The 55,000-nt window shown below is 43.9% G+C and overlaps 2 protein-coding genes across 2 annotated transcripts in view; one reads left to right on the top strand and one right to left on the bottom strand.

Moving 5' to 3' along the window:
* Positions 1-38,049: 38,049 nt before the first annotated feature.
* LOC308164027 (nuclear pore complex protein Nup50-like) lies at positions 38,050-46,452 on the top strand (the record flags this gene model as incomplete). Its single annotated transcript, XM_080538192.1, has 7 exons — positions 38,050-38,118; positions 38,551-38,634; positions 39,259-39,460; positions 41,244-42,020; positions 44,194-44,278; positions 44,846-44,964; positions 46,253-46,452. The coding sequence occupies 7 exons, from the start codon at positions 38,050-38,052 to the stop codon at positions 46,450-46,452; spliced, it is 1,536 nt and encodes a 511-aa protein (XP_080394318.1).
* Positions 46,453-54,184: 7,732 nt separating this feature from the next.
* LOC308164026 (uncharacterized protein KIAA0930-like) overlaps positions 54,185-55,000 on the bottom strand; it is a gene marked incomplete at its 5' end in the record, with an annotated part of 18,810 nt that continues 17,994 nt past the window's right edge. The window contains one exon of the mRNA XM_080538191.1: positions 54,185-54,514. Coding sequence (XP_080394317.1) covers positions 54,474-54,514 — 41 coding nt within the window. The 3' untranslated portion in view covers positions 54,185-54,473. The remainder of the gene's footprint in view (positions 54,515-55,000) is intronic.

Genomic DNA, 55,000 nt, shown 5'->3' with positions numbered 1-55,000 from the left:
AAGTAGCCAATGACTGAATTTTTCAATGCCTGCGCCCGCCTGGGGTGCTATATAAAGGGGTGTACTTCGCTACCTCATTCTCCCAAAAAGTTCAGCACGGGTTTATATCTGAAGACTGAGAAGGACGACTACTAAGACTGGAGAACCCGCCAGACTTTTCCCTTCAAGATATGGATCGTCCGCCGCCTATGGAGAAGTTCCTCCGGGACGCCTGCCGCTGCGACTTCCGAGCAGCGGAGGAGATTTTTCCCTTCAGCGATGGATCGTCCGCCGCCGACCACGAAGAAGTTCCTCCGGGACACCTGCCGCTGCGATTTCCTAGCAGCGGAGGACAAGCACGACTTCTGCCACGTCTGCCTCGGCCCCGAACATGCCGAGGCGGCGTTGGTCGCCTCCCCCAGCTGCCTCCCCTTCCACCTCCTTTCCGTCGCGGAAAGGCGAAAGGGGACGGCCTGGATCAAGGAGAGCGTTTTCCCCTGGCGGGCGCTATCTCGGGGATGCTATCCGACTCGGATAGCTCTGCCGATGATGCGTCCGGACAGGCCCCAGAGCGGCGTTCTGGGCAGGCACCTCCCCAAGTAGGGATGGTCCCGCCCGCTCAGCCGGCCCTGACACCACGCCGCCCTCACCCAGCTGAGTGGTCGGTGCCGGTGTCAGAATCAGAAAGCTCTGATGAGCTCGGTGCGCAGGCGGCGGCGAATAACATCGCCGTGTTTAACGCCGCCATTGCGAAGATCACCACAGACCGACCCAACGGTCTGTCTGCAGCGGAGGCGGAGTTTCTGAGCAAACTCAGTGCCGCGACGACACGAGGCGTTATTACATCAAAAACCCCTCCATGTCTATCAAGACCTGGCCCAGCTCATGAGCGTGCGGCCGGTTCTTTGATTATCAGGCATAATAAACCTGCGTCAATAAAGAGCATTGTTACACATAACAAACACTCTTTACAGACGGTAAGTCAGACGGTAAATCCCTAAGGAGGATTTTCCATGGTATCTACCGGAGCGGAGACCCACCTGCCTTGTCAGAGTGTGGTCGAATCGCTACCGGTTAGAAACGAAGCGGAGACTAGCCCAGCTTACCGGCGTGTGGCCAGCTCTCTGCCTAGCGGACTTACCCCTATCACGACACGAGGCGGTATTTACTTCAAAAACCCCTCCATGTCTATTCAAGACCTGGCCCAGCTCATGAGCGTGCGGCCGGTTCTTTGATTATCAGGCATAATAAACCTGCGTCAATAAAGAGCATTGTTTCACATAACAAACACTCTTTACAGACGGTAAGTCAGACGGTAAATCCCTAAGGAGGATTTTCCATGGTATCTACCGGAGCGGAGACCCACCTGCCTTGTCAGAGTGTGGTCGAATCGCTACCGGTTAGAAACGAAGCGGAGACTAGCCCAGCTTACCGGCGTGTGGCCAGCTCTCTGCCTAGCGGACTTACCCCTATCACGACACGAGGCGGTATTTACTTCAAAAACCCCTCCATGTCTATTCAAGACCTGGCCCAGCTCATGAGCGTGCGGCCGGTTCTTTGATTATCAGGCATAATAAACCTGCGTCAATAAAGAGCATTGTTTCACATAACAAACACTCTTTACAGACGGTAAGTCAGACGGTAAATCCCTAAGGAGGATTTTCCATGGTATCTACCGGAGCGGAGACCCACCTGCCTTGTCAGAGTGTGGTCGAATCGCTACCAGTTAGAAACGAAGCGGAGACTAGCCCAGCTTACCGGCGTGTGGCCAGCTCTCTGCCTAGCAGACTTACCCCTATCACGACACGAGGCGGTATTTACATCAAAAACCCCTCCATGTCTATTCAAGACCTGGCCCAGCTCATGAGCGTGCGGCCGGTTCTTTGATTATCAGGCATAATAAACCTGCGTCAATAAAGAGCATTGTTACACATAACAAACACTCTTTACAGACGGTAAGTCAGACGGTAAATCCCTAAGGAGGATTTTCCATGGTATCTACCGGAGCGGAGACCCACCTGCCTTGTCAGAGTGTGGTCGAATCGCTACCAGTTAGAAACGAAGCGGAGACTAGCCCAGCTTACCGGCGTGTGGCCAGCTCTCTGCCTAGCGGACTTACCCCTATCACGACACGAGGCGTTATTTACATCAAAAACCCCTCCATGTCTATCAAGACCTGGCCCAGCTCATGAGCGTGCGGCCGGTTCTTTGATTATCAGGCATAATAAACCTGCGTCAATAAAGAGCATTGTTACACATAACAAACACTCTTTACAGACGGCAGCCCATCCCTTTTCGAAATGACCCCACCTTGGGCTGTGCCATCTCCTCGGTGGGCAGCGGCGGCTGGGGTCATACAGAAATTCAAGCTTTTTCTGTCGACTGCACCACAACAGACGGCCCAGCCGCTGTCGTTGCTTTATGCAGAATGACTAGAAGGGACAGGTATTCTGTCGGGCTGGCTTGACAGGACATTGAGGAGGGGATATGCACTACAGTTCATTCAGCCTCCTCCGCCCTTCAGGGGCGTGAGAGAGACTGTTTTTTGTCCTGCCCGATAAAGACACGTGCGCTCCGGGAGGAGATTACGAATCTCCTAACAAAGGGCGCAGTGACATTGGTTCCGAGGGACCAGTGGGACATGAGATGGTACTCCCCGTATTTCCTTGTCCCAAAGAATTCGGGAGACATGAGACCCATACTAGATTTCAGGGTCCTCAACGAGAGAGTGGCGAAACGCCCCTTTCGTAGATACCTGAGGGTCGCGTATTTCGTGTGCCAATCACAGAGTGGCACAGGAAATTCCTACGTTTTGTTTTCCAAGGGAAGGTTTACGAGTACACGCGCCTGCCCTTCGGGTACGCGCTTGCTCCTCGTTTTTTCTCCAAATGCGTGCAGACAGCACTCGAACCACTGAGGCGTAACGAGATACGCATAATATGCGGATCTCGACGACCTACTGGTCTTGGCCCAATGCCCAAATCGAGCCATTCGGGACGCAACCTCACTGGTGCAGCGCCTCACTCAGCTGGGGTTAGCTGTAAACTGGACAGAGAGTGCTCCGTGGCCGGCTCAACAGTTTTCCTATCTAGGCATTCAGTTGGATACTGCCGAGATGAGGGCCAGTTTATCGGCACCACGGAGAGCGACACTGACGTCAGCTCCCTGGGTGTGTCGAGTGACAAATACAATCACCGCTCTGTCAAGGATGTCCTTACTAGGACTGAGGTCTGCAGCCCATGTAGTGGTCCCCTTAGGCCTGTTACACATGCGCAGACTGCAGAGGCGGTTCGCACGACTGCGACGGGTTCCAGTGAGAACGCCGTCGCAAGTTGATTGTAATACAGAGATCGGTCAAAACCGACCTGAGCTACTGGAGAGACCCGCGCGTCATCGCGCGCGGAGTCGCCTGAGTTCGCTGAAAGCTCTCCACATTCCAGGTCTGCTCAACGAAGGAGCAGATCTGTTATCACGGGGAGGCCCGAGGGACGACGACTGGAGGTTAGCACCCTCCATTGTGTCGCTGATTTGGGCACGGTTCGGGCAAGCAGAAGTGGTTCTGTTTGCGTCACGGACGAATGCGCAGTGTCGCCTTTGGTTCTTCCTGCGCGAACAGGACAACCCGCCATTGGGAGTCGATACATTCGCACACCACCCATGGCCGAGGGTCCTGTTATACGCGTTCCCACCCCTGACATCTATCGTCCCACTGTTGGCACGAGTGAGGTCAGAGAGGCTAGAGTTAATTCTTGTAGCCCCGGACCGTCCCGGAGCCCCGTGGTTTCCGGAACTGATGGAGATGTTGGTAGAGGGCCCATGGCCCATACCTCATCGACAAGATGCACTCTCTCAAGCCAGAGGCTTGGTGAGGGGGCCGCCTATGATGGGGGGCCCCCTCATGGCCTGGTTACTGAGAGGGATTTGTTAGAACGCAGGGGTCTGACAGACACGGTCATTCAGACCATTCAGAGTGCGCGTGCGCAATCCACTGCAAAGGGATATGCGGCGCGCTGGCGAGTGTTTACACAGTGTGAGGGACAGGACGTTGACCCAGTCTGCTGTCGGGTCGAAACGTTCTTGTGCTTCTTACAGTCGCTGTTTGACAAGGGATTGGCGGCGAGAACTATTAAAGTTTACGCGGCTGCCATCTCAGCTTGTCATGAGGGTTTTGCGACAACGACACTGTTCAGTCATTCGCTGGTTAAGCGTTTTTTGACTGGAGTGTGTAGGCTTAGACGCCCTCATAGGACTCTAATGCCAAAATGGGACCTGTCGATTGTGCTAGAGGCGCTGTGCGTGCCCCATTCGAACCCATTGACACTGTGTCGTTGCGTTTATTGTCTCTCAAGACGAGTCAGCTCCTCGCCTTGACTACGGCTAAGCGAGTGAGTGATTTATGTGCTCTCTCGACACGGGCAGATTGTTTGATCATATCTGATGACAAAACAAAAGCTGTGTTACGCCCTAACCCGGTTTTTATCCCTAAGGTTAATCGTGGGTTTAGGGTTCAGAGCTGTGCTCTGAGCGCCTTTTTTCCTCCTCCTCACGACGGAGAGAGGGAGAGGCGTTTACATTGTCTATGTCCGGTGCGCGCGTTGGCACAATATGTGAAGCGCACGGCAGGACTGAGATCTTCTCCCCAGCTTCTGATCTGCTACGGCGGACAGAAAGCCGGGGCACCACTCTCGAAGCAGAGGCTGTCCCATTGGATTTGCGAGGCTATTAGCCTCGCATACGAATCGAAGGGGCAGCCCGTGCCGACTGGCATTCGGGCTCATTCCACCAGGGGCATGGCCACATCAGTGGCCATTCTCAGGGGAGTGGGAGTGGAGGAGATATGTGAGGCGGCGTCTTGGTCGTCGCCATCACTTTTTGTACGGTATTACTTGAAAGATATTCTTCCTCATCCTTTTCTCATTCTGTCCTCAGTTTTGCTGATGACTGATGTAGTGGGAAGGCACTTGGATTACCCTGGTCATGGGGATTCTATTCAAGTGTTGTCAGGATGAATACGGATGTGCCTGGGGAGGGGACCCTCCTCCAGGACATGTTCCGTTAGATCAACAACCCTACGTGCTCACGTAAGGGTTAGATCAGTGATATTTCTTCCGCATCCTTTCTCATTCTGTCCTCAGTTTTGCTGATGACTGATGTAGTGGGGAAAGCACTTGGATCACCCTGGTTGGGGATTCTATTCAAGTGCTGTCAGGATGATTACGGATGTGCCTGGGGAGGGGACCCTCCTCCAGGACATGTTCCGTTAGATCTACAACCCTACGTGCTCACGTAAGGGTTAGGTCAGTGATATTCTTCCTCAATCCTTTCTCATTCTGTCCTCAGTTTTGCTGATGACTGATGTTGTGGGAAGGGCACTTGGATTACCCTGGTCATGGGGATTCTATTCAAGTGCTGTCAGGATGAATACGGATGTGCCTGGGGAGGGGACCCTCCTCCAGGACATGTCTGTTAGATCAACAACCCAACGTAAGGGTTAGGTAAGTGATATTTCTTCCTCATCCTTTTCTCACTCTGTCCTCAGTTTGCTGAGGACTGATGTAGTGGGGATGGCACTTGGATTACCCTGGTTGGGGATGCTATTCAAGTGCTGTCAGGATGATTACGGATGTGCCTGGGGAGGGGACCCTCCTCCAGGACATGTTCCGTTAGATCTACAACCCTGCGTGCTCACGTAAGGGCTAGATCAGTGGAGCAGACTCGTGTGGGTTGGGCCAACTTCTTAAGGTTGTCTTGAACCAACATCAGTGGTCAGCTCCGGGTGCCGCTGAGATTGTTTTACGGATTAATAGTCTCAGTGGGGGTACATTTGGCCTCGTTCGCTCCGCCTAAACCAATAGGAGCAGAGCTCCCCTATGGGGCGGAGCTCCACGATATAGAACGATAGTTATGGAGATAGACTCCAGTTCTATGAGTGGAGCGGAGCCCCATAGGGCTGCTGGCCCACTTCGACTCGTTCAAACCCGGCTGTTTTTGTATGTTTGGGAGAATGAGGTAGCGAAGTACACCCCTTTATATAGCACCCCAGGCGGGCGCAGGCATTGAAAAATTCAGTCATTGGCTACTTTAGGTAGCGGGTAAACCAATAGGAGCAGAGCTCCCCTATGGGGCTCCGCTCCACTCATAGAACTGGAGTCTATCTCCATAACTATCGTACTCCATCCCCCAAGGATACCAGGTATGGGTTTATGCCTTTATCCCTTTATGGGCTTGTACACCCTACGACCAAGAGCATTATCCTCCAATTGCATCTCAAAGTTATACGAGACTGGAAAAGTGGACTGGCATTAGGATCTCTGGGCTACCAGTGCTAGATTATTTGCAAATGAAGACTTTTAGCCTAATTTGACCAGAGGTTTGTAAATTGTTGCTAATTCAAGCAGATTATATTTTTAAGTTAGGAACTTTTGCCATGTTTTGCCTATTCTATTGATTGCATCATAGCGTAAGTCTCGGCCTGAGACCTCGTCTCTTTTATCGTGTTTACCGGAAGAATCGCTCGTATTTGCGCTCTGCGAAGCCGGGATTTAGGAAAACCCCGCCGTTTCGTCGGTGAAACCGCACGAAACGTCGACGCTCGCGGGCCCGTGACTCTCTCTCCCGTTTTCGTGATTTCGGCCTCCGTAGCGTCGCGACCGCGCACCGGGACGTCCACGCTCACGGGCCCGTGACTCTCTCTCCCGAGCCCGTTCGTTCTCTACGGGAGGTCGAAATCACGAAAACGGGAAAGGGCCTCTGGCTATAAGGGGGGGGGGGGGGGGGGGGGCGTCACGCTCGCCACCAGTGTTGCCACAGTTACTTTGAAAAAGTATTCTGATTACTGATTACTGATTACTCCTTTAAAAAGTAATCTAGTTACTTTACTGATTACTTGATTTTAAAAGTAACTAAGTTAGATTACTAGTTACTTTTTTAGTTACTATTGGCAGCTGCCTAGGCACCCGACCCCCCCCCCCCCCGCAACATAAAAATGAAAACTGGTTTTGCCAAAACTCACTTTATTTTAACAGTAACTTAAATGACATAATTAAACTTTAAACAATAACTTAAAACAACAAAAATAAAGAGTCTTTCTTTGCCTCACCCAACATAATTACTTGTTTTTAAACAATAAAATAAATATAATCTTTATTTAACACAGTAACTAGCAAGGAGTGGTTTCACAAAACCGAAAACCTACCCTGACCATTCAGATATGATCCTAATATAATCCTAATCCTAAACTGGGTGAGTCTGAGTTTATCAATGAAGAGTGAACTCAGCTGTCAAGACTGGAAGGAGGCCATGAACACGCTATGGAGGCCATGAACACGCTATGGAGGCCATGAACACGCTATGGAGGCCATGAACACGCTATGGAGGCCATGAACACGCTATGGAGGCCATGAACACACTATGAGTGAAACAGTGGAAAGGGGCGAGTAAACCAGTGGTTGTATCTCATTAACAGAAGCTTCTCAAACCTCTTGTCAGAAAGTCTGTTCCTTCTAGGCGTGAGCACCAAACCTCCCAGACTAAAGAGCCGCTCTACAGGAGCGCTAGATGGGGTTGGAGTGTTATACTTCAAGAAAATGTTCTTAATGTTTGGATACTGATTCAGAATCTGAAGCTCATGCCCTGACCTCAAGTAGTCCATGACTTCCTTTTCTGCCGAGTAGGTCTCCTCTGGCTCCGCCTCAAAAGCAAAAAAGTCCATCTCGCCTTGGTTGGCAGTCGTGGTGGGTACACTGGCAGGGCTCTGTGCTGCAGGAGCAGTTTTGCGACATTCTGCTGTGAGAAGCTCCTTTACTTGCTCCCTCCTACCTTCATCTCTCAGCCATCGGAGTTTGAATTTTGGACAACTAGCAGCTGCGAGAAGGGCATCTTTGTTGTCCAGCACACTGGCAAAACGAGTCTGGATAGCCTGAAAGATATAATTTGATATGTTTATTATTATCTAGTTGTAGCCTATAAGGTCTATTATTTATACCTTTATTTACTAATTATGTATGCAATTAGTTTGTGCAACTGACAACCTACATACTGCAGTATGGTGTGACTCTGCTCCATGTTCATGAATAGTGCAATGAAAATGTATTTATTTATCTTTAAGATGGAACAACATAGCATACCTGCACTATGGCATCTGGAAGGCCTGCAGTCATCTTGGATAGGGTGTCTTTCACAGCAAGGGTCTTCTGCATCAGGACTTCAAGTGTGGGCAGTAAAGTCCCATACGGACAGTCACCTTGTAGGATATCCAGTGCTATAGTTAGAGGCTTCATGACGGTACAGTACTCATGCAGGTACTGGTACTCCTGGTCTTTGAAGCACTTCACTCCCAGCTTGTTGCACAGAGTAGTCAGCTCATTCATGGGGATTTCTGTGATTCTCTTTATGGCTTCGTAAAAGGAATTCCACCTTGTGGATGTCGGTACCAGGAGCTTTCTTTTGTTAACCTCCTCCACCGTTTCTGACGCAACGGTAGATCGGCTTGCTTTCGTCCAGAGAGCTGTGCATTTTGCTGTGCTGCTCCTATACACAGCCTTGCTCTCTGGTTTGGAAGTGATGTACTTCTCCACATCACTTGTAGAAATAAGGTTGAGGGTATGTGAAGCACACCTTTGGTGCGGGGGAAGAATCAGCTGGCCATCACTATCATCCTCAGCTGATAGGATTTCTGACACATCTAAAAAAGTGACATCATCCGTGGCCTCCTCCACCGTCTCATCATCGGACTCTGTGACAGCAGGCTGATAGACTTGAAATGCCTTGACAAAGTTAGATCCATTATCTGTCACTGTTGCTACTACTTTGTTGATTAGTCCATATGAAGAGTGAATGTTTTCGATTTCTGCACCAATAACATCATACGTGTGTCTACCGCGGATTCTCCTACACGCCAATGCAGCCTTGTTGCGGTCTAATGTGGATCTACTAATCCAGTGGAGCGTTACTCCCATATAGCTCCTATTGTTAGCTGTCCAAATGTCCGCTGTAGTTGACACATAGTCGACCTCGTTCAGCGCAGCCTTCAGATGTTTTTCCATCTCTGCATACTCCTTCTCCAAGTACGAAGAAAAAGATGTTCTGTGAGGTAGCTCGGCATTGGTAGTAGTGGGGATCTTGTTAATGATGGCACGGAAAGAGGGCGAGTCAACTGTGTTTATGGGCAGCATTTCCTCTACAACATACCGCCCGACCAATTTATTCAACTCTCCCACACTTACAGGTTGTGATTTTGTAGGCCTACTGAAGTCCAGCTTTTGTTGCTTGAGCGGTGTGGGACCTCCCGCAGAAGTCGAGGCCGCGGTCTCTGGGACTTTCTCCGCGAGCTTGACTGTGCTGTGCTGAGATTCCAAATGTTTCTTTAAATTTGATGTTGTGGTTTTACCACAGGACAATATTTTCTTTCCAGCACAGAGTGTACAACGAACATTTATGTTCTTGTCATCCTTTGCTGACACAAACTCAAAATAATCCCTATATTTCCAGCTATTTAACGCATATCTCTGTTCTCGCTCCATTGTGTAGGCTATACGCTTCTGTTTACACTGTGCAATCAGCGTGGTGATACACGTGAGCGATTCTGCTGCACCTCGTGTTGAAAACGTGATCACTGACGTCACTCCCCAAGACGCGAGAAAAGCAATAAATGTTTGTTTACTATCGAACATTACAAAGAAATACTGCATTTAGCCTAAGTTATGAGGTAGTAACGCAATAGTAACGCACAGTCACTTGAATAAGTAACTTTAATCCGATTACTGATTTGGAAATAGTATCGCGATTAGGGGTGTAACGGATCACCTAACTCACGGATCGGATCGTGTCACGGTTTTTGAGTCACGGATCGGATCATTTTTCGGATCAACACAAAACATTTTTGTTTTTATAAAAACTGCTTTTTCCTTGAATTCTGTAAAAACACCACTTTTGCTATGTGACAAAAACCAACAACATTCAAGATGTCAAAACTGGTAATATATATATATACATACATATATATATAATATATATAACATATTCTACACTCAAACATTACATAATTATACTGAAATACACTCAATTTAAATGATAGGAGAGAGGGAGGAGGCGCCTGGTTGCAGCAGTGAATCACTGGGCTCTTTAAAGCAGATGAATAAACATGTTTTATGCCACTTTTAACTAAATAATCAAGTGAACCCTTATTTTGAACATGGTATGAAAAAAATGGCTACATTATCAGAAGTTGTCGAGCTACCTTTTTCGTGCCTCCCGTCATAGTTGACAGAGAAGCCAAAGTGCTCCCATACATGGGATTTAAATGACGAGGGAGGCATTGAGTTCTTCTCCGCCGAACAACGTAACATGATACACTTGGGCCGCGTTCGTAAATTTGCTTTGAGAGCGCCGGAGCGCACACTGGGTCCGATGTCATAAAGGGACCAAGTAATTTGATTGGACAAGAGGCGTTCCTTGAACGCTGATCAGATTCCAGAGCGGATTTACGAACGCAGCCTTGTTGTTGTGGATTCCCAGCTTCACGTGTAGCGAGCAAACAACGGATTCTTTTTCTTTCGCATTATCAACCTATCATTGCGCTTTAGAGTGAAATAAAGCCCGCAACTGTCGCGTCTACCTTTTCATGGCAACTCTACATTGTGATTTACAAGAGATATTAAGTAAGATATTAAGTAATATTATTACTTGTTAACATTTAGCAATTGATCCGCGGTACACATGCGTTCCGAACCGTGGAGGGCGATCCGAACGGATCACGGAATTTCCGTGATCCGTTACACCCCTAATCGCGATAGAATACTCGTTACTGGGAAAAGTAATCAGATTAGAGTAACACGTTACTTAGTATCGCGTTACCGGCATCACTGCTCGCCACATAACAGCTCATCGAATATCATTCAGAATAATTAAATTGTAATGACAGCATTCACTGTTTGTCACACTTCTGAATTCTGGTAGGTATGGAACTCTTTGACTGCCAGCCATGTTCAGAGCGGAGAGCTCCATACTGCCAGACTTTTGGGGGCATTTTCGCTGAACTTTGAAGACCCACCAAATATTGACTTTTCGGACTACATAAACATTGAACATATCTACCAAGACTTTAGACTCTCTTCTTTCATCAGAAAAAGAAAGTTTGTTTCTAGCCTCTTTGAGTGTTTAGAAATCGGCCGTAGAACATAGGGTGGTTTCAGCAAAAACACCTGATTTTGACCAATAAACAGAGAAAACGAGCTTTTTCTGCAGAGAAGCAAATTCAAGCAAAACGGTGACTGACGTCCACATATTTTAGTTTTAGTGACACCTCAAACATCTGAAAAGTTGTTTACTTCTATGAAACAATAAAAACAACACAGGAAAAAAGGCTTTTGATGACAAAATAACTACATTTATTCACAGATTTAGAACATTTAGAATCATCATCACTCAATCATATTTTTTTTCTGTGTGGTAGGCTTTGAAGCACTCTCCTGAGTGCAGGGGTACATGGCAGGACCTGCACCACATTCTGGTCTCGCTCCTTTTACCCCTTCGAATGCAGACCCTACATTTTCTTGCTGGTGGGCCTTAAGCGTTCCAACACATGCCTGGCCATCCGGCCATCCAGCCTGCTGTCTGGGTCTCTCTGTCTTGCTGCCCTGGTTTGTCGGACCTCCTCTTCCTCCTCCTCCTCCTCCTCCTCCCCCCCCTCCTCCTCTCTCCCCCTCCTCCCCCTCCTCCTCTCTCCTCCTCTTCCTCCTCCTCTCTCCTCCTCTCTCCTCCTCCTCCTCCTCCTCCTCCGCTACATAGGTTTTTTCAGTCCACGACCTCGCCACCCTCCTCATGAACTCCAAGTGTGTTTTGCACTTCCCCGGGTTCCTGGCCTTGTACAGCACATAGGCATTGAACACACAAAGCTGAAACAAGTACGCCACAAACTTTTTTGACCAGTTGAGTGTTTTCCTAATGAATGGGTAGTATGTTCTGGTCAAGTTTGTCCACCCCATTCATGCAGGCATTGTATGCCACAACACACTCCGGTTTGAGCTGACCCACCTTCTCCTTCTTCCCCTTCTGCCACACCTCCACCCTCTGCATGCTGTCATGGTGGCAGGTTGTCACCATCCTCACCAGACGCTTGTCCTGCCATGCCATAACCAGCACCCTGCCATTGTGCCGCACCAGCCTCCCCTCCACACCCAAGTCGGTCTTTGTCGGCTCCCTTATGATCTGCGGTTCCCCCCTGTTTTTTCGCAGTGTTCCGCAGACGTTGGTGTTGGCTTTGATCAACTGCTCACACAGTTGAACAGAGTTATAAAAGTTGTCCATGTACAGTGTGTATCCGTGTCCTGTGAGACGGTCAAGGAGGGAGAACACTGTGTCTGGGAGTGTGTTATGCTGGCCAACATAAGGCTTCATGTTAAAACAATACCCAGTATAAGAGTCACACAGTATGTAGGATTTAATTCCATACTTCACCGGCTTCTGAGGGTTATACACTTTAAATGATAGGCGGCCACGCCACTGCATCATTCCTTCATCAATGCAGATACTTTCAAAGGGCTGATACAGCTCTTTGAATTTGGCTACAATATAATCTAAAACAGGACGCACTTTATACATTTTATCTGTGGCGTCCTGTGATGCATTATTGTTGTAGTGGAGGAACTTCCAGATGAGCTGGAACCTGTTCCTCGGCATGGTTTTATTGAAGTATGGAGTGGCGTCCTGTTGATCCACACTCCAATACATTTCTAGATTTGGCTTTTTTATGTAACCGGTGATGAAAGTGAGTCCAAAGAATTGTTTCAGTTCTGGGACTGTCACCGGTTTCCATAACCTCCCTCTGGAGTGTGGCAGAGTGTCGGGATGTGCCTGTAAAAACTGCTGGGCATACAGGTTGGTTTGATCTGCAATGTGCTGCAGCAGCTCATCAGTAATAAGCAGCTCCAGGAAATCAACCGGCAGGTTCAGATACGTCCTCCGACTCTGAACTGTTTGAAGAGTCGCGGCGACGTGGCTCCGATGGTCCAGCAATGCTACCACGAGTGTAGCATTGCGCGTTGCTCCGGTTCTCACCATCTGCAACATTTGGCGCATCTCCTGCACCAGATCTGCTTGCAGTTGACCTGATCGGCACCACACTCCTTGCAGATCCACTGCCAGACAAGCTCTGTGCCAGTGTCAACTGCTTATACTGCTTGTCTCCTCTTGTTTTCGCTATCCGTTTTGCCATTTTCTACAACCCACAACACGCCGCGTTCTTCTTCAGCTTTTATATCTGAGCTAAATCGAACTGCTGCCCCCATCTGGGGCAGAAATACATTACACCCAAGTCTGAAATTCACACACCAGGTGTATAAGACGTCAATATGGCCATCCCCGGAAAAAAACTTTACTATTTTATAAGACGCCAAATGGCAAATGGCGTCTTTGGCAGTCAATGAGTTAAGCACGAGAACGCTAATATCTGACTGAACTTCCAGGTTCCCACGATGCCTCAGAGCTCCAGTGGTCATGGACATGCCAATAGTCCCGCCGCTCATGTTGGGCCCCACCCCCACAGCCCAGCAGTCCAATCACAAGGGCCTGCAGTGGTCCAGAGCCACGCCCATCCTCCCACACCAATGGCCTCAACTGAACTGATTCACTGCACACCCCTTTGACTCGGTCTCAAATCCATCCGTGTATTAAACTAAAGCGAGCTAGACCTAAAGATCAGCCTAATGATAAGGTATGAGGGAAGTTTGTCATCACTTAACAAAGTTGTAATATAACAGCTATAACTGTCAACTATTCAAAGGCATGGCACCTCAATGAAGCTTAATGTGATGTTTGATGGTCTTGATGCCTTCTGTCTATGTCTGTCTACAAAATGTATTTGACCTTCCCTGCTGTGTCCATAGGTTGAAGATGTGCTGTCCTATCTGAACCAGGTGAAGCTCCAGTTTGGGAACCAGCCCCAAGTTTATAACGACTTCCGTGACATCCTGAAGGAGTTCAAGTCTCAGAGGTCAGTTTCAATGCAGGGTGGCCTTTCACTGTAGCTTCCCGGGGGACATTCTTGTGTTAACAACAATCGCCTAGACCATCATGACCTCTAAAGGCGACAGAGCGTTTGAGGTGACGGCCCCAAGACTCTGGAACGCCCTGACCTGAGAGCCGCTCCCTCAGAACTCATTTTTAAACGGCAATTAAAGACTCATCTGTTTAGGCAGGCCGTTAGTCACCCATAGCTACCGTATGTTCCTGTTTATGTTCTGTTTATGTTGTCCCTTTGGGGTGTTCCTCTGTGTTTTTTTTTGTTTTTTTTATACCTTTTGACGATGTTTGATTGCACTTTTCTTTTCACCCATTTTATCCCTTATCTTTGATGTAAAGCACCCTGTGCATCCGTGCTGTGAAGGGCGCTATAGAAATAAAGTTTTACTTACTTACTTACTTACTTACTTACTTACTTACTTACCTTGTTTTAAACATCTTTGGCCGAACGGTTCGAAAAACAGAGATGCCGTCTGAAAGTATTAACTTTATTAACTAACGTTCTCTTTCCTCACAGCATCGACGCTCCTGGAGTGATCAGCCGGGTGTCCCAGCTCTTCAAGGGTCACCCCGACCTCATCATGGGCTTCAACACCCGCCTGCCGCCGGGCTACAAGATCGAGGTCCAGACCAACGACCTGGTCAACGTGACCACGCCAGGTCAGATCCATTACATCACCCCCCACGGCATCTCGGTCCAGAACATCCCTCCGACAGGCCCGCCCAGCCATCCGGTGCCCCACCACCCGGCCGTGCAGCAGCCCGCTGCCCCCCCCGCCACCACGGCGGCCCCCCCTCTGCCCACCCAGCCCACACCAGCCAAGACCAGCAAGGTCAGCACCACACGCCTGTCTTTCTGTGTCCTGTTGATATTGTTGTACACTTGTTGTTCGTTACTTGTTCTTATTTTTCGCTTGTTTGCCTATTTTAACCTGCTATAACTTTTGCTCTTCTATTATGTTCTTATATATGTAAAAGCACTTTGTGACCCCTGGTCTGGGATAGGTGCTATAGAAATACATTTGACTTACTTACTTACTTACTCGCTTATAGCTTTAGGGTTATACATGTATGTATTACTTGTATCAAACAAGAATGTGTATGTGTGTTTTTTTCACCTGCATTTTTAAAAATACTTTGTCTTGAAGTTTAAAATGTATGTAATAAGCACTGAAACATTTTGATTAATTTTTTGAAGTGACATTGGTTAATTTGCTTATACAAACAAGTCACAGCAAGTTTATTTGTGTAGCACATTTCATACAACAAGGGCAACTCAAAGTGCCTGAAGGCACAAACTCCTGAACTAATTCATTGCTTGCTAATATTGTATCTACTCCAGGGCTCGACATTAAGGCTTGTCCGCTTGTCCGGGACAAGTACATTTTATGTTCGGACAAGTGGACTTCCTCCTGCAGTTGTCCGATGGACAAGTTAAAACAAAAAAAGAAATCAATATGTATTAATATCTGCAAAACATGAATTCCTCCTTCCGATCTGAATAGTAAAAAAAAATATTACAAGCAAAGCGATGCCGCGCCTCATTCTCGCTGAGGCTATTTCAGTCTCTCGTAGTTCGTTATCGTCATAGTTCGTAAATTCGCTCAGACCGCCAGAGCGCACACTGCGTTCAACGTCATAAAGAGACCAAGTAATTTGATTGGACAAAAGGCATTCCATGAGTGCTGATCAGATTCCAGAGCGAGTTTACGAACGCAGCCATAGTGTAGCCTACGTTGTGGGTTCCTGTCACTAGTGCCATTCGCGTGAACGCATATTCGCTTCTTCTCAATGCCGCTTATTTTCATGTAGTTCTATATTTTAGGTTTGAAGTTTTAAGACCAGCACATCGCAATGCGAACTTCAGAATGACACTAATGATAGATTTCTCAATTTGAATATAGGCTACTATCCAAAAGCTAGCAAATAAGATTGCTTCCATTGGGGAGGGACTATAGTTACACATTTTTTTGGTAAATATTCCTAGATATTCATCCCTTTTGTGGCCAATCTTAATCTAAAAGGGTTAGGGTAATCACTGATTACCCCATCGTAATAATTTTAAATAATTACAAAATATTGTTTAATGAATACATTTGAAAATTAAGGACCAGTGTTTCCTCTATATGCATTTATTGGTGGCGGGCCGCCACGAATGACTTGGTCTCAAATCCATACGTGTATTAAACTAAAGCGAGCTAGACCTAAAGATCAGCCTAATGATAAGGTATGAGGGAAGTTTGTCATCACTTAACAAAGTTGTAATATAACAGCTATAACTGTCAACTATTCAAAGGCATGGCACCTCAATGAAGCTTAATGTGATGGTTGATGGTCTTGATGCCTTCTGTCTATGTCTGTCTACAAAATGTATTTGACCTTCCCTGCTGTGTCCATAGGTTGAAGATGTGCTGTCCTATGTGAACCAGGTGAAGCTCCAGTTTGGGAACCAGCCCCAAGTTTATAACGACTTCCGTGACATCCTGAAGGAGTTCAAGTCTCGGTCAGTTTCAATGCAGGGTGGCCTTTCACTGTAGCTTCCCGGGGGACATTCTTGTGTTAACAACAATCGCCTAGACCATCATGACCTCTAAAGGGGACAGAGCGTTTGAGGTGACGGCCCCAAGACTCTGGAACGCCCTGACCTGAGAGCCGCTCCCTCAGAACTCATTTTTAAACGGCAATTAAAGACTCATCTGTTTAGGCAGGCCGTTAGTCACCCATAGCTACCGTATGTTCCTGTTTATGTTCTGTTTATGTTGTCCCTTTGGGGTGTTCCTCTGTGTTTTTTTGTGTGTTTTTTATACCTTTTGACGATGTTTGATTGCACTTTTCTTTTCACCCATTTTATCCCTTATCTTTGATGTAAAGCACCCTGTGCATCCGTGCTGTGAAGGGCGCTATAGAAATAAAGTGTTACTTACTTACTTACTTACTTACTTACTTACTTACCTACTTACCTTGTTTTAAACATCTTTGGCCGAACGGTTCGAAAAACAGAGATGCCGTCTGAAAGTATTAACTTTATTAACTAACGTTCTCTTTCCTCACAGCATCGACGCTCCTGGAGTGATCAGCCGGGTGTCCCAGCTCTTCAAGGGTCACCCCGACCTCATCATGGGCTTCAACACCCTCCTGCCGCCGGGCTACAAGATCGAGGTCCAGACCAACGACCTGGTCAACGTGACCACGCCAGGTCAGATCCATTACATCACCCCCCACGGCATCTCGGTCCAGAACATCCCTCCGACAGGCCCGCCCAGCCAGCCGGTGCCCCACCACCCGGCCGTGCAGCAGCCCGCTGCCCCCCCCGCCACCACGGCGGCCCCCCTTCTGCCCACCCAGCCCACACCAGCCAAGACCAGCAAGGTCAGCACCACACGCCTGTCTTTCTGTGTCCTGTTGATAATGTTGTACACTTGTTGTTCGTTACTTGTTCTTATTTTTCGCTTGTTTGCCTATTTTAACCTGCTATAACTTTTGCTCTTTTATTATGTTCTTATATATGTAAAAGCACTTTGTGACCCCTGGTCTGGGATAGGTGCTATAGAAATACATTTGACTTACTTACTTACTTACTCGCTTATAGCTTTAGGGTTATACATGTATGTATTACTTGTATCAAACAAGAATGTGTATGTGTGTTTTTTTCACCTGCATTTTAAAAAATACTTTGTCTTGAAGTTTAAAATGTATGTAATAAGCACTGAAACATTTTGATTAATTTTTTGAAGTGACATTGGTTAATTTGCTTATACAAACAAGTCACAGCAAGTTTATTTGTGTAGCACATTTCATACAACAAGGGCAACTCAAAGTGCCTGAAGGCACAAACTCCTGAACTAATTCATTGCTTGCTAATATTGTATCTACTCCAGGGCTCGACATTAAGGCTTGTCCGCTTGTCCGGGACAAGTACATTTTATGTTCGGACAAGTGGACTTCCTCCTGCAGTTGTCCGATGGACAAGTTAAAACAAAAAAAGAAATCAATATGTATTAATATCTGCAAAACATGAATTCCTCCTTCCGATCTGAATAGTAAAAAAAAATATTACAAGCAAAGCGATGCCGCGCCTCATTCTCGCTGAGGCTATTTCAGTCTCTCGTAGTTCGTTATCGTCATAGTTCGTAAATTCGCTCAGACCGCCAGAGCGCACACTGCGTTCAACGTCATAAAGAGACCAAGTAATTTGATTGGACAAAAGGCATTCCATGAGTGCTGATCAGATTCCAGAGCGAGTTTACGAACGCAGCCATAGTGTAGCCTACGTTGTGGGTTCCTGTCACTAGTGCCATTCGCGTGAACGCATATTCGCTTCTTCTCAATGCCGCTTATTTTCATGTAGTTCTATATTTTAGGTTTGAAGTTTTAAGACCAGCACATCGCAATGCGAACTTCAGAATGACACTAATGATAGATTTCTCAATTTGAATATAGGATACTATCCAAAAGCTAGCAAATAAGATTGCTTCCATTGGGGAGGGACTATAGTTACACATTTTTTTTGTAAATATTCCTAGATATTCATCCCTTTTGTGGCCAATCTTAATCTAAAAGGGTTAGGGTAATCACTGATTACCCCATCGTAATAATTTAAAATAATTACAAAATATTGTTTAATGAATACATTTGAAAATTAAGGACCAGTGTTTCCTCTATATGCATTTATTGGTGGCGGGCCGCCACGAATGACTTGGTCTCAAATCCATAGGTGTATTAAACTAAAGCGAGCTAGACCTAAAGATCAGCCTAATGATAAGGTATGAGGGAAGTTTGTCATCACTTAACAAAGTTGTAATATAACAGCTATAACTGTCAACTATTCAAAGGCATGGCACCTCAATGAAGCTTAATGTGATGTTTGATGGTCTTGATGCCTTCTGTCTATGTCTGTCTACAAAATATTTGACCTTCCCTGCTGTGTCCATAGGTTGAATATGTGCTGTCCTATCTGAACCAGGTGAAGCTCCAGTTTGGGAACCAAGTTCATAACGACTTCCTTGACATCCTGAAGGAGTTCAAGTCTCAGAGGTCAGTTTCAATGCAGGGTGGCCTTTCACTGTAGCTTCCCGGGGGACATTCTTGTGTTAACAACAATCGCCTAGACCATCATGACCTCTAAAGGGGACAGAGCGTTTGAGGTGACGGCCCCAAGACTCTGGAACGCCCTGACCTGAGAGCCGCTCCCTCAGAACTCATTTTTAAACGGCAATTAAAGACTCATCTGTTTAGGCAGGCCGTTAGTCACCCATAGCTACCGTATGTTCCTGTTTATGTTCTGTTTATGTTGTCCCTTTGGGGTGTTCCTCTGTGTTTTTTTGTGTGTTTTTTATACCTTTTGACGATGTTTGATTGCACTTTTCTTTTCACCCATTTTATCCCTTATCTTTGATGTAAAGCACCCTGTGCATCCGTGCTGTGAAGGGCGCTATAGAAATAAAGTGTTACTTACTTACTTACTTACTTACTTACTTACTTACTTACCTACTTACCTTGTTTTAAACATCTTTGGCCGAACGGTTCGAAAAACAGAGATGCCGTCTGAAAGTATTAACTTTATTAACTAACGTTCTCTTTCCTCACAGCATCGACGCTCCTGGAGTGATCAGCCGGGTGTCCCAGCTCTTCAAGGGTCACCCCGACCTCATCATGGGCTTCAACACCCTCCTGCCGCCGGGCTACAAGATCGAGGTCCAGACCAACGACCTGGTCAACGTGACCACGCCAGGTCAGATCCATTACATCACCCCCCACGGCATCTCGGTCCAGAACATCCCTCCGACAGGCCCGCCCAGCCAGCCGGTGCCCCACCACCCGGCCGTGCAGCAGCCCGCTGCCCCCCCCGCCACCACGGCGGCCCCCCTTCTGCCCACCCAGCCCACACCAGCCAAGACCAGCAAGGTCAGCACCACACGCCTGTCTTTCTGTGTCCTGTTGATAATGTTGTACACTTGTTGTTCGTTACTTGTTCTTATTTTTCGCTTGTTTGCCTATTTTAACCTGCTATAACTTTTGCTCTTTTATTATGTTCTTATATATGTAAAAGCACTTTGTGACCCCTGGTCTGGGATAGGTGCTATAGAAATACATTTGACTTACTTACTTACTTACTCGCTTATAGCTTTAGGGTTATACATGTATGTATTACTTGTATCAAACAAGAATGTGTATGTGTGTTTTTTTCACCTGCATTTTAAAAAATACTTTGTCTTGAAGTTTAAAATGTATGTAATAAGCACTGAAACATTTTGATTAATTTTTTGAAGTGACATTGGTTAATTTGCTTATACAAACAAGTCACAGCAAGTTTATTTGTGTAGCACATTTCATACAACAAGGGCAACTCAAAGTGCCTGAAGGCACAAACTCCTGAACTAATTCATTGCTTGCTAATATTGTATCTACTCCAGGGCTCGACATTAAGGCTTGTCCGCTTGTCCGGGACAAGTACATTTTATGTTCGGACAAGTGGACTTCCTCCTGCAGTTGTCCGATGGACAAGTTAAAACAAAAAAAGAAATCAATATGTATTAATATCTGCAAAACATGAATTCCTCCTTCCGATCTGAATAGTAAAAAAAAATATTACAAGCAAAGCGATGCCGCGCCTCATTCTCGCTGAGGCTATTTCAGTCTCTCGTAGTTCGTTATCGTCATAGTTCGTAAATTCGCTCAGACCGCCAGAGCGCACACTGCGTTCAACGTCATAAAGAGACCAAGTAATTTGATTGGACAAAAGGCATTCCATGAGTGCTGATCAGATTCCAGAGCGAGTTTACGAACGCAGCCATAGTGTAGCCTACGTTGTGGGTTCCTGTCACTAGTGCCATTCGCGTGAACGCATATTCGCTTCTTCTCAATGCCGCTTATTTTCATGTAGTTCTATATTTTAGGTTTGAAGTTTTAAGACCAGCACATCGCAATGCGAACTTCAGAATGACACTAATGATAGATTTCTCAATTTGAATATAGGATACTATCCAAAAGCTAGCAAATAAGATTGCTTCCATTGGGGAGGGACTATAGTTACACATTTTTTTGGTAAATATTCCTAGATATTCATCCCTTTTGTGGCCAATCTTAATCTAAAAGGGTTAGGGTAATCACTGATTACCCCATCGTAATAATTTAAAATAATTACAAAATATTGTTTAATGAATACATTTGAAAATTAAGGACCAGTGTTTCCTCTATATGCATTTATTGGTGGCGGGCCGCCACGAATGACTTGGTCTCAAATCCATACGTGTATTAAACTAAAGCGAGCTAGACCTAAAGATCAGCCTAATGATAAGGTATGAGGGAAGTTTGTCATCACTTAACAAAGTTGTAATATAACAGCTATAACTGTCAACTATTCAAAGGCATGGCACCTCAATGAAGCTTAATGTGATGTTTGATGGTCTTGATGCCTTCTGTCTATGTCTGTCTACAAAATGTATTTGACCTTCCCTGCTGTGTCCATAGGTTGAATATGTGCTGTCCTATCTGAACCAGGTGAAGCTCCAGTTTGGGAACCAAGTTCATAACGACTTCCTTGACATCCTGAAGGAGTTCAAGTCTCAGAGGTCAGTTTCAATGCAGGGTGGCCTTTCACTGTAGCTTCCCGGGGGACATTCTTGTGTTAACAACAATCGCCTAGACCATCATGACCTCTAAAGGGGACAGAGCGTTTGAGGTGACGGCCCCAAGACTCTGGAACGCCCTGACCTGAGAGCCGCTCCCTCAGAACTCATTTTTAAACGGCAATTAAAGACTCATCTGTTTAGGCAGGCCGTTAGTCACCCATAGCTACCGTATGTTCCTGTTTATGTTCTGTTTATGTTGTCCCTTTGGGGTGTTCCTCTGTGGTTTTTTTTGTTTTTTTTATACCTTTTGACGATGTTTGATTGCACTTTTCTTTTCACCCATTTTATCCCTTATCTTTGATGTAAAGCACCCTGTGCATCCGTGCTGTGAAGGGCGCTATAGAAATAAAGTTTTACTTACTTACTTACTTACTTACTTACCTACTTACCTTGTTTTAAACATCTTTGGCCGAACGGTTCGAAAAACAGAGATGCCGTCTGAAAGTATTAACTTTATTAACTAACGTTCTCTTTCCTCACAGCATCGACGCTCCTGGAGTGATCAGCCGGGTGTCCCAGCTCTTCAAGGGTCACCCCGACCTCATCATGGGCTTCAACACCCTCCTGCCGCCGGGCTACAAGATCGAGGTCCAGACCAACGACCTGGTCAACGTGACCACGCCAGGTCAGATCCATTACATCACCCCCCACGGCATCTCGGTCCAGAACATCCCTCCGACAGGCCCGCCCAGCCAGCCGGTGCCCCACCACCCGGCCGTGCAGCAGCCCGCTGCCCCCCCCGCCACCACGGCGGCCCCCCCTCTGCCCACCCAGCCCACACCAGCCAAGACCAGCAAGGTCAGCACCACACGCCTGTCTTTCTGTGTCCTGTTGATATTGTTGTACACTTGTTGTTCGTTACTTGTTCTTATTTTTCGCTTGTTTGCCTATTTTAACCTGCTATAACTTTTGCTCTTTTATTATGTTCTTATATATGTAAAAGCACTTTGTGACCCCTGGTCTGGGATAGGTGCTATAGAAATACATTTGACTTACTTACTTACTTACTCGCTTATAGCTTTAGGGTTATACATGTATGTATTACTTGTATCAAACAAGAATGTGTATGTGTGTTTTTTTCACCTGCATTTTTAAAAATACTTTGTCTTGAAGTTTAAAATGTATGTAATACGCACTGAAACATTTTGATTAATTTTTTGAAGTGACATTGGTTAATTTGCTTATACAAACAAGTCACAGCAAGTTTATTTGTGTAGCACATTTCATACAACAAGGGCAACTCAAAGTGCCTGAAGGCACAAACTCCTGAACTAATTCATTGCTTGCTAATATTGTATCTACTCCAGGGCTCGACATTAAGGCTTGTCCGCTTGTCCGGGACAAGTACATTTTATGTTCGGACAAGTGGACTTCCTCCTGCAGTTGTCCGATGGACAAGTTAAAACAAAAAAAGAAATCAATATGTATTAATATCTGCAAAACATGAATTCCTCCTTCCGATCTGAATAGTAAAAAAAAATATTACAAGCAAAGCGATGCCGCGCCTCATTCTCGCTGAGGCTATTTCAGTCTCTCGTAGTTCGTTATCGTCATAGTTCGTAAATTCGCTCAGACCGCCAGAGCGCACACTGCGTTCAACGTCATAAAGAGACCAAGTAATTTGATTGGACAAAAGGCATTCCATGAGTGCTGATCAGATTCCAGAGCGAGTTTACGAACGCAGCCATAGTGTAGCCTACGTTGTGGGTTCCTGTCACTAGTGCCATTCGCGTGAACGCATATTCGCTTCTTCTCAATGCCGCTTATTTTCATGTAGTTCTATATTTTAGGTTTGAAGTTTTAAGACCAGCACATCGCAATGCGAACTTCAGAATGACACTAATGATAGATTTCTCAATTTGAATATAGGATACTATCCAAAAGCTAGCAAATAAGATTGCTTCCATTGGGGAGGGACTATAGTTACACATTTTTTTTGTAAATATTCCTAGATATTCATCCCTTTTGTGGCCAATCTTAATCTAAAAGGGTTAGGGTAATCACTGATTACCCCATCGTAATAATTTAAAATAATTACAAAATATTGTTTAATGAATACATTTGAAAATTAAGGACCAGTGTTTCCTCTATATGCATTTATTGGTGGCGGGCCGCCACGAATGACTTGGTCTCAAATCCATACGTGTATTAAACTAAAGCGAGCTAGACCTAAAGATCAGCCTAATGATAAGGTATGAGGGAAGTTTGGCATCACTTAACAAAGTTGTAATATAACAGCTATAACTGTCAACTATTCAAAGGCATGGCACCTCAATGAAGCTTAATGTGATGTTTGATGGTCTTGATGCCTTCTGTCTATGTCTGTCTACAAAATGTATTTGACCTTCCCTGCTGTGTCCATAGGTTGAAGATGTGCTGTCCTATGTGAACCAGGTGAAGCTCCAGTTTGGGAACCAGCCCCAAGTTTATAACGACTTCCGTGACATCCTGAAGGAGTTCAAGTCTCAGAGGTCAGTTTCAATGCAGGGTGGCCTTTCACTGTAGCTTCCCGGGGGACATTCTTGTGTTAACAACAATCGCCTAGACCATCATGACCTCTAAAGGGGACAGAGCGTTTGAGGTGACGGCCCCAAGACTCTGGAACGCCCTGACCTGAGAGCCGCTCCCTCAGAACTCATTTTTAAACGGCAATTAAAGACTCATCTGTTTAGGCAGGCCGTTAGTCACCCATAGCTACCGTATGTTCCTGTTTATGTTCTGTTTATGTTGTCCCTTTGGGGTGTTCCTCTGTGTTTTTTTTTGTTTTTTTTATACCTTTTGACGATGTTTGATTGCACTTTTCTTTTCACCCATTTTATCCCTTATCTTTGATGTAAAGCACCCTGTGCATCCGTGCTGTGAAGGGCGCTATATAAATAAAGTTTTACTTACTTACTTACTTACTTACTTACCTACTTACCTTGTTTTAAACATCTTTGGCCGAACGGTTCGAAAAACAGAGATGCCGTCTGAAAGTATTAACTTTATTAACTAACGTTCTCTTTCCTCACAGCATCGACGCTCCTGGAGTGATCAGCCGGGTGTCCCAGCTCTTCAAGGGTCACCCCGACCTCATCATGGGCTTCAACACCCGCCTGCCGCCGGGCTACAAGATCGAGGTCCAGACCAACGACCTGGTCAACGTGACCACGCCAGGTCAGATCCATTACATCACCCCCCACGGCATCTCGGTCCAGAACATCCCTCCGACAGGCCCGCCCAGCCAGCCGGTGCCCCACCACCCGGCCGTGCAGCAGCCCGCTGCCCCCCCCGCCACCACGGCGGCCCCCCCTCTGCCCACCCAGCCCACACCAGCCAAGACCAGCAAGGTCAGCACCACACGCCTGTCTTTCTGTGTCCTGTTGATATTGTTGTACACTTGTTGTTCGTTACTTGTTCTTATTTTTCGCTTGTTTGCCTATTTTAACCTGCTATAACTTTTGCTCTTTTATTATGTTCTTATATATGTAAAAGCACTTTGTGACCCCTGGTCTGGGATAGGTGCTATAGAAATACATTTGACTTACTTACTTACTTACTCGCTTATAGCTTTAGGGTTATACATGTATGTATTACTTGTATCAAACAAGAATGTGTATGTGTGTTTTTTTCACCTGCATTTTTAAAAATACTTTGTCTTGAAGTTTAAAATGTATGTAATAAGCACTGAAACATTTTGATTAATTTTTTGAAGTGACATTGGTTAATTTGCTTATACAAACAAGTCACAGCAAGTTTATTTGTGTAGCACATTTCATACAACAAGGGCAACTCAAAGTGCCTGAAGGCACAAACTCCTGAACTAATTCATTGCTTGCTAATATTGTATCTACTCCAGGGCTCGACATTAAGGCTTGTCCGCTTGTCCGGGACAAGTACATTTTATGTTCGGACAAGTGGACTTCCTCCTGCAGTTGTCCGATGGACAAGTTAAAACAAAAAAAGAAATCAATATGTATTAATATCTGCAAAACATGAATTCCTCCTTCCGATCTGAATAGTAAAAAAAAATATTACAAGCAAAGCGATGCCGCGCCTCATTCTCGCTGAGGCTATTTCAGTCTCTCGTAGTTCGTTATCGTCATAGTTCGTAAATTCGCTCAGACCGCCAGAGCGCACACTGCGTTCAACGTCATAAAGAGACCAAGTAATTTGATTGGACAAAAGGCATTCCATGAGTGCTGATCAGATTCCAGAGCGAGTTTACGAACGCAGCCATAGTGTAGCCTACGTTGTGGGTTCCTGTCACTAGTGCCATTCGCGTGAACGCATATTCGCTTCTTCTCAATGCCGCTTATTTTCATGTAGTTCTATATTTTAGGTTTGAAGTTTTAAGACCAGCACATCGCAATGCGAACTTCAGAATGACACTAATGATAGATTTCTCAATTTGAATATAGGATACTATCCAAAAGCTAGCAAATAAGATTGCTTCCATTGGGGAGGGACTATAGTTACACATTTTTTTGGTAAATATTCCTAGATATTCATCCCTTTTGTGGCCAATCTTAATCTAAAAGGGTTAGGGTAATCACTGATTACCCCATCGTAATAATTTAAAATAATTACAAAATATTGTTTAATGAATACATTTGAAAATTAAGGACCAGTGTTTCCTCTATATGCATTTATTGGTGGCGGGCCGCCACGAATGACTTGGTCTCAAATCCATACGTGTATTAAACTAAAGCGAGCTAGACCTAAAGATCAGCCTAATGATAAGGTATGAGGGAAGTTTGTCATCACTTAACAAAGTTGTAATATAACAGCTATAACTGTCAACTATTCAAAGGCATGGCACCTCAATGAAGCTTAATGTGATGTTTGATGGTCTTGATGCCTTCTGTCTATGTCTGTCTACAAAATGTATTTGACCTTCCCTGCTGTGTCCATAGGTTGAATATGTGCTGTCCTATCTGAACCAGGTGAAGCTCCAGTTTGGGAACCAAGTTCATAACGACTTCCTTGACATCCTGAAGGAGTTCAAGTCTCAGAGGTCAGTTTCAATGCAGGGTGGCCTTTCACTGTAGCTTCCCGGGGGACATTCTTGTGTTAACAACAATCGCCTAGACCATCATGACCTCTAAAGGGGACAGAGCGTTTGAGGTGACGGCCCCAAGACTCTGGAACGCCCTGACCTGAGAGCCGCTCCCTCAGAACTCATTTTTAAACGGCAATTAAAGACTCATCTGTTTAGGCAGGCCGTTAGTCACCCATAGCTACCGTATGTTCCTGTTTATGTTCTGTTTATGTTGTCCCTTTGGGGTGTTCCTCTGTGTTTTTTTTTGTTTTTTTTATACCTTTTGACGATGTTTGATTGCACTTTTCTTTTCACCCATTTTATCCCTTATCTTTGATGTAAAGCACCCTGTGCATCCGTGCTGTGAAGGGCGCTATAGAAATAAAGTTTTACTTACTTACTTACTTACTTACTTACTTACCTACTTACCTTGTTTTAAACATCTTTGGCCGAACGGTTCGAAAAACAGAGATGCCGTCTGAAAGTATTAACTTTATTAACTAACGTTCTCTTTCCTCACAGCATCGACGCTCCTGGAGTGATCAGCCGGGTGTCCCAGCTCTTCAAGGGTCACCCCGACCTCATCATGGGCTTCAACACCCTCCTGCCGCCGGGCTACAAGATCGAGGTCCAGACCAACGACCTGGTCAACGTGACCACGCCAGGTCAGATCCATTACATCACCCCCCACGGCATCTCGGTCCAGAACATCCCTCCGACAGGCCCGCCCAGCCAGCCGGTGCCCCACCACCCGGCCGTGCAGCAGCCCGCTGCCCCCCCCGCCACCACGGCGGCCCCCCCTCTGCCCACCCAGCCCACACCAGCCAAGACCAGCAAGGTCAGCACCACACGCCTGTCTTTCTGTGTCCTGTTGATATTGTTGTACACTTGTTGTTCGTTACTTGTTCTTATTTTTCGCTTGTTTGCCTATTTTAACCTGCTATAACTTTTGCTCTTCTATTATGTTCTTATATATGTAAAAGCACTTTGTGACCCCTGGTCTGGGATAGGTGCTATAGAAATACATTTGACTTACTTACTTACTTACTCGCTTATAGCTTTAGGGTTATACATGTATGTATTACTTGTATCAAACAAGAATGTGTATGTGTGTTTTTTTCACCTGCATTTTAAAAAATACTTTGTCTTGAAGTTTAAAATGTATGTAATAAGCACTGAAACATTTTGATTAATTTTTTGAAGTGACATTGGTTAATTTGCTTATACAAACAAGTCACAGCAAGTTTATTTGTGTAGCACATTTCATACAACAAGGGCAACTCAAAGTGCCTGAAGGCACAAACTCCTGAACTAATTCATTGCTTGCTAATATTGTATCTACTCCAGGGCTCGACATTAAGGCTTGTCCGCTTGTCCGGGACAAGTACATTTTATGTTCGGACAAGTGGACTTCCTCCTGCAGTTGTCCGATGGACAAGTTAAAACAAAAAAAGAAATCAATATGTATTAATATCTGCAAAACATAAATTCCTCCTTCCGATCTGAATAGTAAAAAAAAATATTACAAGCAAAGCGATGCCGCGCCTCATTCTCGCTGAGGCTATTTCAGTCTCTCGTAGTTCGTTATCGTCATAGTTCGTAAATTCGCTCAGACCGCCAGAGCGCACACTGCGTTCAACGTCATAAAGAGACCAAGTAATTTGATTGGACAAAAGGCATTCCATGAGTGCTGATCAGATTCCAGAGCGAGTTTACGAACGCAGCCATAGTGTAGCCTACGTTGTGGGTTCCTGTCACTAGTGCCATTCGCGTGAACGCATATTCGCTTCTTCTCAATGCCGCTTATTTTCATGTAGTTCTATATTTTAGGTTTGAAGTTTTAAGACCAGCACATCGCAATGCAAACTTCAGAATGACACTAATGATAGATTTCTCAATTTGAATATAGGATACTATCCAAAAGCTAGCAAATAAGATTGCTTCCATTGGGGAGGGACTATAGTTACACATTTTTTTTGTAAATATTCCTAGATATTCATCCCTTTTGTGGCCAATCTTAATCTAAAAGGGTTAGGGTAATCACTGATTACCCCATCGTAATAATTTAAAATAATTACAAAATATTGTTTAATGAATACATTTGAAAATTAAGGACCAGTGTTTCCTCTATATGCATTTATTGGTGGCGGGCCGCCACGAATGAATTGGTCTCAAATCCATAGGTGTATTAAACTAAAGCGAGCTAGACCTAAAGATCAGCCTAATGATAAGGTATGAGGGAAGTTTGTCATCACTTAACAAAGTTGTAATATAACAGCTATAACTGTCAACTATTCAAAGGCATTGCACCTCAATGAAGCTTAATGTGATGTTTGATGGTCTTGATGCCTTCTGTCTATGTCTGTCTACAAAATGTATTTGACCTTCCCTGCTGTGTCCATAGGTTGAAGATGTGCTGTCCTATGTGAACCAGGTGAAGCTCCAGTTTGGGAACCAGCCCCAAGTTTATAACGACTTCCGTGACATCCTGAAGGAGTTCAAGTCTCGGTCAGTTTCAATGCAGGGTGGCCTTTCACTGTAGCTTCCCGGGCGACATTCTTGTGTTAACAACAATCGCCTAGACCATCATGACCTCTAAAGGGGACAGAGCGTTTGAGGTGACGGCCCCAAGACTCTGGAACGCCCTGACCTGAGAGCCGCTCCCTCAGAACTCATTTTTAAACGGCAATTAAAGACTCATCTGTTTAGGCAGGCCGTTAGTCACCCATAGCTACCGTATGTTCCTGTTTATGTTCTGTTTATGTTGTCCCTTTGGGGTGTTCCTCTGTGTTTTTTTTCGTTTTTTTTTATACCTTTTGACGATGTTTGATTGCACTTTTCTTTTCACCCATTTTATCCCTTATCTTTGATGTAAAGCACCCTGTGCATCCGTGCTGTGAAGGGCGCTATAGAAATAAAGTTTTACTTACTTACTTACTTACTTACTTACTTACTTACCTACTTACCTTGTTTTAAACATCTTTGGCCGAACGGTTCGAAAAACAGAGATGCCGTCTGAAAGTATTAACTTTATTAACTAACGTTCTCTTTCCTCACAGCATCGACGCTCCTGGAGTGATCAGCCGGGTGTCCCAGCTCTTCAAGGGTCACCCCGACCTCATCATGGGCTTCAACACCCTCCTGCCGCCGGGCTACAAGATCGAGGTCCAGACCAACGACCTGGTCAACGTGACCACGCCAGGTCAGATCCATTACATCACCCCCCACGGCATCTCGGTCCAGAACATCCCTCCGACAGGCCCGCCCAGCCAGCCGGTGCCCCACCACCCGGCCGTGCAGCAGCCCGCTGCCCCCCCCGCCACCACGGCGGGCCCCCCTCTGCCCACCCAGCCCACACCAGCCAAGACCAGCAAGGTCAGCACCACACGCCTGTCTTTCTGTGTCCTGTTGATATTGTTGTACACTTGTTGTTCGTTACTTGTTCTTATTTTTCGCTTGTTTGCCTATTTTAACCTGCTATAACTTTTGCTCTTTTATTATGTTCTTATATATGTAAAAGCACTTTGTGACCCCTGGTCTGGGATAGGTGCTATAGAAATACATTTGACTTACTTACTTACTTACTCGCTTATAGCTTTAGGGTTATACATGTATGTATTACTTGTATCAAACAAGAATGTGTATGTGTGTTTTTTTCACCTGCATTTTTAAAAATACTTTGTCTTGAAGTTTAAAATGTATGTAATAAGCACTGAAACATTTTTATTAATTTTTTGAAGTGACATTGGTTAATTTGCTTATACAAACAAGTCACAGCAAGTTTATTTGTGTAGCACATTTCATACAACAAGGGCAACTCAAAGTGCCTGAAGGCACAAACTCCTGAACTAATTCATTGCTTGCTAATATTGTATCTACTCCAGGGCTCGACATTAAGGCTTGTCCGCTTGTCCGGGACAAGTACATTTTATGTTCGGACAAGTGGACTTCCTCCTGCAGTTGTCCGATGGACAAGTTAAAACAAAAAAAGAAATCAATATGTATTAATATCTGCAAAACATGAATTCCTCCTTCCGATCTGAATAGTAAAAAAAAATATTACAAGCAAAGCGATGCCGCGCCTCATTCTCGCTGAGGCTATTTCAGTCTCTCGTAGTTCGTTATCGTCATAGTTCGTAAATTCGCTCAGAGCGCACACTGCGTTCAACGTCATAAAGAGACCAAGTAATTTGATTGGACAAAAGGCATTCCATGAGTGCTGATCAGATTCCAGAGCGAGTTTACGAACGCAGCCATAGTGTAGCCTACGTTGTGGGTTCCTGTCACTAGTGCCATTCGCGTGAACGCATATTCGCTTCCTCTCAATGCCGCTTATTTTCATGTAGTTCTATATTTTAGGTTTGAAGTTTTAAGGCCAGCACATCGCAATGCGAACTTCAGAATGACACTAATGATAGATTTCTCAATTTGAATATAGGATACTATCCAAAAGCTAGCAAATAAGATTGCTTCCATTGGGGAGGGACTATAGTTACACATTTTTTTTGTAAATATTCCTAGATATTCATCCCTTTTGTGGCCAATCTTAATCTAAAAGGGTTAGGGTAATCACTGATTACCCCATCGTAATAATTTAAAATAATTACAAAATATTGTTTAATGAATACATTTGAAAATTAAGGACCAGTGTTTCCTCTAATATGCATTTATTGGTGGCGGGCCGCCACGAATGAATTTCCTCCGCCACCAAATGATTCAGACAGTCCACTTTGATTCAGGCTGCGCAGAAAGGCAGCGAGTTATTATGACCGGAGAACAGAAAAAAAGCAGATTGAAGCTAGATTTAGGCCGCCTCCAGACCAACATTTCGTTACGATTTAGGGGTAGTTATTTACAATATGTTACAATGTTGCAATTAACCTCGTCGTTTGTGTTCACACTGCAATCGAGACTGAATCTCTCAACAGGCGAGGCGACGCGCTTTCAAAACAGTTTTGTGATTGGTCCCAATTTAGCGGGACACACGCCGGTGCCTTTAATCCCGTATCCTAATCGAAAATGCAACATCATCAGCGACGACTGTGGGTTATTGCATTTACTGCTTATTATGTTTGTGTTATGCTAATAAATGTAGATCCACACAGGTATACAAACTGAGCTCCGTTTACTGTCAAGTGCCATTCATTCTGACAACACACACACACCGTCGTAAAGCTCTAACGGACGTACAGAACGTGACGTCGTAAAGTGCAACAAAGTGCTGCAATGACATACTGTCGTACATAACACTGCTGTTCTCTGGTTCATGTTCTTATACCAGTGCTCAGTATAGAGTATTTTAAATGAACATTAATGTATGTCTCTGATGTTCATGGTCAATTAAATCAGCCTATTTTGTGAAACAAATAATGTTCCCGCTAATGGGTTAACCGAGCATTCTTGCACCTAACGTGCACGCTAGCTTCGAACTATTCATAGCAATAAGCGCGTGGCAAAAATAATCTATTGCTTCTAAAATCACCACGAACAGAACGGCGGAGGTACGGGTAAACAGGGCTCATGTTGGTGTCCTCAAAGGTAAAAGTTGTTTTCTTTAACTCAGCTGATAGCATTACCTTGCTGTTGTTGTTTACCGAATGCTTCATCTGACTGTCACACTGTGATTTTACTTGTGTAAACAGTTAATGAGTAACGTTAGCCGGTTTTGTGCGTGTACTCTCATAGGCCTACTTCGTATTGATCTTTCTGTGTGTGTGTGTGTGTGTGTGTGTGTGTGTGTGTGTGTGTGTGTGTGTGTGTGTGTGTGTGTGTGTGTGTGTGTCATGCGCGTGCCGCATGTTCCGCTGCAGCTGTAGGATATATTGGTATTTGATCACCTTCTATATAAAATCACCTGCTTGGCTTTAATGACTTAACCGCTATTTAAGAAATTAGAATTGTTGCCACCCTATAGTTTTTGGTGAAACTACGTCCTTGTTTTGAGCGCCAGTGCGCGTTTTATGCGCGTGCACGCGAGAAAAAAAAATCGCGCGATGCGCGCACGAAAGATATCCGCTCCGCCACTAATGGGAAAAATCCTGGAGGAAACACTGAAGGATACATCATTATCAAATCAATAGTAGTCAAATGTGTTATTTGCATACACATACACTCACTGGCCACTTCATTAGGCACACCTTGGGGTTGGACCCCTTCTTTTGCCTTAAGAACTGCCATATTGCCAATTCTTCGTGGCATAGATTCAACAAGGTGCTGGAAACATTCCTCAGATATTTTGGTCCATATTGACACTATAATATCACGCAACAGCCCGTCTGGCACCAACAACCATGCCAGGTTCAAAGTCACTTAAATCACCTTTATTTCCCATTCTGATGCTTGGTTTGAACTTCAGCAGATCGTCTTGACCATGTCTACATGCCTAAATGCGTTGAATTGCTGCCACATGATTGTCTGATTAGATATTTGCGTTAACAAGCAGTTGAAAAGGTGTACCTAATGAAGTGGCTGGTGAGAGTATAATATATTATTATTAATATTATTGCTTTTTCAAAATCTTTGGATTTGGACAAGTAACTTGAGCTCTCGGACAAGTAACTTGAGCTCTCGGACAAGTAAAAGATAAGTTCACTTGTCCGAAGGACAAGTACCTGAAAAAGCTTAATGTCAAGCCCTGCCTTATGGAGGTGAGTTCTGCTACTTTCTTCGGAAGCACTTGGTTTTGTTTGAGCTCTGCTATTTCAACAGTTTCAACGTTAGGTGTCATAACAGGTGCAGCTGAATTCAAGTTTGGTTTCTTGGATGAAAACCCGAAACTTTCCAGGCTTGTCGACTCGGTCGGCAGCAGTGGCCTTTTTTGGGGCATGATAGCTAGCTACTGAATGTTTTCTTCTCAATAATCGTGTTTTCACGTTCGCAAGCTCTCAACGATCATATTCTGCTGTTGCACAATATTCTACTGCGCCCCATAGTGTCTTGGTGGTAAAGTGCAGGCAGTCAAAGGCATACTGTCATTCACAGGAGATTAATGCTGGTGCGCGTAGTTCTTTTGGAAAACGTGTTTATTTTAGAATATTTATCATATAAATAAATATAAATAATACTCATTACATTGACATTTATAGACCACGTCTCCACTGAGATCTCTCAGAACACGGACATGAAGAAGGAGTCGACCGCGGTGAGTGGTCCCAGGAGACCGTCTGTGTACATCAGATGCTCCTCTGAAGTGTTACGTATATAATAATAATAATAGATTTAATTTAAAAGTGCCTTTCTCGAACTCAAGGACACTGTACAGAAAACAAAGAGAAGCCAAAAACCCCCAAAACAAACAAAAAACTGAGCAAAAATATGAGATAAAATCATATTAAAAAAGAACGAAGAAAGTTGTAAAAGCTTAGGCAGCTATGGGGGGATAGTGTTACTCAGGACCTCTGCCATGCTGTAGGAAGGCCAGTCTGAACAGATGGGTCCTGAGTCTGGTCTTGAATGTATGGAGAGTATGGGATGGCTGGTGGAAGGGCTGGAACACAGCTTGGGTGCAGCAACAGAAAGTGTAATTTTTGAACGGGCCTTGTCTGACTGTGTATGTATACAGTGTGTAACTGATTGATGTTGTTGTTTGTGTGTCTCTGATGTGTAACTGATTGTGGTGTGAGTGTCTGATGATTGTCGTGTGTGTGTGTTTCTGATGTGTAACTGTTTGTTGTGTGTGTGTGTGTGTGTGTGTGTGTGTGTGTGTGTGTGTGTGATCCTCAGAGAGTGGGGGTGGCTCCTCTGGTCCCCGTGTCTCTGCTTCCTACTGAGCCCCTGGAGAAGCAGAAATGGCCTCTCATCAGGTGGGTGTCCACACTGTCCCCACTGTCCACACTGTCCACACTGTCCACACTGTCCACACTGTCCACACTGTCCACACGCCCCCCAGGGGCCCATTCCACTAAGGTGGATTATCTTCTAAGCCTCGATAAAGTTCTAAGCCTCGATAATGTTAGCTTGCGTTCGGTTCCATCAATGTGGCTCAAATAATTCGCTGCTTGGTTGAGCTCCTTCTGAGTCAGATATAATTAGCCTGGTCGCGAGCAGGCTAAAAGACTGGCTAAAGTAATACGTGCGTCAAAAAAGGCTCACAGGCGGAAACTACATCCCGAACGACAGTTCCATCAAGTGTCTTTTAGGAAATATTAGTTCCCACTTCACACGAGATAGATAGATTAGATAGTTTGACTGTGTGATAGATAGATAATTTGATAATTTGAAAGTGTGATCGATCGATCGATAGTTTGATTGTGTGATAGATAACCTGATATTTTGAAAGTGTGATAGATAGATAGATCGATGGATAAATAAATTAAAAAGTGTAAAAAATAAAATAAAATAAATAGGTATGTCTATCAACTTGCATTGCATTTGACACAGCGGTCTGGCTGGCGCAGTGGTTAAGGCAACCAACTAGAGTTCTGAAGGTTGCGAGTTCGAGACTTGACTAAGTGATTTATTTATTATTTTTTACATTTAACCGAAGATTTCATGCAAAGGCTTCAAACACCATTGTAATCGTGTCAGTTCTTGTAAATTAGCCTGCACCATCATTTTATAGCCTACATACTTTTTTAGATGAGATTTTAGATTAGATTCAGACAACGAAATGCAGTAAAAAGTGCGTCCGAAGAGGGATTTGAACCACCGTCTAAAAATGACGAATAGATACCAGTGCCGCCCCCCCAACGGGACCTCCCGCCCCCGCAAGAAAAATGTTCAATGTCAATTTGGTTCATGTTTTTTTTTTTTTAATAATGATATTTTTCTCCCAGTTGTATATGGCCGAAATATGTTTATTATGTGGTCGAAATATGTTTATTCTGTGTCATTTGCCTAATTTATGTGCACCCTCATTTAATATGTTTCTCCTCTGTGCGTTTTGCTGCCACGCTTGTCCGCTTGTCTCCTCGTTTCACGAAGGGCGGGGCTCAGCTCCCTCCACACACACGCTCTGACGTGCTAATCTCAAACAAGCCATTCGTCTCTGCTGTAAGTGCAAATAAAGGCAATAATATATTGGCAATAACAATAATAGTTTTAGTAATGGACGGACGTAGACCCCAAACCTCTGACAAGCAGGCTAACTTCCCGCGTTTATTAAACGCACCCAACCCGAATCTGGCGATATGGACGATTTTAGACGCTTTTTAGGGGTGCTTGAGTATCCCTAAATTTCATCTCAGCACGACCTAAAAAAGAATAATCATTATTATTATTATCATTATTATTATTATTATTATTTTCTGAAATCATTCTAGCCCAATTACAGTCATGATGTTACACACTCCGGTCCAGTAGCCTACATACACGCACCTCGTTGGTCCGCAAGTAGTCTCGCGCTTCGCCCGGAGAATAATTGTTTAGCGCGCGAGTGTGTGTGTGAGAGAGAGAGAGACAGATGAAGTAAGAAGTCAGCAGATGAAAGTAAGCAAAGTAAGTAACCGTAGCAAATATAATTTCTGAATTTCTGACAGAAAACATTGGTTCAAATTGTTCGTTATTATTGTGACTTAACTAGAAAGTGTCTGATTGTAGTTCCATGGTGACTAGAAAGTGTCTAGTTCCATTGTGTGAATAGTGTTAACGAACTAGCAAGCTAGCTAGCTAGCTCAGAGGTGATTAGTAATAATAGATGGTAGTAGTAATAATCAGTGTTTCCTCCAGGAATTTTTACATTGGTGGCGGGTAGCCCTGACCGCGCGCGCAGCGGTCAAAACAACGACGTAATTTCAGCCAAAACTAGAGGATGGCCCAAAAAAAATATATGAAAATACAGAATATAAACTTGTGACTGACAGTCACATACACACACACAAAGATAATCAGCTATAATATAATACGAATTACAATAATTACAGAAGTAAAATCACAGTCAGATGGAGCATTCGGTAAACAGCTGAGTATCAGCTGAGTTAAAGAAAACAAACTCTTACCTTTGATGACACCCACATCAGCCCTGTTTTCCCGTACTTCTCCTGTGTGTCTCTTATTGTCTGTGTCTGCATGTTTTTCCAGCATGTAATTCCGTTGTCAATAAAAAAATCGTTTCCTCTTCTTTTCCCCTTGACACTGTGTCGTTGCTAAAGTGACGGCACATAAGAATCGTTTTTTGACTTGCTAATGTCTGCTGATACACCACCACAGCTAGCCGATGCTGATGGCTCTCCCGCTGTAGCTTATTTGTGCACCTAGCTAGCTAGATCAGCTTTTTGTATCTTTTAGATGCTAGGCTGATCCGGAGGCTGGATGCTGAACGTAGCACTTGAAACTGGCGCCGCTCTCTGGGGGGTATTCCATCAACATCGCTAAAAGAAAATCCAGGTTTAGTCTGACAAGTCTCGCGAGAGTTCCTAAAAATATCCAGGCATATTCTGACAAGTCTCGCGAGAGTTATCCAAAATAAGCCAGGATTTTCCTTTAGCGACGTTGATGGAATACCCCCCTGGACTGCAGCTGCTCCCGCGTTAGCATTAGCATCCATCTTTTCTTCTCCCTTCTCACCGTCACGAGCTCAAATTACACTTGTCGGCCGATCTAACTCTTAACACTCACTTACAGGACTTCTGACACCATGTCGTGTTATTCTATTAAACATACACGTGAGTCCTTCTGTATTTCAATGTAGTGTCTTTATTTTAACTCGCTCTGTAAGCTCTACAATACCGGTCTCTTGTTGTCTCGTCGTAACCTGCCCACCTGACCTGATGTCACTACGGTGGCCTGTACACAGAATACCACAGTTCACATTTAGACCAATCAGGAGCCCTTGTGTCACGTCGTCAACTGAATGTTTAATGTCATTAATCTGATTTTGGATCAGCGGTTAGAGAGAGATGGGCGTGGATTTAGGTGCACTTTTAGTCAACATCCATTATAGCGCTGATCTAGGATCAGATATATTTTAATCAGCTTTATTTTATTTATTTATTTTAAGAACTTTTTTTTTTTTTTTTTGTGTGGACTGAATCAATTTGTGGCGGAGGAAATTCATTCGTGGCGGCCCGCCACCAATAAATGCATATAGAGGAAACACTGCGTTTACTGTCGACTGTTAGCTATATATGCTTGGCTCGTTTGCAGGAGATATTGTATGAAATATGAATAGCTCATATTGGGACTATTGTGCGTTAATGATCTGTAGTCCTGATTGTCCACACGTCATACATTCCTCGAGACCACTCGAGTTCGCACTTGGTGCGAATTCCGAACTTTACTTCTTTTACTTTTTACAGGCCAGGAAACAACCCGCCGTTCTATTGACATGGCCAGTGTTGTCAGATTGGACACCGGTTGAATGAATTGATCAGAGATTAAACCGACTGTTTACTGTCGATGATGAGTGTTGACTTGTAAACAATGCTTTTGTGCTGCTGTTTTCCCAGAGAGCAAAGAGTTGTGATGGCAAAGAGGATCGCTGACAAGGAGCTGACTGACAGGAACTGGGATCAGGAAGATGAAGGGGAGGAGGTGGGTTGCAAGATGACTTCTGCTACAGTTCCAGAGCCCCCCTGCTGTGAGATGTGTGGTTGCATTATTGCTCACACGTTCTCAAGACAGGCGTGGTTAATTGGCACTGGTCTCTTTTTGATATATGGTGCAGTGGAGGTAGACATTTAAGGATGTGGCTCATTGCAATGCATGGAACGGCCTCAGACACATCTTTGAATTCCTCATTCCATGCATTGCAATGAGCTATGTCCTCTGATTGCTGGCTCCACCAGCCTCCCCTGGTGTCATGCAGACGCCAAGTTTGAGCATCACAGCAGATAACAATGAATACTAACATACATGCATGTGTGACAAACAGTTTTCATGGCAACATTCAGAAAATATATGGAGGATCAAGTCAAGATCATGAAGTGTAATTTCCTTTTGTTTTTTTTACACTGCGTACTTCAGGCAGGGATGTTTTCAATCGCAAGTGACGATGTGATGAAAAGCAGGCCAATCAAGAAGGCCAAACGTCGAAATCCCGGCGCAGAGGTAATGTCCCTGAAACGATCACACATGCATGCAGGGTTCCCACGGGGCCTTGAAATCCTTGAAAGTTTGTGAATTTGACAAAAAGAAATCAAGGTCTTAAAAGTTTTTGAAAATAGACGGGTCATTGAAAGTGCTTGAATTCCCCCTCTCTTTCTCTCTCTCTCTAAAAATATATATATTCAAAAATGTTTTACTTAGCTCCTTTTCTCTGTATTGCTTAACTTGACACATATTTCACAATACCAGTATATTGTTTTGTTTTGCTGTGCTGTGGTAGAGAAGGCAAGAGACCATCTAGTGTTCACACATTCAAGCCTCTCTTTTTAATTATTGTCTGTGAGCGGATAGTTCTTATTATATAAATTCTCATCTAGATCTGTCTCAAACTATGCCGTGTTGGGTCCTTGAGGGATTTGAGGGAATTGAGTCTTGAAAGTCCTTGAAAGGTGCTTGAATTTGATGTTTCAGAAGTAGTGGGAACCCTGTGCATGCCGCCAGGCAGGGCAGGGTTACCTCAAGTTCATTCAGACGATGCTTCCATGCCAACACTCTGACATGCCTTTGTCTTGTACATCATCTCGTTCAACCTTGAATAATCCATGAGTTTCCTGTCTTTGCCCCCAGGGTGACAGCGCAGGAGCTTTTAAAGTCTTTAAAGGGTTCTCTCTGGCCCTGACAACGCCGTCTGCCGGAGGTGGAGTCACAGCCTTTTCTGGGTTTGGGAACGGCACCGGTTTCAAAGGCCTTACTGGTCTGACCAATGGAAACAGTGGCGCTCCTGCCTTTGGTGGCTTTGCCAGCCCTGCTACAGCCACCACCACCCCAGGTAAGGGAGAGTTTAGGCTTCACTCATCAGAGAGTCGTAAACTGCATGGTAACACTTTTATTGGGGTTCATGGGTAAATTATTGCATTTTACATTTACATTTTTAGCATCTAGCAGACGCCTTTATCCAAAGCAACTTAGAACAAATACGTTTGACTATGCAAGTGATTCATCTATCCACCAGTCATAGCAGGAAAAGTAATCTATGCTCAGGCCTGGGGCCATTGGCAGTCGTCGTGCTAGAAGCAGGAAGATCTTTTTTTTTTCTTCCATTATGACACTGGGGAAACAGTACAGGGGAGTAGTAGATGTCTCAGGAGGATCCCAAGCAGTAGGAAAAGGGTTCTAGGCATTTTGGCACATTAAAAACAATAGATCTAAGTAAAGAAAGGCCTGTATATCGTAATTAGGGATGCACTCAAACTAAGGAAACAAGTGCGTACGGGCAATTTATTTATTTATTGCCATTTTTTCTACCATTGCTTAAATTAAATAAATATAGCTTTTTATTCATGCTTGTAGGCCTATGTTTGGTAATGTAAAATGATAATGATGACCAAACACCATCATTATCACGTGTTTGAAATTGTATATACTTAATGTTACGCAATATTTCCTCATTTCATGAAAGATGTAAAATAGGCTACTGTGATCCCATCAGTTTCTAGTGATCGCTTAGCTTAGAAGTCACAAAAACGGATGCTCGTTGTCGTTCAGAGAACAGATGCCAAACTGCCGACATGTTTGCTGTAATATGACTTGGCAGTAGGCACTAGTTAGTAGGCAGTCGTCCGTCAATGCTCATGTCATTCACAGAACAGCATGGGTTGCTTGCACTGTTTGATCACGTCATAAACGTCTTGTTGTCTGTTCGGTAAACATTCGGTCTTTCCCCACATTCAGACGAACACCGAATGTGCTTTTTGTGCTATTTTCTGCCAAATACGTTCGGTTCCTGAAATGTCTGTGCATTCCTAATAGTAATGGTCTTTCCCAGAACTCCCCCCCTCCTCACCAGGATTCACACACATGTTGCTTTCCTTCATGGGATTGGAAACCATGAAGTGATGGGATTTCCTACACATGTGGGAGGCAGAATGCCACCTGGTTTATTATCCCACTCAGTTCACTCTAAGCCACCCTTATGGAGGATATAGGCTCAGTTCACTCTAAGCCACCCTTATGGAGGATATAGGCTCAGTTCACTCTAAGCCACCCTTATGTAGGATATAGGCTCAGTTCACTCTAAGCCACCCTTATGGAGGATATAGGCTCAGTTCACTCTAAGCCACCCTTATGGAGGATAGAGGCTCTCGCACTCCTTTGAAAATGAATGTTCATTTTATGTCAGCTACCAGTGGTGGTCCACTGTTAATATGTAATTGAGTTGAAAATCTTCCATTGTTGAAGGCTGGGGTGGGGAAGCGGGGGGTGGGGGGGGGATCTGGCATTAGTGTGTGTGTGTGTGTGTGTGTGTGTGTGTGTGTGTGTGTGTGTGTGTGTGTGTGCACCCGATGTGGCCTCCCGTCTCTTTCACTGCACGGTGCTTGAGGGCAGAATGACAGAGCTGCAGTGCTCCAGTCAGCCGAGGAGGACCCGTGGGGGAGGGGTGCTGTCACAGCCGCATAGGCACACAGCCCTCCTCCCCCTTCTCCCCCTTCCCTACTATTAAACACAAGCCAGGCTACCTCTGAGGTATTTCTGCTTCTCTCTCTGTGCAGCAGGAGTCAAACTCCCTCTCTCTCTCACCCCCCCCCTCCCCTTCCTCTCTCTCCATCTCTTAGGTTCATTAACATTCAGCGGTCCATCCTCCACCACCGCCGCTGCATCTGCCGATGACATCACAGCCAAGCAGACCAATGGCTCCGCCCCCAGCCTGGCTCAGAGCTCCACCACCACCAGCAGCAGCAGCAGCAGCAGCGGCAACAAGGAGTACAGCCGGCAGCTGACGGCGCTCAACTGCTCCGTGCGGGACTGGATCACCAAGCACGTCAACGGCAACCCCCTGTGTGACCTCAACCCCATCTTCAGGGACTATGAGCAGCACCTGGCCAGCATCGAGAAGAAGTACGGAGGCTCAGCCTCGGCCGGAGGTGGGGGGGCCGGGGGGGCGGGGGCCAGCGCCTCTTCTGCAGCAGCAGCAGGAGGCGGCTCGGAGAAGAGCAAGGCGCCGGGGGAGAAGAAGCAGGGGGGGGCAGGGGGGCTCCAGCCGACCGGCGTCGCAGCCCAGTTCTCCAGCGGTAGCGGTGGCAGCGGCTCGGTAGTCACGGCGACAGTACCGACGCCAGCCGTCACCCCCCCGTCTTTGTTCTCGTTTGGCAAGGACAGCGCCGCAGCCCCGGAGAAGACTCCGGTCCCCGCCGGCATATCCTTTAGCTTCGGCCAAAAGGTGGACAGTGCGGTGCTGGGCTCCCTGGGGTCCGGGGGCGTGCCCACCCCCAGCTTCTCCTTCTCCTCCACAGCCTCCTCTCTGTTCGGGACGCCGGGCTCCGCCGCCTCACCCGCCTCCGCCAGCTTCTCCTTCAGCGGGGCGAAAACCAAGGCTGCCGCCAAGACTACAGGTACGCTACGGGGCAGGGGGGGGTTCATGTGTTCAGTTTAGACTACAGGTATGGGGCAGGGGGGGTTAATGTGTTGAGTTTAGGGCAGTTTGAAGTGAACTCTCTACCATACGTTGTTATATCAGCACATTTCTAATGTCCCCACAAACACAGTACATCACTTAATTCATGTTTGCTGTTTGCTGTGTAAATGTTATTTTCATTTTGGCATGGTATACCAGTAGTCATTTCAACTAACTTCAGCTACAGAACTGTAGGTTAAACATCTTGACTTGTTCAGAAATGTGAAGGCAGTACCTAAGTCAGTTCACAGATTTTGTATTTGTACTAGATTTAGGAATACATGTACAAAAATAATCATAACAGACAATTGCAATGTCAGTTAGTTAATTATGCCTATCAATTCTACTGTTAATATGAAACATTTGCTCATATTCAAATTAAGTAATGTACGCAATAACTGAGCTTAGTATATAACTGCTGAGCAAAATGAATACAATGGTAGTCTGCATATTGCCAATTAGCTAATGTTGTTAGTGATATGTTTGAAGATAATGAATTGCACTAATGAACGCTGTGTGTGATTACACCTGTATGCAGTGGAATTTTTGTAACAATAAGAAATAGCAAAGATACAGAGGATTATGTAGGTTAATCTGAAGGATTTGCTTGAAATTAAAATAGAATAAATAAGTATCGTGCTTTGAGGAAAGTTAGGCAGTAAACAGTAAAAGATTAACTGGCTAAAATAACTGGTGTGAAACATCAGCCGAAATATGTCTGGAAGTAAATCAGCTGAAACAGAACCTATGACCTGGATCCATGGTCCAGAATCATTACCCACCAAGGACGGGACGCACTGAGATATGGACACGAATGAAAGCTTTACAAAATGTAGTTATATAAAAAAACAATAATATATAAAACATTTATTGACATGGTAAACTTGCTCAGAATGCCAGTTTGTGAAAGGCTATTGCAGGGTCATCCGTACGTAATATGTATGTATTATATTAGGCTATGTAGTGATGTATGTTCAGTAGTGATATTATATAGTGATGTATGTTCAGTAGTGATATTATTTATGTAGTGATGTATGTTCAGTAGTGATATTATTTATGTAGTGATGTGTTCAGTAGTGATATTATGTAGTGATGTGTTCAGTAGTGATATTATGTAGTGATGTATGTTCAGTAGTGATATTATTTATGTAGTGATGTATGTTCAGTAGTGATATTATTTATGTAGTGATGTATGTTCAGTAGTGATATTATGTAGTGATGTATGTTCAGTAGTGATATTATGTAGTGATGTGTTCAGTAGTGATATTATGTAGTGATGTATGTTCAGTAGTGATATTATGTAGTGATGTATGTTCAGTAGTGATATTATGTAGTGATGTGTTCAGTAGTGATATTATGTAGTGATGTATGTTCAGTAGTGATATTATGTAGTGATGTGTTCAGTAGTGATATTATGTAGTGATGTGTTCAGTAGTGATATTATGTAGTGATGTATGTTCAGTAGTGATATTATGTAGTGATGTATGTTCAGTAGTGATATTATTTATGTAGTGATGTATGTTCAGTAGTGATATTATGTAGTGATGTATGTTCAGTAGTGATATTATGTAGTGATGTATGTTCAGTAGTGATATTATGTAGTGATGTATGTTCAGTAGTGATATTATGTAGTGATGTATGTTCAGTAGTGATATTATGTAGTGATGTGTTCAGTAGTGATATTATGTAGTGATGTATGTTCAGTAGTGATATTATTTATGTAGTGATGTATGTTCAGTAGTGATATTATGTAGTGATGTGTTCAGTAGTGATATTATATAGTGATGTATGTTCAGTAGTGATATTATGTAGTGATGTATGTTCAGTAGTGATATTATGTAGTGATGTATGTTCAGTAGTGATATTATGTAGTGATGTATGTTCAGTAGTGATATTATTTATGTAGTGATGTATGTTCAGTAGTGATATTATGTAGTGATGTATGTTCAGTAGTGATATTATTTATGTAGTGATGTATGTTCAGTAGTGATATTATGTAGTGATGTATGTTCAGTAGTGATATTATGTAGTGATGTATGTTCAGTAGTGATATTATGTAGTGATGTATGTTCAGTAGTGATATTAACATCACCGTGCCTCTTCCTCTGCAGCTGAGAACGGGGAGGAGGAGTCAGAGGAGCCTCCCAAACCTGAGGTCAAGGAGATCAAGGAGCAGGACGCCTTCTATTCCAAAAAGTCAGTCTGGGTTTGATAGTGTGTATGGTCCAGTCACTCTGGGTTTGATAGTGTGTTGGCTTATGGTCCCGTTATGATTGATGACTTGAAAAGTTTCCTAAATCTTACACATTCAATCTATAATATTTATCTTTTAAATAACATCTTATCTATAAATATCTTATCAACATCTGTCTTATAAATATTTGACTTGTTAATGTTCATAATGATGTCAGAACAAATAATTAAACACACAGTAAATATTTACTCCTTTATTACACTGTTTGTGTTGCTTTCTCAAAAACAAGGTTCAATATTTGTATTTAAAATAGTAGAATTTAGAATGTATTATTAGAGATGGCTTTGCCACATTTTTGATGTGCAATTAATTAGATGAATGGAAGAAAATTCTACTGTAACGATAAGGTCTTTAGTCCGTTTAACATCAGTGTGGAGGATTGATTGTGATGACATTTGATGTTTGTACTGAATTCAGAAATCAGTGTCGGTCGGCAGATGGACTGATGGTGCTGCTCACACTGATCTCAAAATGACATCTGATTTTGAGATTTGTTCTCTCTCTCCCAGGTGCAAACTGTTCTACAAAAAGGAGAGTGAGTTCAAGGAGAAGGGGGTGGGCACGCTGCACCTGAAGACCACAGCAGAGGGGAAGACACAGCTGCTGGTGCGCGCTGACACCAACCTGGGTACGCTGATCTACAACATTTAGGGGGGGCTTAGCGGGTTAATCGTCGACCACGTAACCGCAGGGTTCCCGGTTCGATTCTGGCTGCGGACATATCCTGCCTGACATGTCATCCCTCCTCTCTCTCTCTCACCCATCCTTCCTGTCAAAATCTCTACTGTATCTGTCAATAAAAGGAAAAGTATGAGTGGCACTGCCCCACTCAGAAAAATTTGCTTAAATTTTATTTTATTTACAACATGTATTTATTTTTATTTTTTAGATTAGATTTTTGACGCTTTTAATCCAAAGCGATTTACAATTACAATTGACTAATTACAGGGACATTCCCCCTGGAGTAACTGAGGGCTCAGTGCCTTACTCAAGGGCACACTAGTGATGGTGTTTCAGGCGGGATTTGAACTCACAACCTGTGTAGTCCAGCTCACTATCCACTAGACCACCACATTTTTAAAGCCTAAGCTGGTGACTGACAGTGTTTTAGATCTGTATTGTCAATAGTCATCCAAATCTAACGTGTACACACTGTAACATTGCCGTAAGCCTGTTAGAGCAGCTTAAACAATGGTTTTGGCAAAGAGTGACCATAATACTCACTGAAGGATTAAGGTCATGTTAGAAGCTGCCAAACTTTTACTCCGACGCAATCATTTACTGACAAAACGTTTCGACAGCAAACTGCTTTCTTCTCCAGGGGTTTCAGGGCTTCTAAAAATGAATGTTTACCTGCCTGTTCACATCGCCCTACACATCATCTCTGTTGCCTGGGTTTGGAAGTCTCTAACGCTGCGTTGGAGATCCCTCCTGATCGATCCTTAACTCGTCCTTGTCCTCTGGCTGCTGCTGTGCTTTACGTGAGGGTGTTACAAAACACTCTCCCTGTCCCCCTAGTGGCCGTAAAGCGGTACTACCGCACACAATATTTGCAGTCTCATTCCTCCACAACGTTGCTCGGTTTCTGACAGATGTCTTCACATCTAGTTGTCGCTCGGCTCCAACTGGTGTGTATGGGAGAGGGAGGGAGAGAGAGAATGCTTAAATCTAATGCTAAATCTAGATATAGTAGCAGTATACAGAGTAGATTGTCCTACAAAGACTTAGATTTAGATTTAGTAATCTAAAAATTAATTAGACTCCTATACTTTCTTTTATTCATTTTTTTGTTTCTTTTTATTTTACTATTCGATCTTTTCAGTTTGTAAAGCGTCTGAGTGTCTAGAAAAGCGCTATATAAGTCTAATGTATTATTATTATTTTAACAACGACCTTTTCTCTGTGGTTCCCATCAGGAAACATCCTGCTGAACATCATGGTGCAGACCTCCATGCCCTGCTCCCGGATGGGCAAGAACAACGTGATGGTGGTGTGCGTGCCCAACCCGCCCGTGGACGACAAGAACCCCACCAGCCCCGTCCCCATGCTCATCCGGGTCAAAACCACCGAGGACGCCGACCAGCTTCTCAGCATCCTCCAGGAGAAGAAGGGTTAAAGTTCCCTCTGCCCCTCCCTCCCTCCCTCCCTCCACCCTGCTCAGACTTCTGAAGACCCACCACCACCACCACAGCCCAGTCCAGGCCATGATATTTTAACCAATCCCCCCCCCCCATATACCCCCATCTTAGACCCCTCCCTGTCTCCCTGTCCTAGCCCTCCCTGTCCTAGCCCTCCCTGTCCTGTCCCTCCCTGTCCCGTCCCTCCCTGTCCTGTCCCGCCCGACTCCCTGTGTCTCCTGATGATACAGGCTTGGCCTGGACCTGCCCAGCCTCATGGTCACATGGTGAACTCATGGCGGTTTTTTTCTCATCACACACACACACACACACACACACACACACACACACAGATAAAGTCCATGTTTTAACTGCATGGATGTACAGGTCACTTTTTTTCTTTATTTTTTTTAAATGACAAACAAATCGGTTTTCATACTGTGAAATGGGTTCCACTGTCTCGCTCCTTCACGGTAATATTGTGAATGGTTCATAAATTCAGACTAACTTGTTACGGTGGGGGAAAAAAACCTAAACCTTGTTGATGTTTGTGTCACATATGTATTATATCATCATATGTATGTCTCACAGCCATATGTGAAACAAGACGTTAGAAAATAGTTTCACTATTCTGGACTCAGTAACATTCCGTCGGGTTTGAATACTGCTGCTATTGTTTTTATTTAAGATGAGAGAGAGAGAGAGAGAAGCAGGTTAGATATTTTAATTCTAATGTTTCATTCATACTGTTTTTGATTTAGTTCTGGGTCGCCCAGGGGAGAGATTCATCCCAGTTTGAATTGGACTATGTTCAGTCTGAATGTTTTATATACTTGCTATGTCAGATTTTTTCTCAAAGAAATAACATGACGAGTTGAATAATAGCAAGCCGTGTGGTTATACGTGTGCAGAAATGTTGCTTCTCATCTTGTTTGCGGTCAAAGGCAGCCATCCATGTTGACTGAGTTAACGGGGGGGGGAATACTGTAGCTACTAAACCCTGGGTCAAAGTAACAGTCACTTTACACCTCTACACCTTGAGGACCGTAGAGATGAAGAGGTTAGAACTGAGTTTGAAGGTGTAAATGACTAGACGTTACCCTGCCCCCCCCCCTCTACACCCAAACCTGATATCCTGTGTGGATGTTTGATATAATTCAGAGTTCGTGTGTTCACTGTTCAGGCATTTTGCTCTGTAACTATTTATTGTAGAAGTAAGGTCTGTACCCCCAATATGATCCTTATAGTACAAGTCCTCCCAATTTTCCCCCCATTTTTTAAATAAGTCCTCAGTGCAAATGGACCCAAAGCCCACTCCTGGAATAGATGTCTCCCGAGCACTTAAGACCCTCTCAGGTGGTGTGTGCACCGTGTATGTGACTGGCCTGTTTGTTCTCAACATGGCAGTGTGTGTGCCACGTGGACGTCACATGTATAGATTTTGTTCATTTTTTCCAAGTGTCCTTTGTTATCGCCTTAGAGAGACGGTGAGGCATGCAATCATCGATGCCTGATACATTTGTAGAGTCATTGATTGGGGAATAAATCGATACACCAACTGATCAAACTTGTCCCTTGTTTTTCATTTTTTATTGATTTTTAATTGCTGGTTGTGGTGAACTTTCAAATGTTAGAAAAAAAGCCAGGGTTTCAACTGTAATTCCAACAGAAAGTGTGTAATACCTGTAAGTGCCACACGGGGAACCCTTGCTGCTCTAAGACACTTCTGATTTCCCTTAGTATTATAGCATGATATAGTATGATAGAATTATCTACGGAAAAAAATAATGATATGATATCATACTATACTCAGGGATTAAAGTTCTCCGTCGCTACGACGGATTTCCGTCAATTTTTTCCAAGTCGCGACGGATTTCCGTCAATTGGCTACATATGTCCAGTGTACTAGAACCACTCTACTACGGAGTGTTTGTCCGTGAATAACACCGGCTATGCCCCGGGGTAGAAACACAAGACTATGGCTGGATAAGGTCTACAGGTCTCCACGGTCATTTTAAGCCGTCAACCAGCCCGCTACGACCACGGGAAGTCATGTTAAAAGTGAAGTTACTTCTGTTAAACTGGCGCTAAGCTAACATCGCTAGTGGCTAACTCCCTCCTGGCCTTAAAGAGACAAGCGCCCTTTTCTCATCTCAATCTCAAAGAGCTTCATTAGCTCACCACATCTACACATTTGGTCCCACACACTCCAGATTTGAACCCAAGGTTCTACCCAGGGTTAGTTACCCCTGGTAGAAAGCCCTTTGCTCTCAGACCTTCAGAACCCATTGAAAGTAGTGGAGGTACTCCAGAAGTCCAAATGCATCTCTAACCCTAGGAAACCCTAGGAAGCCCTAACCCTAATGGCATGAAAATGCAACATGTTGTACTCCCTGTACCCCTGTACGTGTGAGAACATGTCTTTTTACACTAGGCACTTCACATCAAGCATTAGAGCTCCCTACAGGTTCCCGCTAGCTCGCGTGCAAGGCCTCCCAGGAATGGCCTAGGACTCTGAAAGTTGATTTGGTACAATGTAGGGATACAATCAAGGAGTGTGTAGAGTTTGGTGACTGTGACTCTTTCCATGCCCGTTCCCTGGGCCCAAACGTACGCCAGCAGCAGCCACCCACTTTAATGAAGGCTTTTCCGGCCTAGTGGTTAAAGGAAGGTTAAAGGACTTTAGCTCAGCAACCACAAGTGCCACAGACACGGTTCAGATATTTTACGAATCGGCTCGGCCCCACCGACAGGCCACACCCACTTTCATACAAGCCACTCCCCCTAATCGTCTAAGCCACACCCATTATCTGATTATTTGTATGTCAGAGTCAACCCTTGCAATAAGTATCAATTTTATTTCATGAATTGAAAACAGCATTGATATCACAAATCAGAATCAGAATCAGAATCAGAAGACTTTTATTGCCATGACATGTAAACATGTTAGGAATTTGGTTTGGAACAATGGAGCACGGTTTACAGCAGGACAGGTGCAAGACAGGACAAGACAGTGCAAACCAACATCGAAGTGCAAGAGTCATAATTAATATAAATATAAAGTGCAGAGATCAAGTGTTCATATCCAGACAGTCCAGTGGGGGTGGAGGGAGGGTAGATAGATAGATAGGGGGTCAGGTCAGGGGGGGGGGGCAGCGGCATTTAGGAGCCGGATGGCTGTGGGGAAAAAGCTGTTTGTATGTCGGGCCTTCACAGTTTTTAGGGACCGCACCCTCCTGCCTGAGGGGAGCGGGGCGAAGAGACCGTGTCCTGGGTGTGCGGGGTCAGCCATGATCTTCCTGGCCCTCCCCAAAGCCCTACTTTTAAACAGGGCCTCAAGGGGGGGCAAAGGGCAGCCAATCACCCTCTCCGCCGAGCGTATCACATAAAAGCAAACTGGCAATAGAAAAGCTGTTCAAAAGAATCTTCTTCCCTTAAAACGCTAACGTTATAAAATACAAACATATAGTGGAGGTTAAAATGAGAATATGACTTGGCTTGAACAAATTTTCAGTCAGGAGATTTTTTTTTGCTTTAATCCCTGTATACTATAATAATGATATCATACTATATATCATTATTATAGCAGGGTATCCGCGGTGTCTTGAAAAGTATTAAAAGTTGATAAATCAATTTTGGGAAAATCAAGACCCTTAAGTATTAAAACGTCTTATCACGATTTTATGAGGTCTTGAATTTTGTAGGTATTTTTCTGAACTAGACTCTGTCCAAAGAGTTTGAGTCCTAAAAACGTTTAGTAAAAGTTCGTGAATTTATTAGTTTTATTAAAAAACAAAGATGACTTACAGCTCGAAGTGGCGGTGAGGTCTGGAAAAATATTGACAAGGTCTTTAAAAAGTCTTAGAAAGGTATTGAAATTAACCTCAAGATTCCTGTATATACCCTGATGATACTATACTTTATCATATTATAAAACTAAGGGGAAAAAACTATAAAGTGAAAAAAAAGAGAACGATATCATACTATCATTATTTTTTCCTTAGTATAATAATATACTACAGTATAGTATGTTCTTTTTTTCACTTTATTATTTTTTTCCGTAGTATGATAAGTATGATAAAGTTCTATGTTCTTTTTTTCACTTTGTTTTTTTCCATAGTATTTGTTATGACACGGGGGCGAGGGGGCTCAAGGACACGACAATGGAGACTGAATACTGTGAAGCCCCGTAGGGTATTTATTTACAGTGAAGGGGGGGTAGAAAAACGGGGAAGAAGAGTCCGGGGGTTTCAGCCTGGCGGGCTGGGGTAGTGGCTGGCGTGAACTGTAGAGGAACAGAGAACAAGGGTAAGTCTCTACAGCAGGCTAGTACAATAATCACAATAGTAGTATCAAAGGGCTAAGTACACGACTGGTCACAGATAATACTTGCCAGGCCATTCTTAGGGAAGAACTGACGATGAGTGAAGGGAAGTCCAGAGTAGATGTAGGCAGTGGGTTGATTGGGAGTGGAGACAGGTGTGCTGGTTTGGCTGATAATCTAATTAGGGGAACAAGCCTCAGCTGCGGCGGAGAGCACGCTGTGCTCGAGCTGTGGGGGCGGGTGCTCGAGCTGTGGGGGCGGGGGAGGGCGTGTGTGAAGGCCCAGCCGTAACAGTATTATAGTATAGTATGATATATGCAGTAATAACACTGTGATAATATGGCTGTTATTGCATTATCGCTATAATAATAACTCTATGACAATGAAGCAATTAATGCATTAATAAGACTGATAATATGGCTGTTATTGCATTATCACTATAATAATACTATGATAATGCAGCAATTAATGTAGTAATAACACTGATAATATGGCTGTTATTGCAGTATCATGATAATAAAACACTATGATAATGCAGCAATGAATGCAGTAATAACACTGTGATCATATGGCTGTTATTGCATTATCGCTACAATACAGTAAATAACACTATACTATGACAGTGTAATGCAGCAATTAATGCAGTAGAATAAGAGAAACTTAGAAAACATATAGAAACATAGGATATAGAAACATACTGTATATACCTGAGTATACTACGTATACGCTATAATAATAACACTATGATAATGCAGCAATTAATGCAGTAATAACACTGTGATAATATGGTTGTTATTGCATTATCGCTACAATACCGTAAATAACACTATATAATATGACAGTGTAATGCAGCAATTAATGCAGTAATTAGAGAAACCTAGGATATACAAAACATATATACCTGAGTATACTATATCATACTATAATACTAAGTGGAAAAAAGTATTATACTATGTTCTGTTCTTTTGTTTACTTTTCTTTCCACTTTATTATCTTTTTCCGTAGTATGATAATAATATATCATACTATACTATACCATACTATAATACTAAGGGAAAAAAATATGAAGTGGAAAAAAAGAACATAGTATACTACTTTTTTTTTCCCACTTCATTATTTTTTTCCTTAGTATTATAGTATGATATAGTATAGTATGATATATTACTATCATACTAAGGAAAATAATAATAAAGTGAAGACAAAAACGAAAAAAAGAACATAGTATACTATGTTCTTTTTTTCCACTTCATTAGTATATAATAAATATAATTAATGCATAATAAACAAATGTTATATGTAATATATATATAATAACACATTATAATATAATAATAATAATAATAATGAAGACCGCGTTTCTCTAGCTCACCCAGGGGCCGAGCTAACTAGCTAACTAGTGCTAGCTAACTCCTACTGCAAGCAACATATATTATTATCATACTACGGAAAAAAATTATAAAGTGAAAAAAAAGATAATATATCATACTAGAGCTCTTATTGCTTAAGTTGAGAAAGGAAAAAAACACAGCATTTTCTGATAATGTGTATTTTAATAAATAAGTAGAGGAAAATGTACATACAGATTGGAGAATGATACAACAGAAGTATGGGGCTAACATGCAATTTTACTTGTGTATTTATTTTTGATACAAAAAGCAAAGGTTAAAGCATTGGGAACTGTAGGTAGGTAGGTAGGTACCACAACAGCTTTCTATCGGCTTGACAAACCTCCCTAAGAGCCGAAAGAGAGAAATAACACAGTCATAATAAATAAGATCCAAAATCTTTCTAAAAGCTTCTTTCTTTTTTTTTCGCAGCAAAACTAGTTATTTTTCTTGTCATATATCAAATGGTTGTAAGAGCAGTCTTTGCGATTTCAACAGAGCGGGATACATTCTGCCTTCAAACTATACAGCGGTATAACACTGAGGAGCTCTAGTGGCTTCTCTCCTCTCCTATATAACCACGCCAGGTCAAGAGCCCTGTGATCTATACTGAAAAGTCACTGGCTATAGCGCCCGTGTGTGTGAGAGAGAGAGAGAGAGTGAGTGAGTGTAAGAGTGAAGACCATAGCATTCAGATGCCCAAAGTACATACACATACATACACAAAACATGATAAAACACTGCTGACTTTGTTCGTGAATGGCTTTACCTCTGAGTGCAGTTCATATTGGTGTAATCCCACCACAGTAACTAGGATGGTGCGAACCAAAGACGCGTGGACAGTGAAAACACAGTCACAGTTGGTCAACAAGCACACATGTTCACACCGAACTCTGAAAAACAACTGTTTGACATCTTCACTCAGGTCATCATAGTGGTTTTGGTGTCTGTAAAATGTACATGTGAGGAGGTGTAATTACATCCAACGCTATTCGCATTTGAGAAGAGAGGGTCATGGCTGGTTTATTAAGAAGGTTGCAGCAATGTTCGGTCACGTTTGGTGCTCTCCAGTCGGTAAGATTGAAGGAGTAATCAGCGTTTACAAAGTGGGATGGAGAATCTATCTATATACACGGATCTTAAGGCTTGAGGGACCACAGACGGAAACAGGAAAGTGCTATCCGTTAAGATTGATAAGATGGTTTCTCACCTACACCTTTTCTCCCTGCTCTAAGTTCTAAGGGTACAGTACCTGCAAGCTTTGGGTTGGCGGTTCTACAGTAGGCCTACAGTCACACAACGCATACTTTGTTTCCAGGAAAAGTTATGTGCTAAAAAAGAAACCCATCGTTGTATGTCCATAACTCTTACTACAATGTTAAGATCTTGAATATTTTTTGAGTCAATTTCAACAACGCTTGCTTCGACGACAAATGCAACAGTAGTGAGTACACCCTGAAGCCAAAAGTCTGCCTCCGATCTCTGACCAGATACAGACTAAGTCTAAACATTGTAAAAGTTGCTTATTGGGCCAATTCTTCTCCTTCGCCTTTTGGTATTTTAGTGTGCCAAGCTATGTCTAGTACAGTCAGTCCATGGCCCTCTGTCCCTCCCTCCCGTCCCTCACAGTCACACACAAGCGAAAATGGAATAAACATTTTTGTGTGACATCTTTTACGTGAGTAGAAAGAACCTGAAGGCTGTGTTTGGGGCCAGAAAAGGACACGGGGGCCCCTTTCCCCAAACCATTGGACCTAAAACTATCCAGACACACAATCCCTTTTCTTTTACCTCACACCATTGTTGGATAGAAATAAAAACGACGCTACGACGAAACAGGGAAGAGCTTTATGTCAAAAGCGTAACCTTTCTCAAGGCTTATCAGTGAATAGTTAAGCAGCAAGATATTTACAAGAAACAGACACATTCTTTAAGCCTTTTTTCCTCTTTTCCGGGGTCATTGTGTGTTCAGCCAATGACGACTCACTTCCAGGTCATGTGACCCTGACGGACAGTCAGGATGTTCCGCTATGCTTGCCTGATGTCCAGGGCCCGTTTCTGTGGAGCCCCGCCTCGCACCTGCGGATCCTCTTCGAGCAGGGACATGAGATAGAGGGAAGAGGCACTTTTTGATTGGCTGGTTTTCATTGTTCCAAAAGGTTTCCCCTTTTGTCCTCTCCTCCTGTCCGTTAACTAGACGTTTGGTGTAGTTCATCTGTCTCGACACTAGGTGGTAGTGTTGTTGGTGTTGTCTCAGTGGCCTGATGCTGGTAGGCACTTGGTAGTGGGGATCTGAGGCTGTTGGGCTCTGCTATGTCATCAGGATGGGCTTCTGTCTGACCTCCAGGATGTCTGGGGACGCACCAGAAAGACAAACGATGAGGTGAAGCCTGCCTATGAAATCTGCTTTATTCCACCGCAAACAACGTTTCGGCCAAGCTTTCGTTTTTCAAATGCACACGTTAAAGACACAAAATAAAGACTGTTTTTTCCCTGGCCTTTGACCTGAGGTGAGCCTGCCTCCTGACACTGCACTTTATTTTACATTTTTTTTACAAACCTTTTTATTGACACTGCACTTTTTTTTAAACTTTTATTTCTGCACTTGTATTTTGTATTGCACCTTGTTTTTAGTGTATTTTTATCTGTTGTTTCTCTTTTACTAGTGTTTTCTGTTAAGCATTTTGGACGGCTATTTTGTCGTTGTAAAATGTGCTATATAAATAAACATTCCTTACTTACTTACTTACTTACAAAGGAGCATCCTAAATAGTCTCCCCACCTCATCGGCAGAGCAACCTCCTTCATACTCTGCGACTGCTACTGAACTATACTGTC

This window comes from Nansenia antarctica (genome assembly GCF_963989245.1).
Source record: "Nansenia antarctica genome assembly, chromosome: 8".
Classification (NCBI taxonomy): domain Eukaryota; kingdom Metazoa; phylum Chordata; class Actinopteri; order Argentiniformes; family Microstomatidae; genus Nansenia; species Nansenia antarctica.
The sequence above is the reverse complement of the archived record's forward strand: the minus strand, read 5'-3'. Positions and strand labels throughout refer to the sequence as shown.